Consider the following 57658-nt stretch of genomic DNA (forward strand, 5'->3'; position numbering starts at 1 on the left):
ATACATTTCTTTTATTGTTCTTTTGGGCTGTTGTTTTCATCCCTGTTATGATTTTGCACTCATTCTGAAGTTCACGGTTTTCTTTATCTCACCTTGCTTTTCATAAAGGTCAACAGTAGCCCTTGCTTCTCTCACCGCCATTGTGAGCTTTGTGGAAGAGAGGCGAGATCTCAGGAACAACCTAATCCAGCCAGTCCAGGCGAAAAGAGTTTGGTATTGAAGCAGTAATGAGCCATGGCAGTTACTCAATGGGAGCTCTGTATGAGCAAATGGACAAGAGGAGAGGAGCCATAATAGATTATAATCAGACAGAAACCTGTATTGACAAATCACTGCTGCGCTCTCAGCAGAATGGCCAGGAGAGAACAAATACCTGTTTGCTTTCTGCTCCGCCTGAAGACCTGTCTGCTCTGGTTATACCACCTTCAGCTGTATTGTAGCTGCTTCTTTTAATTCTACAGCTGCAAAAAGCAATCAAAACTGTACTTTGTTCACTTTCTTATCAACAACAAACTGTGTCTGTGTTAGAGTCTGATCAACACAAAAAAGGCACATGGATTTTTGTATTGCTTTTGTTCTGAAGTGTCAATTTCTGTGGCTCTTTTGTTTGAATGCTTTTTAAATGAATGTTAAATGACAGAGGGATATCTTTTACCTTAATGGGGGACTTACTGAGATGATCTTGCCTCAGTTTATTTTCAGAGGTAGTTTCTGTTTTAACCTATGCCGTGCTAATTCCGGCCTGGCCTTTCGTACATGCGAGGCTGTCCTTTAAAGACGGCTTGCTTTTGAAGCCTGCTGGTCGAGCTGTTCAAAGCTGCAGCTGTTTTTGGTGGTGTTTGACAGCTTTAATTGATGTTTATTTTGGCATCGAGTTTCATTCCTTTCATGCAAATGTCCTGCATGCAGCGAAATGGGTCAGGGCAGCACTAGGTGGGCACAGTTTGTGTGTACCAGGATAAGAGCAAAGTCCTTAACGAATTTACATTTTAGATCACAGAATCTCAACAAGCAGAGCCCAACAAAAAGCAGCCACACTAATGCTTAAAATGAAAAATGGCTTCACAAGTCTCTCTTTGATTAGATAATGGATGATGAAAACATTGTGCAGCACATTAATACGCCTCGTGTTACAAAGAAGCCCTTTCTTCGGTTTCCAGAACGAGATTAAGAGACTATAATATTCATTTTTACCGTCATGTTTTGTGAGAGAAAAATACCTATCCCATTAACTTTTCTGTGAAGATGTTTTATGAGGGATTTTTTTTCTCCACGTTTGATAGCTGTGTGAGCTCTTTGGCTGCGTTTTGCTGTGGTGTTGCTGCCAGCCTGCCCACCTGTAGACCTGCCGAGAGTCGGCCGCCTCTGAGACATTCTGGCTCACTGCACACCACCCCCCCCCACCTCAGCCTCCACCCCCCACCCCCATCCCCGCCATGCTTTTCCCTCCACCAGGTCTGACATCACCATGGAGGCACGCAGGGCCTCCTCATCTGCTACCAATTACGGCCTCACAAACTCCTCCGCAGAAAAGACTTCAAACTGTTATGAAACCGAGAGGAACAACCTGAGACCTCGAGAAAACAGTCCGGTGACGTTGCTCGGCAGCGGGCCTGGCGAGGTGGGAATCTGTGTGTGATCCTCTGACGACATTTTGCTTCAAAATAAGGCGTCAGCTGGGTTTAGAGGATATTATCAGAGACAGTATTATGGATGTGGAGATGTAAGATATTCTAACGTACTGTAGCAAGGAAGGACTGGATGTGCAGCAGCGCAAAAAGAAAGAATAGGAATATAACATTGGCTGCCTCTCATTCCCACTAAATTTGTGTGAGAATAAACCGAACAGTCCGACTGACTTGTATTTGAACCTCTTGGTTTTCCTGAGCCAAGTACATAGGAGGCCATAAAATCCAGAGAGGCCAGACGCATTTAAACTGCTCAAATAGCCTTTTCATATTTGTTGCCATTTTTGGTTCGGCATCAACATCTTTTTATCCTCACAGATTTATCCTGAGCCATTTCTCAATTTTTCAATGGCATTTCTGCTTTGATAGATGGAGGGAGATTTGTACTTCATGCTGAGAAAACATGCCTAATCTTGGATTAAGCTGCACTACCATTTTAAGGTCAGAGGTCTACTAGCAGTCATCAAGAATCAAAGTCAGATACAGTAGAGTAGAAACAACACAGATACCATGTTGTTGAGATGTAGCCATATATACACATACTTTTATACTTACTTTTTACTTTTTGTTTGCAAAGTCCTTTTCAAGTTCTTAGTAACAACAAGCTATTTGATTATTTGTGTTGAACTATTACAATTTAAGAACTGTCTGAATGTAAGAATGTAGTAATATGTAAATACATTGCAAGGTAATATTTGCAAGTCACTGCACCGAGAGCTGTCGCTTAACTGCCAAGTTTTAGGGGGTACCATTATTATCATATAATTATTAAACAGCGTTTTAATCAGGATAGATATGTTGTCCATATTCCATTATTACTCAGTCTTCACTCTAAATAGGATATATAATAACAAGCTAACATTAACTTTGTCAATTAGTTCAGTTAGCTAACAGCAACACCTTGAAACTACTACTTCTACTACAGTTCTAATATTAAATGTAAAGGTTCAATGAGTTGGATTTGTTTGTTGAGGTTTGAAAACACAAAATTTGAAGTTGGCCACTCCTCCCGAGCTCAATGCCAGCGTTGCCAACCGTCCCGTGACGTACAGAATCGTCCCATGATTGAAAAGTAAAAGATGAGCTCTGTATTGAAGGGAAGTGCTTTATGTATTTTTTAGAATCAATTAATTTCAAATCTTTGGGAGAGAAATATTACAGGTTGGACTATTAAGAGTGATTTGTATGAAATAGAAGGAAACCCTCCTGATCATCCCTCAGTCTGTCTGTCTGTAAGACGCTTTCAGGTTTATCGTAGCAACCTTTGAGCACTGTTGGTTTGGACAGCCCAAAGAACATTCTTGAAATATAATCAGTTAAACATTATTCCTATCGCTCAAAAATACAAAGCTGATCAATTCAGGTTTGTGTTTTTGTCTAAATACATGTCTGGTAAATGTGGGCATTTTTATGTTTTATTTTTAGATAAGTACTGAATGGGTAATGCAGGTGTAAGACCATTGTTTTGAACAAAATGAGCATTGAATGACTTAAATATTTGTTATAGGTCCACACTAGTCAGAGCCCCTCAGTCTTTGGTACATTTTTGTAAAGGTTGATCCCCGGAAACATCCTGAACAAAGCAAAATGAAAAGAAAAGAGAAAATACAGGAAGAGGGCAGGGTATCTGCACCACCACACACAAAGTAATGATTGTACGTGTTTTCTATGAGGATATACATCGCTTTTTAGGAAAATCCTCCTCATTGTGCCTTTAAATGTAGCGCTGTGTAGCTAAATATAAAGACCTACATTGTAACTAGGCTAAGTTTGAACTAACAAACAGTTGGTGCAACCAGCTACAAAACTGTAGGGAAAATAGTGCATGGTTGATCAAACATCAATGGAAAAATGTATTCATTGTATCAATTGGTTGGAATTTCACTGACATATATTGCTTTATAAAAAATATATATATTCTATTAATTTTTAATAAGTCATGCACAAGATCTCCTTTCCACTCATAGGCAGTCAAACCTGTCGTGAATAACATTGTTGCCTAGCAAACCTACAAATATATTCAAATTTAGCTCAAAATCTTTTTAAAAACGTGTCATTTGGATGATTATCTTCACACAAATAAAGTGCATGTGCACCACTGGCATGTTTCTACCATCCCCACACTCTCTCTCTGTATATAAATCATAATACATTTAGCTATGTGCTAAACACGCTGAAAATGCAAGAGGGACCACCCAAGTATTTCAAATGTGTAAACCACAGCCAATGAAAGTGCGATGCCTCAGCCCTGATAAGAGTCACTGAGGTGTAATATGAGTATGTATCAAGTAGCTGGCACACACAATGTTTTAACAGGTGATTGTGAAGGTCACTGACATTGAGAATCTCACAGCGAGCGACTGTGATGTGATCCACACGCTCTCCAGATGTTTTCCAACATGCAAAGGGAGACAGACCGGACCCTGCTCCCTCCACCAATACGAAACATCTGAAAACTAGAGAGCACTCAAGAGAGCACATTCCTTTGCCAAAGACTCACAATCCTCCAAAATAATTTTAGCAGTACAAATGTTTAATCCACATCAGGATCTGTATGTGCGCCAATCTTTTCTTTTGAAATTCTCTTTTTTCAAACTGTAATCACCTCTTTGAATTCAAACTTAACAGTGTTCCTAAAATGCACTTTCTTAAATCTATAATATAGCTTAGATTTGTTTTGCCAACATTTGTTGTGATTTTCAAGCATAAATGCACATTTGCAGCTCATTCAAATGTGGCAACAGATGCTTTTTGGCCGTACTTGAAGTTGACAACCTTTTGTTGCGTCTAACCCTCTCTGTCCTGACTCTTTTTAAACAGCTGTTGTCACAATGTGTGTTTTTGTTTATTTTGTCTGATGATGTCGTGATTGTAAAATTATGATTTTTATCTTCAGCTGCAGCAGGTTGGTAATGACAAACAGAAATAGAAAAATATGTAAATGTGAATAACAATATGAGGAATTTGGCTGCATTAAAACACTGTATCAGTGTTCACAAAGAGCAGGAGGAACAGAACAGAGGCTAGTGAGGGAGACGGTTCTTTTTGATGTCTATGTGCTAAGACAAAGTCAGTAACAAATTAAAGGCATCATTAAAACATAAGTCAATAATCAATAAATACAGGAGTTCATACACATTTACAAGTGAATTCCATCCTTCTAGAATAGACCCCAGGGAAAGGAGAACAATTAAAAATGGCAGCTTGAAGCCAAACCAAAGAGATGTGTACCTGACAACACCTGAGATGATACCTGACAAGTTTAAAAGTTGTACTTTTCAACAGAGTAGGTAACATTGTTAGAATAAGATGCAAGAGCTGCAACAACAGAAAACAAAACAGCTTTACCCTTTATGCAGACATGAGGGCCCCTCCTTCTCTGCTGCTTGTATTATTTTGCCATGCAACGGAAGCACTTAACACATTTGTTCATTCAAACTTGATTTTGATTTTTAAAAAGTAACAGCCCTCACAGTCATAATCAATCACAGGATGGTTAAAACATTTTTTTAATTCAATGAAATCCTGTTGTTCATGATTAAATAGCAGTTTGCAAGGTTTAAAAGTCACTGGATTCACTTTCTTTCTATTCCACTCCAAATGTTCCTCCTCATAACAGTAGGCACCGAATGGCGCAACCTCCGGCAGGATGACATCACTGGCCTCTATGGACCCTCTACCCCCTCTCCCTCCACCTTAACCCCCTCCCCCTCTTTCAGAGCCAGTCGGTGGACCGCCAGCCATCCATCCGGCCAGCCTTTCTCTCTGGGAACACGACTTCATTACAGAGATGAATTGTCTTATTGTGAAGACCCAACTGCCCCCTCTCACAGGAGAGGGTGGAGCCTCACTGGACATCAGGGCATCCTGCGGCGACCCGGCTTCAGGGGTCAGTTCACCCACTGTTTGAAAAGCATCTCACGTAACGCATCACTGGATGACCGCCCCCTCTTCTCAGCCAAAGGCCCTCTCGCAGCCACACCAAGCAACAATGCACAGAACATCTTTGTATATCTTTTACAATACTTAATGAGTCTACACTTATGGATGTAAAAATGTAAAACATTACTTTTTTTTGCCATAATGAACAGTTTGTTTAGAGAAGTATTTAGAATACCTAATGATTTCTGATGAAAGTAGTTTAGAGTTCTTTGTAACAGGTTTGTTTGGTTGTTTTTCTAGCTATGTACTGTCACCTACTTATGTGCTTGTATAATTCCTAGTCTTTGAATTAGATTTTGAGAATCTACAAGTACTGCCAACTCTCATGATGAAAGGAGTTTTGCGGATGGTCATTTAGTGGCACAGGCAGAATTTTATGTCTTTGATGGTGGTCTATTCTAAGAACAGCTGACCTTGGTCACCATTGTTTAGTAAAGAGGGTAGTTTCTTCGCAAGGCATGTGCACTGTCAGGTCCAGCCAGCTTTTTTAAACCGTGGATGGAAAATCAGTCCTGTTTGCAAAGTAGGCAGTAGACACGCAAACCCTTGGAGGCAGACATCTGTGAACTGAGCTGTGAAGAGTCAGTTTGGTTGGAGAGTGTTTGATCAGCTCCTGGAGGAAGCAGCAGTTTCCTCCTGTGGAGGACACAGTCCATGTATGTTGTTGTAAACAGTATACATGAACAGCCTGAGCACATGCAATGAGAGTGAAACACACGACATAGCTAACACAATCACATAATGATAGTCGTAATACTGCAAAAGTAAAAAAGTTAAAGTGGCTATAAGCTATGTTTTTCATGATTACACAATCAAATGACAATGTGACAGGTGTCGCTTATGAACCTACAGAGAATTATCACCTGAATCTGCTGCTTCACTAAGTTTTACAGAGAGTTATAGTGAGTTTTCTGCTCATCGTTTGGCTGTCCGGCCCACAACTTCATGATTTTGGTTGCACTCATGGCTCAAAATGTGCCATTTTTAGCCTCGGCGGGCAGCTGTTTTCAGCGGAAAATGCTCTAAAGACCCACTAAAGACTATACCTGCTCAGAACCAAACATCAGGCAGCAAAAGTGAATATTCAATTTATATTCATCAGATGGCCAGAAAACCAAATGAATGATAATGTGTAAATACGCAACAGTTTGCTAACAAGTTCGCAAAATTAACTTAAAAGTTGTGTTCGCCACTTGTTTGCCGCTGAACCATAAGTGACCCCGAAAAAAAGACACACCTGCTCTGTTCCAGCCATTGTCTAGCTAGCTTGGTGGGAGTGGCTACAGGTGCAACAAAGCTCTTCTTCCACTTCTCACTGCAGCAGAATTGGAACAGTGATTTTTTAAGTCCAGTGTGAAGCTACAATCAGCAAACCAACACCTTTAGTCTGGTGTACCAACTCTTTGCAAGAAAATTGGACCAATATTAGTGACGCTAACAGTGGGCTCTTGGTATGGCAATGTTGGTCATCACTTTACTCCAGAGTGAAGTATCTATAACAAAATACTTAGTTTGCATTCATGTTCCTCACAGGACGAACTATGATAACTGACTTTTCATAGCATCATTAGGTAAGAAAATAACGTAATATTCCCTCATCATCAGCTGGAGCTTGTAGGCTAGTGCTGATTAGCAAATGTTAGCATGCTAAACTAGGATGTAAACATGGTAAACATTATACCTGGTAAACATCTTTTGTACATCGTAACGCATAAACAATTGAAACAATGAAAGTTTTGAAAAGCTTCGAGATGAAAACTTGAAGTCGGACCACATTCAAGTGCTGAGGCTGGCACCTAGACTAGTTTGCCTTGTGCCAGAAGCTGTGCTATAAAAGGAATCAATATGCTTTATTATTTATTTGTTCATTGTAAGGTACAGTCGTTGAAACGTTTTATAGAGGTAAAAACCAGCCAGTAAAGAATTAGTGTTGCTTTTATTGCTTTTCTTCTGAAATGTCCTCGCTGCTTGCTTGCCAAGCAGCTACAGGCAGAATTCTGTGGGGGTGGCGATGAGCCAACTTAGAAATGTTTTATTGTTGTGGAAAAATTATTTTAAGTGCTTGCTTTACAATGCTGCTTGAGGCATGCCCGTTTCTGCTGACAGCACTCTGTAGCTTTTGTCTGGTTAAATGATATGCTTTACAAGATTTTGTTTTAACTGAACGCATAAAAAGAACAATGTCAAAACAGCATGTTGTGAAATGCTCTTTGGAATAGTTCTGTTCAAAAAGTGCTCCGTATGATGTGTTTTTCTGTTAAGCAAGATCAATGAATGCAGGAGCCTTTAAATGTACTTGATCACCTCTTTGTGGAGAAGTCCTATCCGCAGTGTTAAGTTCATTCATGCAGGAATAACACTGTGACATTTTTACATAAATTGTTGCGACTTTAATTTCTTGTTCCTTCCAGGGCTGAACTTCTTAATTTGTGAAATACATTAATACACAATCTACCTTGACACATTTTAAAGCTGCATGAACCTCCAAGGTATCTTTTTCACACCTATGTTGTTGCGTAAAAATCTTATTTGACAGCTTTAGTAATTATAGAAGCCCCACGGTTTCCTCCATGCAGGTTACACTAATGGTGCTATATTGCTCCTTTGAGAGTAACTGTTTAAAAATATTTCAGCTTTTGTTGTATATAGCCAGCCAGTTTTTCCACCAGTGACAAAGTGTAGATATTGGAAAAAGAATCTATTATAGTCATTCTGCAGTGTTTTAAACTTTTACAAAGATTCAGACTGCATTGACTGTTGCAGTGGAGGACACAGCAACAGGACAGGTGGGACTAACTTTGACCTGCTTTACAGTAAATCTTCAACAGAAATCTGTGACAAGGAAGTTGGATCAAATTGATCTGTTGTGATATTTATTGGCTATATTACATCGGCAGACGTATGTATTTAGATTGTACTGTTTCCCTCCCAAAAAAGAGACATTGTCCTTGTTTTTCTGTGGATCTGTAGGTAAAAGGTCACAGGTTTTACGGACAGGAAGCCTTTCTGCAACAAGAGCCCAGAGGCTCACTGCGCCAAGCCATAGCCGTGTTATTCCGAAACTGGCCTCCTCGCTGTGGAACGTGCTGCTAAATATTTGGGTATTAGGCTGCCATTGTTTTCCTGTGTGGACCTCAGCCTCACGTCTCAAGCAGTATTCCCTGAAGATGATATAACACTCAGTGCAATTTGATCATGGCCTCTGCGATTGAACCCAAGCAGAGAGTGCAATTTCAAAGCCTGCAGAAACTATTCAAAACACCAGGGGCCCGTTAACGGCCCAGGATAATGAATTCCATGGCAGTGTGGGCCTCTATGTGTGGGAGACTCGGAGCTTAGCTAAATAAACCTTGTCTGGCTGAGTGGCCCCACTGGTGCCCGGCCCTGTGGGGACGAGAGCAGCCTGGTCTCTCACAGGTCACTGGACGGTCTCAGTGTTAATGACAGCCTCGTTTACCCTAAACTCACCGTTACGTCCACGAGCAACATCCCACAAGTCACACCTCCACTCTGTCGCAAAGGATAGGCTACTGTTGGCAAGGGCTTTGTTAGTGGCTCAGCTTGAAATGACAAACTGCGTCTGCAGAGGGTTCATGGGAGTTGTGCTGGTTGAAGCTGATAGCAGAGATCACTAGTCTTCCCTGTGGTGGGAGTGACAGGCTCTGATTTTTTTTTCTTCTTCTTCTCTCTTCATTAACTATTCACATTTGCACCTTATGTGCAGATCACCATCGCCACTCCACGTGAGTCAAAGCAGTTCAAAGGCAGCGTTGCTTGGAAGTGTGCGCGCCACCCCCAGGAGTCGCCGGGCCTCGGACACCTGCAGGGTGGTGGGTGCTGAGAGCTTGGGCGTGTTTGGATCAGGGACTGAATTTCCCTCTGAAGATGAGGAAAAGGTTTATGGCACGCTCCCATGAGAGTGTCTCCTGCTCTTTGAAGCTCCTGTCTTGGTGGCTGCTCTTATCTTGGGAAAGGATTATTTTATCTCCTGTTCCTGTCTTTCTCTTCTTCTTCTTCTTCTTCTTCTTCTTCTTCTTCTTCTTCTTCTTCTTCTTCTTCTTCTTCTTCTTCTTCTTCCTCTCTCTCTCTCTCTCTCTCTCTCTCGCTTTCCATCAACTCAGGTTTTGTGCGGATCTCTTAGGAGATCTCCTTGCCCTTGCTCTTTCACTCCACTCTTTTCCAATTCCCCCCTTTCAGAGCACACCCATCCCTCTTTTTAACGCCACCCCCACTCTCCTCTCTCTGCTTCCTCTGCTGCACCCCACTCTCTTTTTTTTCTTTCTTTTCCCCATATCTCCTCTATTCTACCCTTCCAACACATGACAGACTGTGTAATTAATGAGCATCATAAACCTCTCTTTCTATTAGCTACCCATTAGTAAACCTGGCAAGCCTGTCATTTTGGACAAAAACACACAGCTCCTTCATTTGATCCCCACATCAAAGGGGGAACCCCACTGTTTTCGGCTGAATACACTAATTGTGTCCTCGTTCTGGATGGGGCTACACCCCCACCGCTTCAGAAAAGCAGCCAGTGCCGAGTGCAGATAGTAAAGAGAAGTACAGAAGCAGAAAGTATTGATTTAGGCCTAAATTTGGACGTTGGAAAAATTAACAGTCATTCAGCGGCGCGCCTGAAAGTCTGCACTAGTGTGTGTTTATTTGCTGTTCATCACTGGCTCTGTTCAGTTTTACTGTAGACATATTTTGCAAAAAAAGGAAACGTCAGTGGGCTTAAGGCCCTGTTACGAGTGTTTTATATGCCGCTGTTGAGATTAAAAGGAATCTTTAAGTGGGGTTCTCCTATTTTACACTACAAACCAATAACATAAAGTACGGGATCAGCAATCTTATTCGGATAAATATCATCTCGAAGATTTTTTTTTAAACTCTGGTGTTTGCACATATTATAATCTCACTGCCTTCAAATAATTTTGTGCAGTTTATTGATTTTTTTTTTGTGTGCTAATATGACAAAACATCGTCTGTGTGCCGCCACTTCGTTGTGACTGCGCGGACTTATGAAAATTTCTGAATTTATGAAATATTCTGTGCGGCCACTACGCTACAAGTGGTAGCATAGTGATCGACTGCATATGTGTGGAACGCGTCCTCCAATGGGACATTATAATCATAACTACTACACGTCCGTTTGGGAGTATAACTGAGGCGTAACTCTTAACAGCAAATTGAGTTCATGAGTTTTTGTTTGATAATAATGCATAGGATTCATTTTATTGAAACTGCACAATTCTACACATAATAAACCCATAATTTTGAAGAATTTTCATTTTAAATATGTGCATTTTCTTTTGATAACAATTTTCGATGTAAAATTTTTAAACCACGTCTTTTGTGCCAGTCATGTGCGTGCATATTTTTTCTCTTGTATGCACTGCCACATAAAGTGACTACATTAATGGTCTTGTGGCACATCGAATGCTCTCAAAGGAATGAGCTGCTGTCTGTTAGTTAGTTTCTATAAATACATCAAAGGTGTTATTAAGCAGTATGCTGTTGCATCTGCTTTGACGTTGAATTTTACTCCACGTAGCAACTAAGAAATTGTTCAAATAAAGTAGGCGTATTGCTGTAAACGCCTAAAATACAACCAATGTGTCCATGCAGGAATATTGTGAATCCAGGTCATTTCCATTGCTTTCAGTATGCAGAATGGCAAACGCATGCCAGTCTGTCTTTCCCTCCTCGGCTGACACATCACACGCTGGGCCACCACAATGGGCTGAGTCACTAGCGCTGCAGGAATCAACACTGTACTTCAGTCACGATTGTCTTCTGCCCTTTATAACATCTATGCCCTTTTGTTCCTCAAGATAAAGGCAACAGTCACATGTTTGAGCTGTAAGCGCCCGGCAGCTGCTCCTCTCTCCCGCTACATGCTCCACATCCCCCACCTCACCACCAGGCATCGTTCCCTCCGGTGGGCTCTCCAGGCATCAGGCCCCTAACATTGTTACAGGGACATAAACACAGACAAACCATTAGATCCCCCCGAATCTAACCGTCTGAATGCCCCCCATTATGTCGGTTTCCAGGGAGAATGGCGAGTTTTATGGTGGAATGAGCTATAGTTGGCCACCAAGGTAGGAGCTCCCCCAGGTCAATAAATACCTACATCAATCAGGCAGGTGCCTAAAGAATTTGTCTTTTGTTCTATCAAGCTTTTTTTCAACCATAAAAGAACAAACACATCAGAAATCAAGAGGCAGATTTCCATTTGATTTGACAAATGCTTTAATAAGAGCAAAGTATTTACTTCATTTTTTTCCTCTGATTTGATGAGGTGTCAAGCTGAAATAACTGCATCCCGTGATAATGGGGATTGATTGGAGGTTTAGGGGTTCACGTCCGTGAGATGAAGCTCATGCTTTAAACCCCCGCCACCTCCTCTCTCGCAGGCATCAAAGGCGAAGCTTGGAAATAGGGCCCGCAAAGCCATCTCTCCGTTGGCCTCTTCAAAGGACAGGAAGTGTGTCAGAGGGACAGGCCTTCTTTCCCAGCAAATTCAGGCGAGTTGCTATAATAACAAGCTCATCTGTGTGTCTGTGGCAGACTAGTTCAAAGGGGAGCCTGATTCCTCCTGGTGCAACATGTGATGATAAAGGCAGGATGCGGAAACCACTGTTTAGAAGAAATGCAACTGGAGGGCTCCATCAGAGACATGTGTCCAGTGTATAGTCTCGTCCCTAAAGAGGGGAAAATTCCCTGAAAATTGGGGCCTGATTACATTTTTCATCTCGACTTCCCCAAAAATCCTCCCAACTCCGTTATATTTGCATATGTCACCTTTGGCTATCAGCAATTTAACTATGTGCAGACATTTATAGGATTGCTCTGCAGGTAGTTGGTGTATTAAAGTTTATGAAGGCTCCGGCTGTTGCATAGCCTATAGCGTCTGTATGAGGGTAGATAGATAGATAGATTGTTTTCCAACCAAGATGTAGATGTTGGAGGGATATGTATGCAGGCTGGGAAAACCAGGCCCATAAACGAAAATATTAGAGGCCATGCTACCCAACCATGTGCTAGCGATCTCCCAAAATGGTGATATATTTTGCTATTTAAGCAGGTCTTCAACAATTTTGAATGATTGTAATCTGCTGTTTTTAGATATAAGAGGAACAATACACCATGATACAGTGATGATAAGAGAAGGGTTTTGATCTAAAATTAAACATCCAGCAATTGAAAAACATGCCATATTTTTTTTTTTTTGCAACTTGGTTGACAACACAAAAAATAGCTTTTAAGCAATATTAAAAGCCTGCACTAGCTGACGACCCTCAGAAGATCTTTTTGATCAAAACTTGTTGCCAAGTGTATTATTTAAATGTACTTAAGTGCACAGATTTTTGAAGATGCACTGTGATGTCAAACATGAGCATCACTGTTTTTGTTCTTGTTTCTAGTACAACTTTTTCTAATATGCATGCCATGGTTAGTTTTTTTTTTTACTAACCATGGCATGAGTGGTTTCTCTTTGAGGGTTAGTCTCATTCAACAGTCACAGATTGAAGATTGCAAAAAGTGCATGCATAATTCTTATACTTGATTTATGTTTGGGTCGTGCATTGATAACTATCAAACATCGATGTGGTTTGTCTTCAGGATTTCTGAACCTTTAGCTTTCTCACAGTATGATTACTGTTGCATTGAGCCACGAGCAGCATGGCATAACACACAGCACAGTGGCCTCTCTGTCTTTTTATTATATAATTTAAGACTTCAAAGGAATCTTAGCCTATTTTCATCTGCTGCCTCAGACCAATAACACTTTGATTTTTAAACCTTTTGACGCACACTGACCACAGAAGACATTATGATAAGATGTTGTCCCCAGGAAGCCCCTCTGAGAGCATCAGTTCTGGTGCGGTTTAATACTGAAATGCACAACTTTATAGGTCAAGAGAGGATCCAAACAGTCATCTAGTGTGATGCCGGCATGCTCTATTAAGGTTGTTTATTCATTCTAAATTATTGAAGAGACCGTGTAGCTAATACTTTTAGATGTAGGCTAATGTAATCAGTGACAGAATAATCAGTCATGCTTCATTGAGTCAAACGTATTGCATCTTACTAGTAGCCTACGTTTCTGATTTGCTGCCAATTAATATTCTACAAAACTACATGTTGGGATTTGGATTGAGTTGAGGTGGTTGACCAGGATGGAACCGGTGGCTCTGTGAGAATCACTTTCTTTGATTTCTCCAGTGCATTTAACACCATCCAACCAGTGCTACTGAGTGAGAAGCTGCGGGTGGTGGGGGTTAACGCGTCCACCGTCTCCTGGATCACTGACTACCTCACAGGCAGACCACAGTTTGTCCGACTGGGCCATGCGCTGTCTGATACAGTGGTCAGTGATACTGGAGCCCCACAGGGAACTGTTCTGTCTTCCCTCCTGTTCACCTTGTACACCACTGACTTCCAGTACAACTCAGGGTCATGCCATCTGCAGAAGTTCTCTGATGACTCTGTAGTGGTCGGGTGTATAAGGGACGGACGGGAGGAGGAGTACAGGGCAGTAGTGAATGACTTTGTGGAGTGGGCTGGTAGAAATCACCTGCTTCTGAACGTGGCCAAGACCAGAGAGATGGTGGTCGACTTCAGGAGGAAGATGCCGGCTCCACAACCGCTGAGAGTTCTGGGAGAGGTTGTGGACATGGTGGAGGAGTACAAGTTCCTGGGTGTCTCCATCGACAATAAACTGAACTGGAAGACCAACGTAAACGCTGTGTACAAGAAGGGGATGAGTCGACTCTTTTTCTTGAGGAAACTTCGATCCTTCAATGTGTGCAGCAAGATGTTGGAGATGTTCTACCAGTCTGTTGTTGCCAGTGCACTGTACTTCACCATAGTCTGCTGGGGGAGCAGCATTGGAGCCGGAGACACCAACAGACTTAACAAACTGGTTAAGAAGGCCGGCTCCATCATCGGCTGCAAACAAGACTATCTGGAACAGGTGGTGGAGAGGAGGACACTGAAGAAACTATTATCCATATTGGATAACCAGGACCACCCTCTCCACCACCTACTGCAAGGACAGCGGAGCACTTTCTCCAACAGACTGATCCAGCTCCGCTGTCACAAGGACAGGTACAGGAGAACATTCCTGCCCTCTGCTATAACACTCTACAATAAATCACCTTTGGCCAAATCTTCCTTCAGTTGACTATAACACCGCTACACTGCTGTTGCCGCTGTTGGCGATCTTTTGCACTACTGTTTAGTTTAGTTTTCCTACTTTGTTAATTTAATACCATTTAATTTTATTGTATATACTGTGCATTTGTTATTACTTTATTTTCTTTCAATTTAATTGAATAGGTTCTGCACTGTTATTTTATTGTATTGTATATATTGTGCATTTTCCGTACTTAATATTTGTATTTTATTGTGTAACTAAGTTTACTGCTGCTACAAACAAATGTATCCTGGGGATAAATAAAGTATCTATCTATCTATCTATCTATCTATCTATCTATCTATCTATCTATCTATCTATCTATCTAGTCCCAAACCTGCTTGAGTCTTCAGAGCCCTCCAGGAACCCGTAGAGCCCCCAGACCTCAGTTTTGGGAACAATTTATAATGCTGAATGCATTTGCTTGCACTTGCTTGCAGTGTGATTTTTAATCCTGATCTTTCGGCGATTGAAATTAAGGTTTCTGTGCTTTGAAGAGACAGCAAATCGAGCTGCGTCAAGCGAGCCAGAAAAAGGCCACCGGAAATAGTTGCATTCATTTTCAGAATAAAAATATGTAATTAACACGAAGTGGGCAATTTTTTTAAATTGCAGGCGAGAATAGGTAACTTTTTTTTCCTGGTTTTACGTTTTATATGGCTCTTTGAGCTAATAACATAGTTGACAAAATTAATTTGGATTTTGTTTCATTTCAAAATATAGTTGGCCCCATCCGTATTTTCGTTTTGCTAATCATTATTGTGTGAAGCCATGTGTCTCAGCAAGTAAAATGTTTTATTCTGAAAGCGTTGACAGGAAGTCCTATGTTGTCCTGTGTGTCTCTTGTCAGCGCGCGGCGCTCTGGATCAAAGACTCGCTCGGCTCTCCACTCATACGGTCCTGTACTGAGCACAGCGCAGTCTGCCCTCGGTCTCTACGGACGCTCCGCTGTCTGGATATCGTTGCCGGGTTCTTTCTTTTTTTTTTCTTCCTCTGGATTATATTCTTCTGATGGTTTTTCAACTCTAACCCGATGCATAGAAATGGGTAAACTGCACTCGAAACATGGTAAGGTTTTCTTATTCCTGAGAGAAATCACAGCTATATACTTCTTCTTCTGGTGCTGCGAGACTTTCGAGTAACACTATTCATTGTCTTCTGACTTTCTTTCTCTCAAGCCGCTATTTGTAAACCGAGGGAGAGTCCAGAAGGTAAGCGCGCTTATTTTCCTTAAATAAATACATTTACACAAAGTCTCATATTTCGGTCAGTTTGTGAGCAGCAGAAAAAAACATTATTTTCAGAGTCAGCTCTCGGCTCATTAGAGTCCGACTCTTTGAAGATGGACCGCTTATGGAAAACATGAGTGCAGCGCGAGCAATTGTAGTTTGTAGCTGCTAATAGTGCGCTTCTTTGTTTCAGGCGACAGTTTTGTAGTCAACGCCTGTTTGGCGAGAAAGGGCATCGACGACTGGCTCGTGAAGCAGAAATACTATTGCACGAGCTCTCGCCTCGAGCAACAGGACTGTCACCACAAGAATAGCTGCGGTTTGACCACACGGGTGAGTACGAGTCTGTCCACGAGGTTCACGTATTTATAGGGAAGTGAAGCGTAATAGACGCTTGTTCAATTGTATCCTCGCGGTGCTTGTGCGCATTTCACCTAATTAGGAAGAGGGGTTTTGAGGGTTTTTTTTTGTTCTACTGTGCGCTTCAAGGCTTTGCACCTAATAAGTAGTTTTATATGAGGCAGCGTATGTCTGTCCTCTGCCCCTCTAATGCACTCAAAGTCTTGTCAAACTTTCTAAAAGCTTTGTTGGTGGACAAACTTGTAATATTGGTGGCGAGGGTGGATATCTATTCATGTTGGCTGCAAATATTTAGATATTTCATACAGCGAAAAATGTAACATCTGCCAATCTGTGATATACTTTAGGTTTAAAATGTACACATAACTAGAAACACACACGCTCACTGTTAAAGTGAACCACACAACACCTGGTCTTACCTTTTTGTTTTCCTGTTTCCCTGTGACAAAATGAATGTTACCTCTCCTCCGTTCATGTGGGAACACATCTTTGTTCCATCAATGCACTGATCTGAGGTTGTTGCTCTTTTTTTTCTTATGAGGAACAATAGATCAAGCCTGAGTTGAAAGCATTGCAGTGTGACAGTCTGGTGACAAGTGAGGATTGTAAAGGCTGGGGAGAAATGTTGGAGGTCATGCTTGTTTTGTATTTTGGCATTGCCGTAAACACTGTGCTGTTGTTGTCAAGTGGGGAAATCCTTTGGAATTGCTTCAGAGGAGACTTAAGCCTCTTTGGTTAGTGAGACCTTCCTCAAAGGCAGCATGTTTGAGGAATTGGAGCCCATCAAGGAAGAAAAAAAAAAAAGGAAAATCTGTTCCTACAGCCTCGATCCAGACGCTTTGAGCAGAAATGCACCCGTCCATGAAATGCAGCCCAGATCCAGGCACATTTTAACAAATTAGAGCACCTATTGTAGACCTCTGTTGTGATGTTTTTCCTTTTAAAACAGTTGGCAGTTCCTTAAGTTGCTCACCTTTTTAAAATAAACTAGAATCCTACCATCATTAGCATGTAGCTGCTTGTTGAAATAAACACTCATTCCCATTCTCTTTCCCTCTCATTAGTTTTTTAGGACTTTTGCTCACGCTGCATGCAGCAGTTCTTGTGTAAATGTCATGTTATACTTTGCATTTAAAGTGATTATCGTGCAAGCAAGAAAAACACCTCAAAAGAGCCATTGGCATGTGGATTTATTTGCGTATGCATCAAACTTGAGGAAGTTTAAGGCAGCAGAAATATCTACTGACTCCCGCCCCAAAGTCAGGTCCAAAGTCTGCCATTGTTTTGTCCTCTGCAGCAAGGTGTTTTTTGAAGCTTCGCTTTGCCTGAAGAGCAGCCAGGGTGTTGCATGGTGAGTTAGTGATGAGAGAGCGCTAGTGGTCATTTTACTGAATGCCAATTTAATGTGACGTGCAAGTAATTGAGTGTAGTAAATGTGTTGGGAGGGTGGAACTGGCTTTACATGTTGCACCTACATGGTGTCAACGTTGCTAAACCTGACATGTGACATCCCAAAGCTGCAATAAACACCTTCATATAGTAACAGGATCCCCCTCACGTCAGGCTGTTGTCTTTTTGGAGATCTCTCTGAGAAAAACACCTGAAACTGTGTTTATTTTGTAGAGCATGTGAACGCTGTTGCAGCAGAAAAGCCATTTACAGCGTTGCTTATGTGCTGAGTGGAGTTCATACGCTTATGGCAATTTAAGCATTTAAAACCACATTATTACCATGCAATTACCATTCATTATTACCACAAAAACAAACATTCATTATTTTATTTTCTGGAAAGATCCATGTGCTGCATTTCACAACAACAACAACAGTGGTGTGTGTGTGTGTGTGTGTGTGTGTGTGTGTGTGTGTGTGTGTGTGTGTGTGTGTGTGTGTGTGTGTGAAGTTTTGGCCCGGGATGAACAGGAGCCCCGGCTGAAAGGGTTGGATGTTTTGGAAAAAAAATTGTTAGTGGAGCTTAGTTTTTATAAATAATTCAAGTCTGGGTGCCTAATGGCTTTTATAGCTCAGAGGGAGAATGAATAAAAGAAGAAAGGTGTTTCCACCATCAATATGTATTTACTTTTCTCTTTTGTTTTGTGATCATAAAGAGAATCCAAAATATTTAATATCAAGGTCTGAACCAAGTTTAAAAACTCCACCCCAAGGTCTTTATGAATAAGAACAGAAGCTAACCTCTTAGGCGAGAGAATGTGAGTCAACTCTCTTAGCTTTTAAAGTTGCCTACAGTGCACAGAATACCTGGTGAGACCGTTATTTATAGCCCCTGTTCTTTGAGCACCCCTCCCAGCTGAACCAGGGTCCAGGAGAATGTGGGTCGGGTGTCAACAGCAGGAAGTCCACGCTTGGAATTCTTTTGATCTGATCTTTTCCAAACCATATTCCCTGTAGGAACAATGCGGTTTTCATACAAGTCCTGGTTTTGAAGAGCCGCTTCACATTCTCAGTTATTCTTTATTAATGGTTTTTAAATCAAAATAGTGGTCTAAGCATGCGCAGATTGATTGAGACATAAAGATGCGCTTGAGATCTTAATGATATTACCATGCTGACTCTACACCCATTCATGAGTTCTGCAGTCAGATGAAGTTTGTTTAAGCTTGGCAGACAGTGAGTGAGTGAGTGAGTGAGTGAGTGAGTGGTGTGGGCAGGTGTATCTGTGGGTCTCAACACATGAGATCCAGGTCACGGCACACTTTCTCCCCCGTGTACAGCATGGTGTCTACACCTACCTATAAATTTGATATGTTATGGGCACTGATACGGGTCTCACAACTTATGACTTTGAAGTTCAAATTTCCGTTAGTTAGTTTTAAGGTTTTTTTTCTCATGGCATCAGATGAAATAAAAGTCTGTTGTGTTTGTAGCATGTCAAGAGGAACTAAAAAGAAAAAATGTTATTCCACCCAAGGTTCCCCTTTTTCTATTCCAAAATCCCCCTCCCCCTCCTCTGTCCCCTCCTGGTCTCCATCTGTTTCTTGCGTTCACCCTGTGGCCCTGTGTTGATTGTGGCTGATGAAATGAGACTGAATTTGAAGCGGGCCATGCGGGGAAGTGTCAGCGGTGACACTGATGGCTCCTCCTCTGCCGTGAAGCCCCGCCCTCTGTGTCGTAAAAGCCACATCCAATCTCCCACAAGCTGCCGCTCTCACAATTCCCAAGCTCATATGTGTGTTTTTTTTTCTTTAAACTGAGCCTCCACTCAGCTCAAATTGTTGGGAAGCGTAGACTAAAAGCAAAGGTACGTGTGACGGCAGAATGCAACTCAAAAGTGAATCACAGTGAAACTTCTGGCCCCAACCCCCTTGTCTCGCAGTTGGTTGCTAGCCCTTTGATTTTTTTTTTTTAAATAGAAAGGTTTTTTTGGAAGTAGGCCTAAAGCTTTTAACCGCATTCCCTCAGCCTCCAAGTCTGATAAAAGACATGGCAGGGTCTGCGCCCCATTCGTCTTTCGCTTCTGCTGTTATGCTTTTTCTCTCCTTGTCGTCTTCACAAAGCGAGGGCCCTTGTTCTAGAAGCTGAAAGCACCTTTCAAATGCAGACTCCTCTTCCTCTTCCTTGCCTTCTTTCTGTCCTCTCCCTGTGCGTTTTCCTTTCCCACCGGCTGGCCTCTTGTGCTGTGCTGTGTGACGTATGCCCCTCTCCCACCGGGCTCTACCCCCTCTGTGCTCCCAAGGGACCCAGGGCCTGTTGTTGCTCTTTGAAGAGGCTGGGAGAAAAAAGTTTGGAGCCACACTCTTAAAGAGAAGAAAAGCCTCCGCCTATGGAGGAGGAGGAGGGGTAGCACCTGGCCATAGAGGGGCTCTGTGATTGTTTTTGATTTTCCCATGAGAAGATGGCGTGGAGGTCTCGGGCTGACGTCAACGTAGCTTGGGGGACGGGGAGGGTCGAGGACGTGCAGCTGGCTTTAGTGTCACATCCGGCGTCGTGTGTCACCTAGATTACTCAAAGCCGGAGGAGATTCTCCTGTGTGACAAAGCAGAGCGGACAACTCTCCTTTTCTGTGAATGGTGCCTTCCGGAAAGGTTTCCTGTGAAAGAATGACAGTGGTTTAGTCAGGTAAAGCCCTGGTGGCATGTAGACACTTGATTGGGTTTGTCCACTTTGCTCCTTTTTGTGCTAAAGCATCTCCTCTCCATCTCTCCTCTGTATTACACAATGACCATTATACATCACATACCATTTTCTGATTTTATTATGGAATGCTGTTTCAAATGTGTTCAGTTCAGCTCTTTCCAAATTCTTTAACAAGTACGATAAAATGGTAAAAAGGTTGTAATGGCAAAGATCAACGGTTACTTGAAGGTGTCATTGGGAACAAAACCACGTCCCTTGTCATCTTAATGGTATGAATGAAATGACGCTCGTGTATGTGCAAATCTGTTCACGCTTGAGCATGTGAGTGTGCCGTCTGGAGTCAGCTGTCCGGATGCACTCCAGAGATCAAAGGATTCTGGGGGAATGTGCTCTAAATCTCTGAGGATTAGCGGCTGAGATTTTGCTTTGTTTCCCCAAATATATGCTCAGTATACGGAGAGCTGTTGATCAAAGTGTCTCTCACCACCCCTTCACAGATGCATTTAGGCTGGCAGCTTCTATTCCACACTTAAGGATGGCATTCATTTCACAATTCCAAGAAATGGTTATATTTTTAGGATGTTTGGCTATTTAGTTTTCCTGTGCTTTGAGAGTGGACTTGTGTATAGAGTATAGTAGAAGTAGTGTGATACTCTGAGCAGATAATCCAACTGTAAAGCAAGGAATCCCTCTGTCTGTAGGTATGTGTGTGTATTGCTGTGGACCCAGGGATGCGCAGTGTCGACGTTAATGTGATTTGGACACGCAGCGCTTTGATTAAACAGCTTCAGGGCTCTGCAGACGGAGTCAAGCATGTTGTCCACAGTGGGTCTTTTCAGACAGCAGTCAACCTGTGCTGCGGGATGAATGAACACACTAACATCACAACCGAACTCTTCTTCACTTCCCCGGAGTCAACGAGCGATGAACGGTTCTCGTTATCGTTCTCGGAACGATTGTCCTGCTTCGAACGGTCACTGCACTCGTCCATCTGAGTTAATTTAACCGACATCATCATCAGCTTTGCCGTAATGCTTGCATGTCTTCGACCTTTGATGTGTGTGTCTGCCTTCGACATGCTGATGCCTTTTGAAAAGCTACGGGAAAGCGTTCTTGTCCCAAAAAAAAATCTTGAAATATTAAGGTAGAAAGGAGAGCGAGATCGTGGCTAGTTTCATGTGATATGTGTTAGATCAAAGACTTTTACAAGCAGGCACTAACTTTTCATATAATTCCTTCATGTGTGATATTCAGGTGGGTTTGATTATCATCACACGTGTAAAAGTGAAGAATAGGTTTTCATCCGATGTATATGACTTATGTGTGATTTCTGCCATATTCCCAAACCAAAATATCTGTTATATTATGCCATTTTTACTATATCAAACTTAACCAAAGAGGACGTCTTTCATTGCACTGAAACTAGGCATTGTTAAAAGTACAATATATGAAACATGCCCTTATGCATGGGTAACAATTTCTCTTAATACACAGCCATCACTAGGGATGGGTATCGTTAGGATTTTATCGAAACCAGTATTCTTATCGATTGTGCTTATTGGTTCGGTTTCCTATCAATACTCTTATCGGATATTTTGGATTATATTGTGAGAAAAAAAAGACTTTTTTAAAAAAAGAATTTAAAAAAGTATTGACATTGCTTTATTGTTCTTGTATGCAAACAAATAGTCTTTCTTGAGCAGCAATACAAGAAGTTACAACATCTTTAAAAGACTTTCACAGCTAAACAGTTAGCTAAGTGATTAGCTCTCATTTGTTAATCTATTCTTATTAGCAAACTCAGCCCCCCCGAGACAGACAAAGGTTTGTGACGCTGCTATTTTCCATGGAGATCTCACTCCAGAACCTCTAAAGTACCTCAGAACCTTTAACTCCGGACCTCATCCATACTCCAGGTTTTTAATCATTTGAAACCAATTACCACTTAGAACCGAGTTTCGGTGGGGCATCCCTAGTCATCACAGAGCAAAAACAAAACCCATTTCACTGTACGCATTTTGACTTGTAGCAGAGGTGTATCTTATAACCTGGACCTAACTCAACTAAAATGTTGAGGAGTGAGAGGAACAGAAATCAGTTGTCATAGTTGATTGAGTAATTGTTTTTCACATGGGATGACTTATGTACGATTCAATCAGTCTGCACTTAATGCACACAGACATCGTTTCTTGAGTGTTTCTGCACCATCCTCCAAAATACTTCTGATTGTGAGACTAGTCCGTTATAGGTTTGGGATTGACGGGGCTGTGTGAGACTGGGAGGAACTCTCGGTGACTGGGGCTCCTGTGGTGGCGCTGAGCTCCTCTGCCCATTTTAATCACCCACTTAAAAGGATCCGCTGAAGTGGGTGTTTAAGTGTTTAAACCCCCCGAATAATTCTCTCTTGTTTGTTTATCAGGTTCCCCTGTGGGTTGCGCTCTGGCCCATGCAGTAAGTGCTGAATAATTTGACTGAGCACTCAAAGTGGCTCTCAAATAGGACGTGATCAACATCTGCATAAAACTGCTATCGAGCTCTCATGAGGGTGTGCGCACGCACTCGTGTGCCATGAAGCGCACAGGCACATTACCCATTTGTTTACCCTAATATGTGAATACATTTATCACCGCTAACAGACGTACAGCCCCAGCGTGATTCCCTTCCACTTGTTTTTCTTACCAAACTGGTCGTATAGGGAACCACCAGCGACGGACTACACAGCTCCCATGAGCCCCGCTGCTGCGTTCGTCCTCCTTGTGTTTGAGCGCCGCGGGGGCCAGGGCTCTAAGGCCACCTGAGGTAGAGCGAGTGGAGGAAGTGTATTTAGGTAAACAGAGTTGGGAGAGCATTGTGCCTCCCGCAGATAGAGGTTCCAGGGCACTTCAGCTCTTCCTGTGGCGCCAGGTCTGGAGGAGGTCTGGATTGTCTGTTAAGGGGATGTTTTTGGTGGAAGGGAAAGCTAAACAGAGGAGCGGTCCTGCTGAAAGGAAAGCTGTCCTCCCCTGGTGTGTTTACGCTCCACAGGTGCCACAACCTAAAGAGGACCTCCAACTGTAGACTCTCAATGAAGCAGGCCAACCCTATGCTCCCCCAAGGACCATTTGCCCTGTCCGTCAAACCCACCGCCCCCCCCCCACCCAGTTTTATGCTCAAGTTTGAAAAAACAACATCCATGGACAAAGGATTTGTAAGTCTCTTTGGCAGTGATGCCCGGTTGCGAGATCATTTCTTGGGGGCGCCAGATGGTTGTGGAGAAAAGAACAAAATGGCATATTAAAAATGAAATAACATTTTTTTTAGACTGGGGAAGGGTTTTTACATTACATTGCCTGTATCAGTGATTTTACGCTTCAGAATAGATTTTATTGAGTGTGTTTGGGAAAGTCCTTTCTGACGGGGGATTTCCGGCCGGTCAGTGGGAGAGAAAGAGTCACAGAACGCATCAAAAATCCTCAGTACCTGGAGCACATTGGACAACCAGGGGCTAGCTGTTGAACTAAACCAAACTCGTAACAAACAAAGCATTATTTATTTATCAGAGCATTCACAATAACCGCTGAAAATGCCAACACCTACCTGGTTATTCTGGGGGGGGGACCACTGCTTAGGCTTGTATTTAAAGCGTTCCTGTGTTTTACAATAAACAAATCCATCTCCACTATAGTCTTGTACTTTATGGATATTATTTTCATTAGTCATAAATGGTGTTCCATATCAGCGCTGCTATCAGTATGCAGATAGTATGATTATTTAACTTATATTCAAGACACAATGCAGCTGTGAAACCAATAGTATTAGTCATTAATATTGTTTTCTGGTTTGTGTGTAGTTTTTTACGTTTCTTTAATTTGTGTATGAGCACCTTTGTAGAAGAATTTAGTCGCCGTGTGCAAGTGAGTAACTTACTCTGCTTCAAATTCATTATGGTGAGCAGCGACACAAGCCACTAATTCCAGTCAGCTATGAATAGAAACCGTCCCCTTGGCACCGGCGCACTTGTATATAGTAGTTGAAGTGTCTATTTCTGCTGCGATGTTTACTTGCAAAGTTGAAACACACTGTGTAATTACAGAGATTTTGGGTAACTACAGTTAAAAGGTCAGATGTGAGGGCTGTTTAGAGGTAGTGGCTTGTGGCTGCCAGGATGTCGGCTCCAAACATGGTGTGCGTGTGTGTGTGTATATACGTGTGTGTGTGTGTGTGTGTGTGTGTGTGTGTGTGTGTGTGTGTGAGTATGGATATGCGTGTGCATATAGGCAGAGAGGAGGAACAGCCTCCTTGGTGTTGAGGTCAGTTTCATCTGGTCAACATGCACACGTCAGAGGTTTTCATAACCACCACCTAACACAAGGAGCTCCGCTGTTGATTGCAATGACAAGGTTTAGTAACCGGCTTTGAATGGAATAAAATGGGCCGGTTGTTATTGATGTCAGAGGAATTGTAAAGCTTTTATGACGTCTCCAGTTTGTTACTCCTTCAGCGTGTCTAGTGGCTAGATCACATACAGACTGAGGAATTGCAAATCACAATTCAACCCTGACAACTTACATAACCGGTTCAGTAGATCAGACAGTAATATGAATATAAACATTAGTGCATTTCAGTTTGTAATCTAACATGTCCTGTCTGGATCGGGATGAAAACTACATTAAAGAGAAGACTTTAAATCTAAACTTGGAAGTTTTCTATATAAAAAAAAAGAAAAGTCTCCAACTCTAAGGTAACTTATAAACGAGCACATTTTTTATAGGTAATGTAATATTTTGAATTTGAAAAACACAATTGAATGTTGTAGAGAACATGAAAGATCTCAGCATGAAAATATCCCCCATTTTATTATTTTCTTGTAGCTTCTCATACGACAAGTCCCAGAGGTGTTTCTTCTCATTTGGCTGCGGTTAAAGATTTAAGTGCCTGTCACTGTCTTGCTGCCCTCGAGGTAGACTTCCTGGCTAAAGCCTTGTTCCTCCCACACTTTGCAGCACTCGAGACTGGCGTCTGAAGCCACCCAGACGACTGAAGCGCTGTCTCTCCTCCAAGAGAGCTTTGACTAATTACTGAGACCCTAGACACAGTGCAGCACGCTCGCTGTTTAACACAACATGCGTGGAAGCAGGCATGTTGCCAACTATAGTCTAAAGTGTATAAACCAACCTATTTGGGGGGCGACTAGCTCACTAGGCTAAGAGGGTTGTCCGGAGGGTCGGCAGTTCGATCCTTGGCTGGGACGTTAGCTGAGTCGAAGTGTCCTTGAGCAAGACACTGTCCCCCTAGCTGCTCCCCGGGCGCCTGTCATGGGCAGCCCACTGCTCCCTGGTACAGGGATGGGTCAAATGCAGAGAAGAATTTCCCCCTCAACGGGATAAATAAAATAAATAAATAATAAATAAATATTTTGCAGTAATGATTGACACACACATACACACACACACACACACACACACACACACACACACCGTAAGCTCATGCCACCTCGGCAGGATGGCTCTGTCCTTTTTGCTCATGAAGTTAAAGGTTCCTCTATGAAGGGTGAGATATCCTACTGCTGTACTAACCGCACATGATTTTGGAGGTGAGGTGTGTCATTTTGCATGTGACTCCCCCTCTTTCTCTTTCTCTGCTGTCTTTTTTTTTCTCATTCTTTGGACCTGAGTGTCACTCTGAATTCAGAGGGCCATAATGTTGTGATTTGTTACTCTTGGCAGGCGGAGACCATCTGTAAATCAAGGCCAAGCGACAGGCTGTCTCCATTCCCTTCCAAACCATAGCTTCCTCTTGGGAATGCAAGGTCCCAACGTGGAGTTCATTGGCTGGAGGAGAATGTGTTTTAAGGATTCACCTCTAGCTCAGATTCCCTGTTAACTCTCAGACTCCCGAGGAAACTTGAGGATAAAAACAGAGGCAGTCGTGTCGGCTCACATGTTACCGTAATTCCTACATGGGACTGTTTTTTAGCTACAGGGCTATTGCTAACTGCTGGCAATCATTTTGTGCATCACAGGTAGTGTTGTCCTTTTTCAATTTCCACAAACAAACTTAAAAGAAAGCAAGAGAATATTTGTGAGTGAGGCCCGATGTTTTTCTTTTAGAAAATGAAAGCACAGGTGTCTCTTAAATTGCTGGAGGGTTGATCGTACAGTTCACACTCTTGATCTTGACACCTTGTATCCTCTCCCTCTGCTCCTCTCTGAGATAAAACAGTGCGATACATGTTAATTGCTGTGGTTACATATTTTGCAAAAGCTAATAAAGGCTGTTACCTTGAGTTACAGGTAGGGTTTAGTGCCCGAGGGGCTGGCTGAGTTGTAAAAGCTTATCTTTGCAGGTGTAAAAGTTTTGTAAATGGGTCATTAAAGTGTTGGCCAACTTCACACATAAAACACAAAAAGGGAGAGGGGGAGGGAGATTACTTCAGATCAGCATGTTTCTGAAGCGAAGAGATGAAGGCTGTAAATCTTTGCTAATATTCCACTGAGCCTTTTAGGAGGCAGCCTTTGATGTGGGTGAGGTAATGTGACCAGCAGTGTTTGCAATGTTAATCTGACGTGGGGAGATGGCTGGTGGCTGTTCGCTATGGCCCGACAAAAGAAAGGCATCAAAAATAAAAAAATTAGATAGCAAACACATCGTGCACACACATCCACACGAATGTACACACACACACACACACACACACACACACACACACACACACACACACATGCATGCATGCTCACATCCTTGCAACCTCTTATCCCGCAATGTCAGAGAGTTCATTTGAGCTGACGTTCGGTATAATTTGACTTAATATATATAGCACACAAAGAATAAGTGTACTGAACCACACCTCCTCTGCATGCAGAGCCTTTTCATCAATGTGGTGTTAGTGTGTGTGGAGAATCTGTGCATGACCTGTATGGTGAACTACAGTTAACACGGTAAGCCCTCTGGCATGTACTGTCTGCTCAAACCCCTCCGGTCTTGGTGTTGCTGACCGTGCACACTTTAATCATAGAGCGGCTTCCTCTCTCGACCTGCCTGGTGATGGATTCTAACTCAGCGGCTGTAATTTCCTTCCCGGGGTGCAGAGAAGAGGGTGTGCCGTGACCAAGGGGTGTCTGGAGAGAAGGTGTCTGTCTTTGATGTTCCCTCTGAGACGTCAAATTACACGTTAGTCCTCCTCAGTCGGCAAAGTTGAAGGACTTACTTGTCCATTTATTTAACCGGTTTGTTGTCTACTCAACTCAAGTATTGCTCTTTCTACAGAGTTGGGGAGAAGTCAAGGCAAACAAAGTGGCTGAGTCTCAGAGGAGAACGCTTTAGTGTCCATTTTGAGGGTTTTAACCACTTAATGATGTTTTGTTTTTTTGTTTTTTTTGCATAGTGAACTAATGCTGCTCAGCTCAGCTCAACATTTGTTCTGAAAAATAAAACATGTGCCCGAAATATACTGTATGGCGCTCCAGACTAAACGCATCCACCAGATAGCTTATGTTTTGTTAATGTTGCATGTGAAGGGCTCAACATCAAACAATTTGCAGTCTGTGACCTCTGGAAAGGCATTGAGTTTCTTATCAAAGCCATAATTTGCATCATAAAACACAGCAGATATGACTTCCTCTTGGCACCGCCGCATGGTTTTTTGTGAAGCTCTGGCATTTCAGAAGACCCAAGTGTCGGCTCTACCGGAGCAAATTCACAAACACTACCTCAATGTATCATGTGATGATGAGCCTGATAGTCTTCAGTGTAAAAAACGGATTCATCGTGTTTGGCTACAGAGAAATGCGGAGAGATTAATTTGCCGTGGCTCTCAGTCTGTAGGTGTTGTATGAAAATTGGCCTCGTCTCCCCTCCCTCCATAAATGGGACCGTCTCGCGTTCAGCTTTGCTATGCTATATGATTATCTGAGATCTTTATTTCATGTGTGAAAACTGATCCCCTTTGAAGCCTCACTCAGAGGCAGAGCAGCGCTTCACTACCTCACATCAACACTCTCTATCTTGGCTCCATCTCAGGGCGTTGTGTTTTACTGCTACGTGGGGCTTTGAAAGAGGCTGTTTAATGCCGCGAGAAGGTGAGGAGCACTCCAGCGTGAAGAACTGCAAAAAAACCTGGACCCAGGTTTAAACTGTTGCTGATGACCGGTTGTTCGTTTTAGGTTTTTTCCCTCCCCTCCTGCAGCACCCCCACACATTGCAGGATAGGCACTGCTCCAGATTCCAAGAGTTGTGCTCGGTCCTTTGAAACGGCCTCCGGTGTATCTCAGTTTACTCTTTGGGTTGGTGGAGAGGGATGGGTATTTCCTCTCCTGAGGTCCTCTGCGGGTAACCCTACACCTATAAGCTAATTTGCAGCTCTAAAAACGAATACAAGCTTCTTTTTTTTGCTTGTTGATGTTTTACTTCTCGGTTTTCAACATCGGGGCTGTATCCGCACTAGGGATTTTGGAAAAGTCCCATGCTATACAGCTGTTTTCTGCATTAGTAATTCATGAACTTCAGCTAATGGCTGTTATCCAGCTTAGACGGAATCCGTTGAAATCATTTGGTTTGCCAAGTGCACCAAAGTACAAAGACATGATGACAAGTTAAGTGTATCTTAACATGCCTGGTACAAGGACAGTCCCTTTGTATTTAGTGATGCTACCCAACCCGTAATCTACTTTCTCTATCAAGCTGTAGCTGTGACAAATATGGCACGAGTGGGAATAATCATGCTTTCTGTAGTGCTCTGTTTCACACTCTCCAGTGTTGGATGGCTTTTATGTGAATGTCAGCGACCTCAGCGGTTTGAAAGGCCCAGGGGGAAGCAGACACGAAGCACATATTCCCACATCCACCCTCGTCTCCGTCACTTTGCCTGTCTAGCCCACTTTGCTAAATGGCCTTTTCATGCGTGCGTTTCTTCCCCGCTTCATGTCGGCACCGCTGCTCCAAACGGTGCAGTCCTGAAGGTGTCTTCTTGCGATGCGTTGGGCACAGAGCAGGAGGCACCGAGGCACAGTTCTAATGAGATTTTTCCCGGGTTTTGATGGGGTGCCAGTAGCGCTGCCATTGCTCTAGAGGCCTGCCTCCACTGAGCCCTGGCGCGCGATCAGGGGGAGCTGTCATTGGCCGCATAAATTGTCAGCCTGTGTGGTGGGTCGCGGAGGCAGACAGCGTAGAGACCGAGAGGCCTTGTGGGACTTTCCCACAATCACATACAAGTACATATTACTTGCACTTAAATGTACACTTTTGCTTTCAAACACGCACTCATAGCAGGGGAAAAAATTGGCCCTGTGCGTCCATGTCTGCAGTGCCAGAGTAAAGATGACGCTAAACTCACCAAGTGTGTTTTGTGCCAGCATTCGCTCGCTGTCATTTTCACTTTCTCTCTCGCTCTCTCATCACCATACACACTATGTTTAAGAAAATGTAGTGATTCAAACTGCTGACGACATGGAGCTTTTTAAGTCTGTTAGGTTAGCTAACAGCATTAACAGCTTTGTGGCATGTAAATAATGTGGACATAAAGTCAAGGCTTCTTCTTTTACATCCACACTGCATGTTAGTGAGTGACTATACATATGTGTTACCGGGATAGCATTTATTTTAGTCACTGTATCATTTCATGCCCACTCGTCAAATCTTTGGGCTGCATATATTACATTAATAACATCAAGTTAAACCATAAGGAAAAGGTGTTTGTTTCTGAAAGCTATTTTAATCACATTGCCCATTCATCTAAGTTTAACGGCTATGTTGTTTTAATGTTGAGGTAAATACTTAAATCTAAAGCTTTTTGAAAGTTTGAAAATTATAGATGAAAATGTTTCGGAGTAAAGCAGTCCAAGTGCTGCCTCTTGCATTACTCTTATTTACCTGGGTGCACTACAATGGAGTTTAACTGAACTATTATTGATTATGAATTTTCTATAGTTGGCAATAATCAATCAAAGGCCTGGAGCATTCCTCGCTATAATGTTTTAGAGCTGACATTTTCATTAATAAGGAAAACATGCGGCGGGGAGAAGGTTGGTCGCCGTTCTTAAAATTACAGCTTGTTAAAGTGTTTGTTCAGTAAATAATATTATTCTTATATATGCTAATCTGTCTTTGGTATGTCCAAATTCATTTTCATGAAGTGGGCGTTGATCAGGTTTGCCAAATAGTTCCAATGGCCAAACCAAACAGACCTTCAGGTCGGCGAGTAATGCAGACGGCGTGCTGTAATGGGGCAGGCACACTGTTTTCTGTGTTACAGTAATAAATCACTTTATGTGGAGGCGCTTGAATGAGTTTAAAAACACACAGGGGCTGCACAATACCTTGTCCTAAAAGCCGTGAAGAAGCTCTGAAGGACCTGGCTGCTGATAAAAGCAGAATGCTTTATCACAGTGTTCTCCACACAACATTTAACACCATGTCTGGAAAATTGTTTTAGCTGCTCCCAGGTGCAGTAGAAAGATGCTTGTTTGGGCCCTGAAGCCAGCGCTGAAACAGTTTGGACCTCAAGCTACAGAGACAAGCAGCTACACATGTGCAAAACTCTGCAACGGGCAAAACCAGCAGCACATTTCAGTCAAATAGTGTTAATTGTATAGCACCAATTTTGAAGGTTACCATCTCATCAAGTCATTGTTTAAGCCGTGGTTGAGCCACCCGGGGTGGGAGGGAGGGAGGGAGGGGGGAGGGGGGAGGGGTGGGGCTTCTCCTTTGGCCTGAGATGCTCTCCCACAGTGACCTCTGACCCTTGGATTAGCAAGGGTCTCAAGAGAAACCCATCAATGACTCGTCGCTGCACCAAAAGAGATTGATGGCTCATTTTGTGGTTACTGTATTGTTATCAACGGTCATTCGCACGTTCATACCATGGGTGCTAGAATTTGATGAGACCCGGTTTTCAGATGCACTGAGTGTTTGCAGATGTTGCATCAGTGGAGCCTCGTCTTTCACTCATTAGTGGAGGAATCACTTTGGAGGGGGATGACCAGCATTGGGGTTTTAGCCAAATCTACTTTGAGCTCTTTCATTTCAAATCAGACTGAAGGAAGTGAGTTCAAGCTTTTATCCTCTTTGGCTTAACAAGCTGGACTGACTTACTATCTTGTCCAACACCAGCTTTTACATGCAGTTATTATACTGTTATTACTACACTGCTACTTCTGTTGCTTCTTCTTCAGTGTATACCTCTGTCCTTTTAAAAAGGATGTTCAGTCTTTTGATGTTTAATATTGTCTTCCAATTTGCTTTTTATGCAGCCTTCTGAAGAACATTTTACAATATTTGATGCTTTTTCAAAACAAGATGCTTTTTTTACATTTGTCACCGTGTAGAAAAAGCCCAGTTGGTTTTGGAAAAACATTCTTTCTAACAGGCTTTTGTATATTTTGGCGGAGTCTGTGGGACAAAAGAGATGAAGCAACAGAACACTTAAAAGGAGATTGCATGGTCATTTACTAAATCAAAAAGGTGGAGTGAAGATGTAGCTGAAGAGAAGGGCAGAGGCGTCTTAGTAATATGACCAGGAGTCCCGTCAATCCTTCCTAAGTGGGAGTGACAGAACTGTAAAGTGTGCCATTCAAGTTACTGCTGGGGTTAAGAAGATTAACCCCTATACCTACAAGATCTCTTTCTTTTAGTTCTAAATAGTGTGGTCAGAAATGTTACTTCTGCCATTCAATCTTCCTTTTCTGGAGCAGGGCAGAGAAATGTGCCTCATTGTTCGTGTGACTAATTGGCTGGTGGGAACGCAGGAAACTCAGAAGCAAACACTCCTTATTTTTAGAACTCCTACATGTTTTGTTTTTTTGTTTTTTTGGCACCGGACAATCATATCAATCACTGCCAAAGCCGGAATCTAAAGGGCTAAGCTCAAAAGTGGTAGTGTCATCGGGTCAGTCGCTCTGGAAGTGCTCTTTAGAGGCTGTATCGCAACAGATCGTGAGGATGAGCACGTCCGATCGACCACCGCCACGGCCATTATCTGGGGAAATGGATGCAGTTCAGAGTTTTACCACCATAGAAATATAGTCGTTATACCTGACATAATAATAACTGTAAGGTTTCTTAATCAGGCTGCGAGGAGAACTGTCAAAAATAATGATCGACATATCACAGTGCGAAGAAAAATAATGTAAGGAATGATTAGAAACATAGGCTATTGTTTTTTGTCTGTGTCCTCATGGATCTATACTTTCATGAGAGGAGGAAGTGTGTGTGTGTGTGTGTGTGTGTGTGTGTGTGTGTGTGTGTGTGTTAAGTAAAAAAAGGATGGCATATTTTTCTTTTTTACACTGACCAGAGCAAATCCCAGCGTAACCCTAGCACGCACTAATAATACGACTCCCATCCATCACCCAAGACAACAACCAATTAGCACATTCCTCTTCCCCCTTTTTCTCATGTTCCTGGTTAACCCCTCAATAATTTTGGATCATTCATCAAAAAGCAGAAACAAAAAGTCAAGACGCTGTATGTGTGTGTGTGTGTGTGTGTGTGTGTGTGTGTGTGTGTGTGTGTGTGTGTGTGTGTGTGTGTGTGTGGGCGGGCAGTTGAAGGAATGTTGATGGTGGAGGGATTTCATTTTTCTGTGAGGCTACGTGGAAACAGAGGCCAGTGTTGATGTCACCGCAGTCTGATGGCCCATTCAGATCGTCATACCCATGTCTGTGATCTGTCTGGATGGGTCAACACGCTGCAACCAACCCTGCTTCATGTCCATCCTCCTGATGGAGAGGACGAGTGTGTGTATGGACAGGACAACTAATTTAGACTTACAGAAACTTTTGCCTAGTAATTATGTGATGTCATTCTGAATAATTCTAAGGTTTAGCAGTAAAATATGTCTTAACTGTGCTGCAGACTGGAGTCTCTGCTGACGGTCACAACCCATGATTAACCTGTGACAGCTGTCTCATGTCAATGGGTCCAATGCAGGTTGAATTGTTCTTGAGCACACTTCAGTACACATCACTCAACTCTCTAACAACTGAACTGAGACTTGGTAGCAGACACTAACACATACACCAGTACACAGCAGTGTATTTTACTGTGTAATTAAATTCAACAATATCAAACTTCTACAGTAAATCCTAAGAAAAATAATATTGTTTCAAACTTATTTTTCTATAATTATTCGGCTACACAGTTTACATTAAAAGGAAAGCCAAGCGTCTGATTAGATCTTTTTTTTAATCACTACAAAGAGGGATGAAACCCTACAAATGGAAGAGTTGTAGAAGTTATCATCTTTAATTTATGTCATGGATGAATTGCCTGTTGAAAATGATACATTAAGATTGACTGGGTTAAACTAATGTTTGGTCGTTTAGTGGTCCAAAGCATGAATTGAATTGAATTTAGCAGGCAAAGTGTTTCTCCCTGAGAGTTAATGTGATCACAATACCTAGTCAAAAACACATTGTGCTATTGGGCTTTTGCTTCCACCGTTTGTCAGTTAAAGCAAAGTTTATAGTCTCATTTGCCTGCGTTCTACAGCAACCCTAATGTAATCCTGCAATCACCATATAAGCTACTGATTTCCCCTTCATCATACCAAAGCTGAGCGGGCCACATTAAAACCAGCTCAGGACCCGGGTCGTGAAGCCGGATCGGAACGTGTGTTGACCAATTAATTCATACCAACAACAGACGCAGGTTTATCCCGGGTCCCTGCTTTGGGGCATCAGTCTGACAGTCAGTCAGTCCTGTGGTTCGCTGTATTCTCTTCCTGAGGCCACCCACAGCGCTGCAGCCCAACCGGCACTAGTCTGAGGAGGGTAGGATCACACCATCTGACCTTCTACCTCTCTGGATTACACAGAAATCCCCTCTCACGCTGACACAGCCTCGCCTCTGACACACATACACACACACACACACACACACACACACACACGCACACACTGCAGCAGCGTGTGCACAATAAACACACATGCTCTTACTCTCATATCCAAGGATTGTATGAAGTTAATTATTTATTATTAAGGTTAATCATCTCCTTTGATACGAATCTCCCAGCAGAGTCTTTTAGCAATTTATCTAGATTGATAGACTGACAAATGTTTTTTTGTTGAAAATCATTGAAATTTACACCATTTACGGTTGAACGTGTGTGTGTGTGTGTGTGTGTGTGTGTGTGTGTGTGTGTGTGTGTGTGTGTGTGAATGCATTGGACTTTGTGCGAACGGATGTGTGCATGTCAAGGCCTTTCTCAACCCCCGAGTAATGGTTTTTGGGCCAGATGACTGCAATGCCACATGGATACCTGAGCCGGACTTTTCCATAGTGAAGCCCGGGGATCACATGTCCCTCCAGCCTCTGTGGTATGCACTAACAGACAGAGCTGCCAGCAGAGGGGGCGCGGGTGAAAACAGTCCTGGATGTTGCAATGATAGCCCGCCACCGAAATAGCCCCACTACCAGCCCTCGTTCTCAGAATCCTGCCGGGCGACTCAGACACTCCTCTCGTAGTCTCGTTTCTGACTGCCAGTCTCATGCTCAGTTTGCTTCAGTCCTGCAATTACCTTCCCTCTTAAACTTTCTGCTGCTGTTTAAGCTCAGAGCACAGTTGTCAAAGTTTGTTCGCATATAGATATACAAACGCTGTAATTTTGATCCGGGCATGTTCACTGTGCGTTGGAAAGCCGTGCTGTGGATTTGCATCGTTAAAGATGTTTGTTTATACGTGACAAAAATATGATGCTTCTCCGTTATATGACTTGAAACAGTGATTTATGTGTCTTGTTCTGTCTATTTCTCTTTTCCAGGGAGCCATCGATGAAGCATGTGCAGAGAGGATTGGCGATGAACACTATCGGTTAGAAGGTAGGCCCATCACCAAAGGCTACACCTGTTCATTCCACTGATTTTCGTCCCCTTTATTTTGATTTTAATGAAAACCTGCAAAAAAAAAAAGCCCCTTCAGGTACTTGTGTGGTTCCTTTTTTGCCGCCGTTCTCCTCTGCTCCACACCCATTCGTTAAGCCCCAACAATGTGCTGATGAGGTCCTCTTTACTTTCCCTCCCGCCTCTCCACCTCCTCCATCTTTCATCCGCCCCTCCCCCAGCGGTGCTCTGCAAAGTGCCTCAATTCCTTCATGTTTTTCCCCGATGTGATGTGATCCCAGATTAAGAGCTCGGGGAGTAGAAAGTCTCTCCCTCCCATTTAAAGACAGGATCGGACGTGAGGCGGAGGCAGAAACGGAGCGTTGAACGAGGATTTGGAAGGGTGGCAAAAAATTCACTTATATTTCAGCTCTGCTTCACTGGATAATAGACCTAAATAGAGAGACAAGAGATAACGCGACTGATGAATGGAGTACGAAATGAGTTGCCGTCATTGGGCTGAGGTTGTCCTCCCTTCAAGACAGATGTTGCTAATTAGAACACACTGCTCTGTTCATTCTCAGTGATTCACAAGACGAAGGCCCAAATCATTTGCTTCAATAAAAACATTCCGGAGATTACGGGTGGATGTTTCCATAACAGACATGTAAAGAATTCAACACATCATGTTTAATTTACAAACTCATTCAGTGTCAGCTAGCGAGGAGAGGCAACTGTCATGTTTGTGGGTGGAGAAATGTCACAATACCATAACTTTGAAGTGGGCTAAAACGAGGTCTCAGTCAGGGAGACACAGTTTTCAGTGTAGATGAAGTTCAGTGGAGTTGCGTTTATTCACACCAGCAGGCTGTTTTTCAGCTTTACATTAAGGAAAATGGTGACAGAGTTTGGATGTTTACTAAATGAGAATTTAGTCTCCCAGAAAAAATTATGACATTTACAGCTACTCAGCTAATGTCCTCTAGTGAAAACAATTTGTTAAATAAACGCTTCTTCGGTTTAGTTTGGAATAATGGGACGCCATTTTGTACCTCAGGCCCACTTGTAAAGACACAAACTGCGTGAAGTGATCTGATCTATTGTCAATACATGTAACAAGGACAAGTTAGGTAAAAATGAGAGAGAGAGTACGGTGAGAGCAGAGATGATAAGACAACCAACACACATAAAAGCCTTCTTTCCTCTGGCTTTAAGGAAGCACTTGGTATTGAAAAAAGAACGTGCCTGCAAAAATTACAAAGGAGGGAAGAAGGGCTCAATGATGAAAGTGTCTTTAGGTTACTTTACATCGTTACTGCCAGCATGCAAGAAGAATATCCTACATGGGATTTTTATTAAGTTCTTTTAACCTTTTGTTAACAAGGGGGAAAGTTTGCTGAAGAAACTCTCCATCAGCACCTTGTTTCAGATTAGATTCACACGCGGGCTACCCAGCACAGTCTAGTGGCTTAACAAGAATGCTGGATGATTCAGTGCCTCGCTAATGAGTACTTCAGTTGGTGGCCTCTGAAGGAAGAGACAATGTCACGATCACCTCGAAGGCCATCCCAGAATCCCTTTAGTGCCCGGCGCTGAGCTGTCCCAGTGTATGAGGAGGGGGACAGGCCCAGCTCTGTGTAATACAGTAGCCTAGCTAAGCTGGGAGTGATTGCTCACAGTGTGTGCGGCAGAGCTCCCGACCTGCCTCCGTTTCCGTGTACGAGTGTATGCATGCATGTGTGTGTTGCATGGCTGCTGGAAAACAGGCTTGGCTTGGAGGTTGCCTGCCTCGGCTGCCCTCGTCTTGCCCCTCAGATCTGATGTGCAGCCAATCCCCTGGCTCAGCTCCTCTCATAAAGAGTCGGCTTATGTCTGTGGTGGTGGTGGTGGGGGGGGGGTTGTGGGGTGATAGCAGATTACTGTTACTCCTCCCGGCATTTCATTAGCTCCCGAGATAAGCATCTCACCGCCATATTGAGCCTGCTACGGAACAGATTTGCCCTCGCACACAATGTTCCCTTTGAGCACCTCAGATGATCAAACAGCGGGACCCCAAATGCTGCTCCTCTCCAAAAAGTTGGTAAAAGCTCCCTGGGACGATGCCTTTCATTTCTGGCATTTTCCCCTACCCAGGGATGAGACAGGTCCGCTTTGATCTGCTTTGGATCAGGAGGAAAGAAATTGGGCTGTTGTGTCTGCTCCGTTGGCGAGCAAACAAACAGTGTTTCAGATTTGACTTGGCTTAATTAATTAGTGATTCTGTTTTACAGCCGGTCTGATCTTCTTCCAAAAGGTTTGAGAACAGAACTTCAAAGTGTGGCAGAGGAGAGAGAGGAGCAGGGGAGGGTGGAGAGAGAGAGCGAGAGAGAGGGGTGTGGTCTGTGCGGGTTTATGGGTGTGTGTGTGTGCGTGCGCGCTCCGCAGGACTGTGATTGGCTGAGCGGGAGCGGAGCTGATGCTCATGCAAAGCTAAATGACGAGAGGTAGAACATACAGGCTGGCTGGGACAAACTTCTGCAAAAATAAACATATATGAGGATGAAGCAACTCATAGAGGCTCACGAAGGAGCTGCCGCGTACGCCTTCCAAAATCTCAGTTACATGTCGTGTGTTTGTGCGGGCTCGTGTGTCAAACAAATGCTGGATTTCAAAGCAGAGGAAGGATATCTGGTGGCATCAGGTCTGGGCCAGCATCCAACACTGAAACTCAAATATCGAACCAGACAGGGACAGTTGTGTTATATTTGTCCACCAGGGCGGACTACCTTACAATATAGTTCAAATCCAAAAATACACCACCATTAACTGTGGCCACAGACATTCACGTTATGTTGAATTAACCCCCCGTGTGACTTAGTTTTAATGATTGTCTAACTGTAGAGAGGAACTTGTTCTCACTGATTTCACAACAGAACAGGGATGTTGATGCATTCACATCAGTGGCAAACCTTTGACTCGTTGACTTGGAGTTAAAAAGAGTGTTAAATTTGTCAACCTTACATACATGTTACCTTCTCCGTTTGAATCCTGTCTGGAAAATCTGTGTTGTAACAGTACAGTAGAAACAATCATTGACTCGTATGGCATAGTCAATGCTGTCAGACTCTACACAGGTGGATCTGGCCATCAGTTTAAGTGCATATGACAGATAGGTTCTCCCGCTGGACTTTCTGCCTTTACTGTATGTCTGGATGGTAATTTACGGTGAATGTCATTCCGTAAAGTGATGAGCTCCCATGGGTCTCCCATAGGCCTATTCATGTTCACATGCTGTTTCCAATCCACCGTTTATATCCGAATATTCTATCATGTTTAAGACACGTTATGTCATTCAGTTTCATGTTTGACACCCCCGCTCAGTGTGAACCTCTTGGGTTAAATATATAACGTAGCTAAGAGCTTAAAAACTGTTTCTGCATGTGTGGTTGATGGAAGAGCTTTTTGCCATTTGAGAATTCATTCTGTCACAATTTCAAAAATGTTTCTGTTTCTGTTGGATTGACATCTTGGATTTCAGTTCCAGTCTTGATATCAGTGTTTTTTGCTTCAGCAGCACTTTGGCTCTCTGGAATGATGCAATAATGATCTTAGTACCTGACACGAAACCGTGCAAAAACTCAATTACAGTACCGTTCTCCAAAGCTGTACCACACATGTGTTTTCAGTACTGGTAGAGGCAACTTGAAGATACATTTAGGTCAATTAGCTCAGAAGAGCACATTTTGTTTGTGAGTGCCAAACTGTGCTGAGTGTTGAGTATTATCAGAAATACCATAAATACACCCTACTAGCTCACTGCATTTGCGCGGCCAAACTAAATTTAACATTAAATATATGTGATACTCTGTATGCATTACTTATGCTAAGCACAACAGAGCCTGTGCTGCCTTTAGAAAATACTTTGTAGTGTACTTAACCGGCATACAGAATATTTTTTTTATAAATATTAAAATTTCAGAATACAAGCAGTGAGACAAAAAACGGAGGAGTTTGGCTGTGTAGGTTTATTTCCAACCAGGAGCACTTGAATATGCGACACATCTTAATTGCGGCTGCCAAACTCGGAAGTAGGAGCTTACAAGGAACACTTGAAGGCGACGACATATCCTCAGGTTATGACTGCACCCGACGTTTCCATCCTCAGGCTCTCTCTTTTATCTTTGCGTGTGTGTGTGTGTGTGTGTCTCTCTCTCTGTGTGTGTGTGTGTGTGCGTGTGTGTGTGTGTGTGTGTCTGCAGTGGCTTTACCCCCAGAGAAGACAGACAGCTGCTGTGTGGAGGAGAAGATGCAGGAGAGGGACAGCCAATCTCCCGCAGGGCCACAGAAACAGCTCCAGTTTGAAGTGAGTGTCAACACCGAACGGGACGTTTATTACCTCCCCCTCTGGATGAAACTAGGGCAAAGGCAGCACACACTAATACACACGCATGAACACGCCGGATGATGCTGAGAGTTCGGTGCTGCTCTGTTTCCAGGAGTTGGAGTGTGCCGTCTCCGTGGAGGAGGATAACCGACAGGAGTGGACCTTCACCCTCTATGATTTTGACAACAATGGCAAAGTCACCAGAGAGGTAATCATCTTCATTTACCTGGAAGAAACAAAAGCTTTTATGAATGAATGAAGATTAAAAACACCACGCAGCAGTAGCTGTAGTAAGAATTCCTTTAACAATTATTGAACTGTTGTGTTAATCACATAAAATGAGGCTTTTAAGACATTACATTTTGTAAATTATATGCCATTAACAAAAATGAAACAATATGAAAGAAACTTGTCTGAATAGGCAGATTTTAATTGTTGCAAAATGCTTCTGGTCAGCAGCTTACAGCTACAAAACGACCCCCTTTTGGGTATAAGACTGAATAAATTACTTCCCTGTAAATCTTACATTTTTGCTCTATTCTGGTATCGCCACACCCCAAAAAGAAAAGGAAGATATAAGTCACAAGCCTCAAACCCAATCTCACTGCTGAGAACCAAATCCAGCGACATGTGCGTGTTTCCGCTCCTGCGAGGTACCTTGTGGCTTGCGTCTGCCTGGTGCAGATCTGAGAGAACATCCAGAAAGGCCCGTGTTTTTTGAGAACGACTTGAAACGGCGCAAAGAGACTTGAGCTGTCCTCAGTGCGGTTGGCTGTGCAGTTTTTTTGGCATTGCCTGTGGCTCCATGGCTCATGAGACGGCAGACGGCGGTTGGAAGGGGGGAAAGAAAACCCTTTCTTCTGCAACTTTTTTTTTTTTTATTCCTTCACACAAATAAAAAAGAGAAGGAAACCAAAAATGACACAGGAAGCTTTTATTTTATTTCATTTAACTTTTTTCTTACAGTGCGTCTATGTCTGAAACCAGTATGTGGAACCGGTCCCTGAAGAATTCTTAGTAGTCCTTTTTCTTATGATTCAAAGAGCTATAGTGAGTGAAAATGATGCTGTTTGAGTCTTTGTGTGGCGTCGGCTTAATTCTCAGCAGTTCTGTCAAAGGTGCTCTTATAGTGGAACTGTGTTACCATCTAAAGTAAAACACTAATGAGATTTGAGATACTGTGTGAGTCCCTTCATTTCACATCACTGCCATGTGGCATTTTTAAAGGACAATTAAGATTGTGGTTTGCTATGAAAAGATCCAGCGCACTTGCTAGCACCCAAAAGGGAGTCATTATCTCAGTATGGTGCACAAAAACACTCATCAGTGCAAACATGTAGCTTCTAAACAGCCACAAGAGACTGCATCACTTTATGTGCAAATGAAGCTGTCCAAATATGGCCGGTTACGTCTTTCTGAAATCAGCGTGGCATCACTTTTTAAATGCGAATGTGCGCTTACGTGGGGTTGAGTTTATGTATGCATGCTTTTGTGCATTCATTTTGGAAAGTGTAAACAGGAGTTGCTCGCTATGCAAATGTAATTTCAGTCATTTAAGAGACACTGAGGAATTAAATAGAGAAAGTGTAGCGCTCACACAGTCGGAACACGCCTCACATCAGGCCTGACATCTCAGTCAGCCTCTTCTGGTACCGCCAAGACATTTCTTTTCATGAATTTATAACTTGTCTTTACACCGTGTCTGATGGCTTCAACTTGGAAAGCTGAGTGAGCTCCTCTGTTCTCTGTTCACAGAGACACTTCTTTAAATTCCTAGCTAGCATGACACTTATGATACAGAGTTTTAATGCACAAAGCTGCAGAATATTGAATTCAAACAGTATAGTGATACAAATAGTCTCCTGTGTGCCCTATTTTCTTGGTTTTCTTCTAAAATATCCACCTACGTCAGATTAATACTTGATTAAATGATTGTCATCTCTCTTAAATGGATGCCGTGTATCAAAAAAACAAACATTTTAAAGTCTCCTCCACCTCTTCTGCCCTGCAGGACATCACCAGCCTGCTCCACACCATCTATGAGGTCGTGGACGCCTCCGTCAACCATTCTCCCAGCAGCAGCAAGACGTTGCGGGTCAAGCTGTCGGTGGCTCCCGACTCCAGCCAGCGATGGAGGAGCTGTACGCAGGGCGCGGCAGGTAAAGCTCGCATTAACACAGTGGGCGGGGGAGGGGGGGGGAGAAGAGAGGGCGTTTCGGGGTCCCCCTTGTGTTGCCTGCTGTCAGCTCACCCAGAGACGTGTTTGTTGTCATGCAGAAAGGCGGCTGCTTCAGGCCTGTCAGAGCTTTGTTCCTCGCAGTCTCTGCGTCGCTCCATCTCTCCCACTCAATGGGGTTCATTTTTAATGATGGGGGGGAGTGACAGAGCTAAGAGAGGGCCCCCTCCCTCAGCGCCTTCAAATACTCTGAAAGAAACCTTAAGAGATGTGCCGAGTCCTTTTGATAACCGCAGCCATTTTACTTTTCTCCAAAGTTCCCTCTTTTCCTCTCTTCTCCCCTCTCTTCTTCCCCCCCTTCTCAGAGCTTCCGGGAAAATATAGCTACGTTAAACTTAACTTTTCTCACTGACGACTTGGTAAACAAGTAGTCAGGGAAAAATATCTCAAAAAGTATATATTCCTGTGTGTTTGCGTCCTATTGTTTCGGCTATAAATATCCGTCAAGAGATTCAAACAGAGCAAGCTTTGAAAATATCGTCGGTTTCCTTCATGCTAATTTGAAACCGCATCAGATCTCGAGTCCTTAATAAACAATTTCTGAAGTCTGCGTGTTTTTTTTTTCTTTTTCATTCCATTCCTTATAAGAGGCTGGGAGTTGAAAATAGAATAAATGAAGCATTGTTGTTTTCCTTTTCTATAGATCTTCAAAGTAAAACCCCAAAACAAAGGTTGCTTTCTTCTGAGGCTGGTGTGACTGTTGTCATGTGTGTGTGTGTGTGTGTGTGTGTGTGTGTGTGTGTGTGTGTGTGTGTGTGTGGCAGCTTTGTGTAGCTCTCTTTGATAATAGCCTTGTGTCTTTCATACACAGACATGTCCCACCCCAGGGAGAAAAACGACAAGTGCATAGAAGACCCCAAGAGTGCAGACAAGAAGACTCGAGCACTCCTAAGGTAAAACCCACCTCCCCCGGAACAAGTCAGTCTCAGTTGAAGCTTGTGGAGTCTACAAGAAGAAGAAGAAGAATATGAAAGATATTATTTATATATATATTTTTCATTCTATCACTGATTATAACATTTACTTTTTAACATAAAAAACTTTCTCCAGGGGCAGTGGTTGTCTGAGGAAGGATTCACACTTGGGAGCTGCAATAGTTTCCTACTCTTTAATTAGTTTTGCCCAAATGTACCTCCACTGTTAGCCTCTCCTCAGTACAGCGGGGGAGAGTCTGCCCTCTCGCTGCACTTTTCAAATCCTCCCAGTTGAGGTTTAAACCTGTGATTTTCCAGTCACAATCTCACTTCTCTAACAATTACTGTGCCCCTGCCTGATCATAAGGAACACTCGTTTTACTTTCTCCAAACACTACCATACTGAACCTCTCTGTCCCAAACTGCTACCTAATGAGAGGTGCCGCTTGTGTCCACAGGCGCCACCACAGTGACCACCACACCCAGCCTGGCTGCCAGCGCCACTGCGTGGATGAGAACCTGGAACGCAGGAACCACTACTTGGACCTGGCAGGCATCGAAAACTACACATCCCGCTTCGGAGCCGGTGAGTGGACCGGGGCCAGGGCTTTAGAGGGGGAGAGGGGAGGGAGAAACACAGACCTTGGTCCTTTGAAGCTGCATCCAGGGGCCCTCATTACTGCGGCACCTGCTCGGAGCCATTAGGTGGAACTACCGGCCAGTACAAACATCTGGGCTCAGGCAAGCACAATACATCAAGTGTTCAAGGCTAAAGCCCATCAACATAAAGGGCTGTTATGAAGGGAAATATTAGGTCTAATAAGCAGCAGCCTTGATCTGACGGTCAGTGATGACAAGTGATTATTTTAATGTTGGTCCTGTTAGAAAAGTGCTAACAGAGATCTGCTCTCTGTCACTTTGAGTCAGGGTTACCCGCGGGAAGAAAGAACCTGAAGTAAAGCTGCCAGAATCTTATTGTGGAGCTTTTTTTTTTTTCATTAGATCTTCATTAGTGGACTGTTGGCTCGATCATTTGCACATAGTGGGTTATTTTCCTTCCTTTTTATCCAAGAGTATTGAGTGCATTTTGACAAGTCCTGTGACAGAATTGCTTTTGTTTCTCATTTATTCTGCTTTCTCAGTTAAAATAAATACCTTTGTCGGTCTCCCTCACAGCGCCCACCCCAGAGCCGACGAAAGCAGAGCCTCAGACCCGCTCATCCAACCAGACTCGTTCTCGCTCCCACGAACCGGAAAACGGCCACTCCCATTCCCACCACCGCCGCTTACAGACTGTTGTGGACACCGTTGCTCCCGTCAGCCTCCACCCGGCCCGCACGCGAGGCCAAGACTCAGGGAAACACGCCCTCCGTTCTCCGAAGACCCACAGCCGCACACCTCCTGCGCAGATCGGTGGCAGGGTGATGCGAAGCCGAGGTGTCCCTCCTCCCACGGCGCTACTCAGCCAGACCCCGCCTCACCAGTCCACAGCCCCCTACCGCAAGCACAAGCAGCGGTCCAAGGAAAGCCAGGGCTACAGGGCCTTAGGCTCTCTGGCTCCGGGACCCGTGGTGGAGAAGGAGCAGGTGAGGGACCTGCCCAGTGTGCTGCTGTACAAGGAGGGGCTGGCACAAATGGTGCAGCGGCATGAGCATCACCACCACCATGAACACCATCACCACTACCACCATTTTTACCAGTCCTGAATTTCCGCCCTGCGTGGGACAGCTCGGCTCTTCTAACGTCCCACAAAACCCAACCAGGCAGGCAGACACCGATTGCAGTGAGCTTTGTTCGTCAGCCGCCAGGCCACTCTACATTGTGCAGTACTGCAGTGCCTTTGTAGTTGACACGGGACGTGGGCAGGAGAGGAGGATCATGGGAGGGGTGTCCCAGTGCTGAGAGGTTATTAATCAGTGTTATAAAGAGGTTGGTCGTACATACAAAAGCTCGGGTATGCAGCAGGACAGTGATTTAGGGCCACAGCAGGACTGAGGATCACGGCTGGGGCCAGAGAGGAGGCACAGAGGGACAATTTGATGAACAACCCTGAAGATGTAATCCTCTACCTGGCTCTAAACCAGCACCATAACCCTTTCAGACCCAACAGGTTTTTAAGGAAAAAGGAAGGAAGAGAGGAAGAAAGACTGTGATGTAAAGATGATATATGAAAGAATACAGGTGATAGGAGAGCCGGGCATAGTGTGTATATGTGTGCGTGTGTGTGTGTGTGTGTGTGTGTGTGTGTGTGTGTGTGTGTGTGTGTGTGTGTGTGTGTGTGTGTGTGTGTAAAACAGTGCGTGAACGTGTGGCCGTAGCGTGTGTGTGTGTGTGTGTGTGTGTGTGTTTGTGTGTGTGTGTGTATGTGTGAGTGTCACGACACTGGTGTCTGTTGAAAACCACTTGAAGTGCGCTCATGGGTGCGTGAGTATTTAAAGCAGGCTGTCAGGCAGGTTTTTTGAAGATGAAAATGAAGATTCTGATTCAAGCACGCAATGCCACGTAAGCAAAAATGGGAAGGAAAAATGTTGAAATGTTATAAAGGAAAAAAGAACAGAGATCCCAAATCCGCTGCTACCTCTAATTTTATCCTAATTGTTAATGATGATGATGATGTTAATAGTGACTAAGCATTCAGAGGTTATTTTCAAATTACTTTTTTGAAAGAAATGGTGTCATAATCTGCAGTAAGTGTCAAAAAGCTCCTTACTTTTATTGACTAACATTGACTGTACATAAGGTATATATTGTTATCAATTTTATAAGCTTTATTGATAATGTGATATCTTTGTATTCACTATCCGAAGCTTTTGTGTTCGTTTTCCTTTACAACTGCTTTTTATAAGACCACTCGGAGCCCCATGTTGACTAGAAAATGTACAACAGTCTCACTCTCTCTGCTTCAACCGCCTCACCGTGTGATTTGATACGTAAGTGTGATCCGGTGCTTATGTCTGAATGACTAAAATCCCAACTCTCAGCAGTGCTGTTCAGGCGCTAGACCTCACAGAACGCATGCTAGACTGTCCTTCATGCCGATCTCATTGAAACATATACAAACATCATGCTGTCCATGTCGTGCATTAAGTGCTTGTGTGTGGGTTCTGCATAAAGGGGATTTAGAAACTGAAAAAACTGGAAAAATTACAGAACATTTCTCAGAAGTGGCAGAGTAGTTTTCCTGAAACAGCATCTGCCCTTTAACGCCAGTCAGACAAAAGCTCTCTGTTTTATTTGAATGTCCAGAATCATGTGACCTCAGTCCCCTGATACTCTAGACATAAGATGGTGTGATCATGACATCAGTGCAATAGTCAGTTCTGGTTCAGGCCTTATTATTATTTTAATGCAAGCCAGTTAGAGGTTGGTGTATTCATTCATCAGTATGAAGTTTGGCCTTTACGGTATTTCTTTTGTTTGTTATTTATGCAGGAAATATATTTTGCTGAGCATGCATGTGAGTTTTCAACCCCTGCCTTGCTTCAGATCCGAGCAGTTACACGTATTCACACCTTGGAGTTGCCCAGCACAACGTTGTTTCTGTTTCCTGACTTTCAGGGTAACACTCTCCCTAACTCTGGGTTGCCCAGCCCTCGGGCCTGGCCCCAGGGGGGGTCACACGGCTGCTCCCTCTGTTTCCATGGCATCTTCCTGTCCCCCAGCTGTCAGCAGGTCTTTCACCGTACCGCCATGTGGCCTCAGCGCTCAGCCAACAAGGCTCTGTTTGTGGCGCGGCCGGGGCGAGGGCTCTCTCAGCTGTCTCATTCCTCTGGTGCTGGATAACACTGAGCCCGGCCACCAGTCTCCACTAGACCCATAACTCACCGCTGTTGCTTTCCAGCCAGCACCGGGGACCGTCTCTTCTATCCCATGATGCTCTTCGGGCTGCCATGAAACAAGTAAATGCAGATGTTTCTGCCAGCAACACGCGAGGCAGTGAGCTGAGAGCTGCGAATGTCAGGGTGTCGATCACCTCGTTGGTTCTCCAGGATAGCAGTGAACTGTTTTCTCCCCCTTGTTCTTCATGAGCACACGCGTTCTTTTTAGCACATCCCAGCATCACATTTAGACACAACCTGCCCTCATGCCTCTGTAGTCTTTTAGTAGGGCTTAAATGCTGTGCTCAAGGGCAACCTCATCCATACAGAGAAAATGAGATAATGATGGATTATGCTAACCTCACCCCAAGGCTCACTAGCCTTCAAACTATATCCACCATGTTTGATTGTGCATGTGTTTGCGATGAGCAAGAATGCAGTGAATGCCAGTCTTGCCCTCAGCCCTGCGGTGTCCTGTCACAGCTGCAGGCCGTCCTTAAACGGAGGCACCAGTCCGTCGGGTTCTCCCATGGGACCCGGCGGTGGTAATCACAGCTGTGCTCCATACCTCGGCTTCCTCACCTCACGCTGCTGTTGCTGGACAACATACAACTGTAACTCCTTTGTCAGTGGTTCCCCCCCCCTCAGCCTGAAACAGTGTTGATAGCAGCGTGACTCTCCAAATGTAGGTAGTGTGGAAACGGTCGTCTGACTGCGTGAACGGAGGCAACCGTTCCTCCTGCAGGGTGGTCCGATTCGACACGATGAGCGAGGGCTTCTGAAGGAATTTGGGTGAAAGGCTCGGTCAGACCCTCAGCCAGGTTGCAATTTCTAAACTTCTTTCACACCGAGAGAGTTTTACTGAACAGGTGGAACTCCTTTCTTTAATGCCTCGCTTCACATTCGTACAATTACATGAGCTCACATCAGAAAGCTGGCCACTACAAACACACTTCCACACCGCAGTCTTCAAAGCAGCATTGCTGGAGCAACCGGGGGTGATATGCCTTGCTCAAGAGCACCTCTAAAGTATTTGGTGAGAGTTGGGAAAGCAGGGTTTTTTTTCTCGGTTTTGTCACACAGACTTCCTTTTGAAACCTTTTTAATCTTCAGGCAACCTCTGTCAAAACCCCTCTTCTGACTTTTTACATAACAATATGTCTATATTTGGAATCCGAATAATGATATTAATGTTTTCAGTCATCAGCTATCTAAATCTACCTGAATGTTTTTTTGTTCTTTAATTATAGTTTGTTTGTTTTTTAATTGTCAGTGCCACTTTTCAGAACAAATGTTTCAAACCATGTCACTCAAACTTCCACATCCACCATCCTCTGTCCTGTTGTATAAAACCGTCAGTATTCAGAGCCACCCCTCCATATTACTAGAATATGTGTTGCACCACTAATTTGCTTTTTAACATCCATGTATCAACTTTTTTTTTTTTTTTTAAACTCAGATGTATATAGCGGACTGCAGAAATGATAAACCAGCATCATGTAGAAAGAAAATAAGGCTTATTTATAATTAAAAAACGATTTCACTCGCCTACTGTCAGCTAGTACTCCAATACCCAGCAGCCCTAGCAGGGAGGAGTAGTTCTCTGTCTCTCTCTCTCTCTCTCTCTCTCTCTCTCCACACGCAGACACACTTCACTTGGTGTTTGTTGTAAAAGAAAGTTGTTTAGCACTAGCTGTTTCCCTCCTTCCTAATGTTTTTCCATGACTTTGTTTAGTTCATATAGATTGTATTTGATTAAATGCTTTATTTATTTGATAGCAGATCTGTGCCAAGGGGAAAAAAAAACTTTTATTAAAGTATCAACCTGTTCCTTATAAACTGGCTGACTTGTGGGGTCACTTTATTTTATTTTTGTTGTCAGTGTCGGTTTTATTGTGCAAATCTGCACAGTACATGTGTATTTACAATGACTTATATGCATTCAAAATATACCAGTTAAACATATTAGCATGTCATCTACTGTATTTGTGCTAAAACACAACATTTGCATTGTTTTATAAAAAACAAATCTACTACCAAGTGGATCTTTCATTTTTGGAAATAAACATATTTGCTTTCCCGCTGAGAGTTAAATGAAAAGATCGATCAGCCTTCATAAGGTCATTTATTTGTCTTCATCCAGAGCGGAAACGGCTTGTTGCGATGTTGGGGGTTTGTCTCAGCCTTTTCAGGTCAGATGTCAGTAGAGGACCACACACTGTACTCGAAACTAGTGAGAACCTTTTTTTATAGACATTCTCGTGATCTTTGCTTCATCAGTTTAGTCGACGCATTCATCAGATATCGTCTATTTGTAATTTGTCACAAAAGATAAACCATATGGGGCCATATCTATATTATCCTGTGCAGGATCCACAAAGCACCTTTCACAAACTATATTCACACGCTAACCCACAGACACACACCACACGGAGAGACCCCAACGTGTTACTGTGAGGAGCTGAGGGCCACTCCTGGGGCCTTTAGGATCAAAACAAGATGACACCGGGTACGTTTGGATGAGAGAATGACTACGATATTTGGGACAACATGTCTGCTGTACTTGTCAAAAACCAGAACATTCTGATTTCATTTGTCAAAATAATTTATCTCCAATGCATTTCCATTTTTTGGGGTGTATCTTTTCCTATTATCTACGTTTATATTCTTCATTTTTTAAGAAGTCAGCTGGATTGATGTGAAGGATAACAGGAAACGGCCGTGTGTGTGTGTGTGTGTGTGTGTGTGTGTGTGTGTGTGTGTATAGTAAAGTAAAGCTCCTCTCCACTGTATCTTAACTGTGGTGTCACAGAGGGCTCCCAAATCTGGCTGACCACAGCTGCTCACCACGCCACGCTCTCTACATGCACACACACTTTCATCTGCAGCTTAGCAGCTTATCTCTGGTCGGGGCGACCGCAGAGAGGCTGCCTCTTGGCAATGTGATACGCCTTTCCTCTCACGAACGCGGCTATTTGTGTAAGCAATGCAGTGTGACCCGCAGAACTTGTATCATCATTACAAATGGTTTCTATCCTAACAGAGCTTACGAGGTTATTATTACAGCTGCGTTACACATTTCAGCTATCAAAAGCATCCATATCAGAGGTGTAAAGTAACCCGTTACAATTATGATAGCAAATTTACACACATTTAACTTCTGTGAAAATGTATTTAAATATATGGTAAGTATGTAATGTATGGTAAAAAAAAAAAAAAAAAAAATCCCTCCCTTTGGAACACAAGGTTTAGAAAAATAATTGGAGGTATTAAAGTCAAATTATAATTTTTTGCCAAAAAACTTTTTAATCATTTGACCATATTACACGTTTTCTGCTGGGGTTTCAATTAACCTATATCTGCATTTAAAAAGAAAATCAGAACTTCAGCACCCATTAAAAGTATGATTTGTGGCCGGGCCTTCTATAGGCGTTGATAGATGCACTTTTAAAGTCCCTCCTTATGATGAGACGAGCTTACTTGTACTTATCCCAGAGATTTTTCTTTTTCAAAGACATAAGAGCAAGTATAGACTTGGCTTGAGTTGTGCCATTGCATACAAATTAGGAACAATAAAGAAATGTCTCTAAAGCATTAAGTCTATTAAACAGCAGGAAGTCCTGCAAAATCATGCTACCCATTAGTAAAAATCAGCCCAGTCACCACAGCTTGCTGCTTCAGGATTGACTGTTTCTTTAAGAAGACATATCTTTGCATAGCTAGCATCTTACAGCGTAAATAGTTGGATATTCCCGAATCATTAAAGTTGTTAGTAGAATGTCCTGGATGATTTCTTAATTTATTTCTGAATAAAATGATCTTTATCCTGGTGAATAATATTTGCACATTTGCAGCAACATAGAGGGAATATGACACACAATCTGCACATTACCACAGCAGGGAATTAGGTGTTGCTGCAGTTAGAGATATAAATAATCAGTGTGACCGCATCATACACTGGTGTTCAGCTTCATTGCTTGTTCAGCAACAGTTTATTGTTAGCATTGTTGAAAGTAGACCGATACAGAAATAAACATTCAAAGTGATTTAAGGACTGCATAAGTGAGCATTACTCAAAAAGAAATAGTACTGTTTCATAAGCACTTGGCAAAACTAGTAAATTCCATGCTTGCTCTGCATGAAACTGCTTTGTTATATTTGCCATAACTAATGAAAGCCATGACAGCTGAGTTTCACATTCTGCAGGGAAAGAAAACACAAGTTGGAGCAATAGTTCTAACCTGATCTTTTATGGTGAAGAACCTTCATGAGAGAAAGTTCTCCAACCACAAGCGAAACAATCAACGCAAAACCATGTCCAAGTTAGGACTGTGTTTTCAAATGCATATTGTAGTTATAAATCAGGGCTCTTTGTCCTCGTTAGTGATCTTTAAAAAAAAAAAAAAACATGCTCCAAAACTTTTTGCCTTGCATCTTCATTGCAAGTTTCACATGCTGTATAGCCAAAGGGGACATTGCCGTATTCTCCTGCATCCTCTCTTCTCTGTAGCCTGGCATGAGACTTTTTTTTTTTTTTTTTTTTTTACAGTTTCTTCTTCGTCTCTTTTTTTTTTTTTACTTTCACTTTGATCTGCACTCCTTTCAACTCTTCACATATGTTGGTAATAGCCTTGGTGTTCATGGAGATTTTCTTCTGCGGTGCAGAGTAACGGTTGGATAATGCATTCACGCCTTTTGAAATGACAGCACTGTCTCTGTTGTTCGGTCTCTTTGGTTCGCGACTCTTCATAAGTGTTTCAGGTAAAAGAGTAAGTTGAAGCTTAAGTTTGACTTGGAATTTTGGAGAAAGATGATCTACACTTGCTTGCTACATTATAATACATTTATTGCAAAAGTTGTACAGTGGAAGGTTAACTCGCTCTGTCTGTTATCGTCTGTATATTTATCTATAAAGCTGAAATGTAGGAGTTCAATGCCAAAAGTATGTCAATATAAAAGAGGTCAAAGGATCTATAGGGGTTGATGGATTCCTTAATTCTCAGCAAAGGGAACAAAGGTCAGCGTCTTACAACTCGGGAAAACACTATCTGAGCAAAGGGTACATGATCATTTATAGATGAGTGCTACCCACAGCAATTACAGTAAGCCATTACTGTGAGAATCATCCTCCAGAGGGCTGTACACAATACACTGAAGAAAATAAAGAGCAGCAGTGAGGGGAGCAATGCTCTCCCAGAGACAGCACAGAGGTATTTAAGACTACAATCTGCACATTTTCATTTACTTACTTTAATAACTCCACCCGCTCCTAAGAGGATATATAATTTATATTATGGTACCAACAGTGTAGTTTAATTAGACGTAACAAGTTAATCAAGGTATGAGAAGATCAAGTAGCATTCTGCTGAACACACGGCTTCCTTTTTGTAAATTAAAAGACTGCGGCCTTGTTCAGAATAACAGCCCAGTCAGATTTGTGGCATATCCATTGTGATTTGTACAGATGTGACTGCTCAAATCGGATGACTTTGGCTTCTCTGGCAAGACGACACAAGAACGGCGTCAAATCTAGAGTGTTGAGTAGAATCCATGCTGCTCAAGCCCATGGATGTATAAAGGGAACTGGATACAGCGCTGCAGGCGGGGACTCGTTCATTCCCATGAAAGTTGCTTAGTGGCACATGAAGCCAAAAAAGTTCAACTTCCTGGGTGTAAAATTACTTGAATCTTCTGCATCCACGGGTCCAAAAGGAAGCATTTCCTTTAACCCCGCCTCCCAAGTGCTCGGCCTTGGGCTAAAATATCTGGATTCTCCTAGTCTAAAGTAAAGTCTAAAGTAAAGGTAAAGTCTATTTACTGTAAGTGTCCATAATGGGAAGTTGATTTACCTCACAAAAAACATCCCCTGATTTACAGACGCTGTTTTTGGGGGCTAGGATCAGCAGCGGGCTATGAAGCCAATTTTCATAGTGGCCAAACCGTTGAATTTTAACTTCTTGGTCCATTACGTGATGCCAATGGGCCCAAAAATACTTTTCCCATAGACTTAAATTAGGAAAAGATATGTCTGACATGAAATTTGACTTGTTGGTATTGTTGCTTGTAGCGTTATTGGGGGACGTGCCCTCATTGTATGGTTTGTGTGGTCCCTGGAAGTGCTGCTTGCATCGCTCGCTGACACCAGGGAAGTGAACAAGAGTTCGGTGGTTACGTTAGAATATCCAGCATCCAGCAGCAAAAGTGAACTGCAGTCAGTCATGTAATATGTAATTAGATGTAATTTCATTCAGAGAATAAAAGCCACATCTCTGGCTTTTCCATATTTAGAGCTAACAGCTTGGTGACTGTCACAGAAAAATTCAACATTAGTAGGGACTATATTTTAGAATAAACCTTTGCATGTGCACCATGTTGTATTTGTGTTGTTGGGAGACACGGGTTACAGGGAATGGTCTTGCTGCGTAGAAATAAACCCTATCCCTGTGTTGCCACTGGCAAAAAAAAGCAATGATATTGACTTAAATATAGGGAAATGAGAGGCTGCCATAATATGTTCTGTGGGCTTTGTTTCCAGCAGATAGGCATGGAGCTTTGAAGTGTGGATTGGCACAGCAGGGTGCAAGCTTCTGTAAAGGCAAGATGCTAAACACTAAGGATGAGAAGGACATGAGGTAGTCTATTACCAATACAGGAGCAAAGAGAAAAAAAAAGGCAAATCCAATGATAATGTACATCTGTTCCAGTGAATTTATGAGCTTTGAACATTTTTTTCATGTGGGATAAGTGGATCCTTTTTCTTACAGATTCTCACAACTTCAAAGTAGATTCGCTTTGGATAATGCAAATGACTGGAATATGCAGGTTGCTGCCTACTCAAGTGCATGAAAAGAAAGAGGGAGAAAGGGAGAATTAACGCTAATTGGCATGGAAGTCTTTTATGTGTGGAAAGAAGGGCAAAAATAAAACACTTCAATTATTGTCAAGTTCATTCAATTAGGAAACGAGCTGACAGAGTTCAGTGTGCCGGACCCTCTAGCCGACTGCATCAAATGTCACTTTTAATTGTGAACAGCTCCTTTGTTATATCAGATGAAATTATAATTAGCAGGATTAAATCCACCCTATAATCACCAAGCTGGCACTGGAGTAAGAGGCTCTTTTGTTCCGCTCTGATGCAGAGGTGGCCGGGGCTTAGAGGGGTAGAAGTTGGTCCTTAATTTTGCTGTTCATGAACAGTGCTTACACTATTAATCCCATGCCCTCCATATAGGTGTTACACATTAGAAAAGATATCTCTCAAAACATAAACAAAGCAAAGGAATGGAACAATAGCAAGTGACCACCTCCATGGCTGAGAGCTGAAGTCAATGTGAAAAGTGACTCAAAATGCAATGCAAGTAACAAACACCAAATTGAGTTTTTGTCTATTTCTTTTTAATGCTGCCTTAGATTAATGACAGGCTTTTGGCTACTGAACCACAAAGGGGCCATTTGTGTTCCGGAGAGATTTTTCATCTTGCTGTGTCATCAAACGACTGGGAAAAGCAAAGCAAAAACACATTTGTTATTTGCAGAAAGGACAGGTTTTTTTAGGATAAAAGCAAAAATACTGGGAATAAAAAGACAACGGTTTTAACTACTTTTAGATATATTTAAGACAGAAGTTCTCTGTGTTTGTATGTGTGTGCACACAGCAGGGTCAGTGTGGTCTATATCCTGAAACCAAAAGAAGACGTGACTTCTTCCTCATAGATTATTTCTTCAAAACTTGTTTTAACTTCCTCCTTTTCAAAAAGAAAAGGATATATCTGGTTATATTAAATATTATGGTCAAACAATTCCCATGAAAATCAACCATAAATTGATCCCTCTAACAAGTCTGTCTCCAAAGCCCACTGTAGCTTATTCCTCTCTAACATAGAGCTCTATTGTTGTCCAGAAACTATTGAAACACATAAATGAGCCACGTACATGCACTGGGTGACATGTTCCCTCATAATGACGAACACAGCAACTTTTATCTTGAGTCAATCCCACATACACAATCCTTCTGCTGTGTGAGCATCAAATGTGTCCTAATCAGATGCTAAAATTAGTCCCTAACAAGTGCACTGTACTCATGTTCAAGTTAATTACTACTGTTGTTGTTGTTTTTTTTTTAAAGCAAACATTTTACTGCCATAAACCACTGTTTAATAATAGGAAAATAGGAGTATTAGGAGACGGTTTGGCCTTTTAAGAGATTTGCTCACTATTAGAAAAATAAAGAATAACACCAGAGTGAGTGAGAAGATGCCATTTGCACCATTTACATGTATACTATTTTCAAAGCTAAAGCCAAGCACTCTCATTGTCAAGGATGTTGTGTTACCATGCACTGGATGCTAAAGTATAAACCCAAACCCTGGGATAGTTGTATTTTAGTTTTTAAACTTACACACTGAGGATGTTGCTAGTTATGTTTTTTTGTCTATGTGATATACAGCAAGAAATAGAAAGACGTAAATATCCATTGATTCATGGCATGACTCCTGCGACATCGTAAATTGCAGATTGACCCATCGTCTCACAAAAAGTTAAAGTCGACAGTGATGGATGTTTGCTGTTGTCTGGCCATTTAACATTCACTTTAAACCTGACACTTTATGACAGCCCCCTTCAACTTTATAACATGTGGCACGCACCATAGGGAGGGTAATGCTGAAAATGTAAAAGGTATTGGACTCTCTTTTTTCCCAGTTGTTCTTTCACATTTTGCAAAGAGCACAGTTCAACTTTTCCAGGTTCCAAATCCGCTCTCTGGACTTCTAGAGCCTGACTCCAGACTTCTAGAGATAGCAAAATAATAAAACAAGGCTCCAGAAAGTTGCATTGGTTTTTAGCAGATCATTGGAGCTCTTTCTTTTTGCAACATCAAAGGAAGCCGCAGCTCTTTGATGTGGCAGCATGCTGTTTAAGGTACAGAGTGAATGGAGAGATGTCAAGCTGCAAGGTGCCTCTGTAGTTTACGTTGAGTGCTGCAGAGAGCTGCAGATGAAAGGAGCAAACAGAGTTTGATAATGAATGTCCAACAAGTAGGACCCATCTCAGACAGCGCACGCTCAGCGGGGTGCCTGCGCTAACCTTGAGCGCAGCACCCCAAACCTCGGGCAGACGCTGGAGACCAGACTCCTTCAACTTGGCCGCCCTTGAAAAAACGGGAGCTCTCAGATGTGAGCTTTAATCTTCCCGTCAATTAAATCTTGATTGACACACCCACACCCACACCCACATGTTCATGCACATGTGCGTTATGCCATCCACTTCCTCTGCTGAATTTCTCTCTTTCTGGCTTTAAGAAGCCTTTTCTAATGATACACTAATCCTTCCAATGTGTGAGTCAATATGGGGCTTGAATGTCGGCAGTTTTTGTAGTAAAATAGTGATCCTTGAAAAGCGGTGATCCACCTTTATTTGTCACTCCTGTCTCAGAGGAATGGGCGATTACAGGTATATAACTCAGCTTTTTTACTTGACACCATTGGTAAAGTGGTTGATAAAGTCCATAGTCATTGTTCTGTGTAAAAACATATTACAAAATATATCTGAAGTTAATATTAGGCTTCAGCAGTCAAATGAATGGGTATCTTCCAAACTTAGTCTTTTTTGTACAAAATTCCCTCTTTTTTAACAACACCTCTACTGGAAAAAATGGGAACCTATCCTTTAATTAAGATCATTATTCAGTTCAGGCTGTGCAGGATGGGACAAACAAAACCGATCTTTCTCCCAGGACTGCTGTTCATGTAGCGAGAAGACATTGATGTATTTGTCGCGTAACTTCCGTAGTTATTTTAACAAACAATGATCTTTTACTAAATCTAGCCAAGTAGTTTTGTGACCTAAACTTACTAAGTTGTTTCCTGTGAAGATGGAAGTTTATTTTGAAAAGACTGTATGCATGAAACCAGCAGAAATTGACACAGGTTGCTGGCTTTTGTAGGAAAACATGCGCTTCATAAGATATCATACAAACTGTTGATATAATCACAAATAGACTGGTTTGTTTTCATGGCTATTGAGATGTATTTTACTGTGTGCTGTTGTTGTTTGCAATTTTGCTTACATGGATGAAATTACGTTTTTGTTTTGGGTTGACTTGATTGATTACATCTTTGATGGTGTTATTCTGTTAACATATACATTTTTATTATGGTTGTGCATTCTTTATTTCCCCAAATTTGCATTATCAAAAAATAAATCAGTATTTCTGAGCATGAGGATAATTGGTTACAACAACTTGCCTGGAGATTTACTGTAGAATTCATAGAGGATGCGATGTGCTGAGTTGCTTCTGGGAGTTCTTTGTCCCTGGCAGACGAATCGATGCACATACTGTACATCAGTGCACCTGGCCTAACACTGAGCTCACCACATGTGCTTTGGATATCTGCACAGAAAGAATGCACGGCAATGAAATGACTGGAGCCAAAGTATTCCATCTCTGCTATGAGAGATGGTTGGATAATTCTTTAGCTTAGATGTTGAAATCTGTTTCAAGCATAAACCAAAAACAACCTTAAACAGCAGAGGTTTGATGCCTAGGCTGAGCACATATTGATCAGGAACTACAGCCTCTGACCCTTGACCCTTTGCCGTTACAATGCAAAAACATTGTTTTGCTGCCAAATCAATAGTACCAGGATATATGACATATAGTCTGACCCCGGCTCAACCCATCTTATTCAAACTCACTTCCTCATTCCTTTTTTATCATTATTTCCTAGATGTATACTGTATTTCTCGGTGTCTTCATTATTAATGCAGGAGGTTATATAGTCCAAATGACTGAAGTTGGAGCCACATAACATATTTCGCTTGCACAAGGTGATGTATGTTGCAACTGAGGATAGAAATACTCAGAGATGTCTTTGGGGACTATGTCTCTATTCTCTTTATTGACAATTTCTTACCTTCCTTCTTATCCAGCCAAACTCGTCTGGACCCCCTACTGTGATTTGGATGGCAAAACTCCACGTTAGAGCTTCTCATAGGATACCTGACAGAGAGCACTCTGT

General features: G+C 42.7%; 1 protein-coding gene across 1 annotated transcript; it reads left to right on the forward strand.

Annotated features, from left to right (window-relative positions):
• Positions 1 to 15740: 15740 nt before the first annotated feature.
• nkd1 (NKD inhibitor of WNT signaling pathway 1) lies at positions 15741 to 48479 on the forward strand. Its single transcript, XM_068731036.1, has 10 exons — positions 15741 to 15903; positions 16014 to 16046; positions 16258 to 16397; positions 35252 to 35309; positions 39548 to 39651; positions 39785 to 39880; positions 41684 to 41831; positions 42720 to 42801; positions 43281 to 43408; positions 43999 to 48479. Exons 1-10 carry the CDS (start codon positions 15879 to 15881, stop codon positions 44526 to 44528), a joined length of 1344 nt encoding a protein of 447 aa, XP_068587137.1. The 5' UTR covers positions 15741 to 15878; the 3' UTR covers positions 44529 to 48479.
• The last annotated feature ends 9179 nt before the right edge of the window (positions 48480 to 57658 follow it).

Source organism: Cebidichthys violaceus, unplaced genomic scaffold (genome assembly GCF_023349555.1).
Source record: "Cebidichthys violaceus isolate CVI_PGR_0920_01 unplaced genomic scaffold, fCebVio1.0.p SCAF_5, whole genome shotgun sequence".
NCBI lineage: Eukaryota > Metazoa > Chordata > Actinopteri > Perciformes > Stichaeidae > Cebidichthys > Cebidichthys violaceus.

Excerpts from the sequence above, each read along its gene's own strand:
- nkd1 (XM_068731036.1), top strand. The coding sequence starts at position 15,879 with ATGGGTAAACTGCACTCGAAACATG. Across the intron at positions 16,047-16,257 it reads ACCGAGGGAGAGTCCAGAAG|GCGACAGTTTTGTAGTCAAC; the intron begins GTAAGCGCGCTT and ends TCTTTGTTTCAG. Across the intron at positions 35,310-39,547 it reads TGAACACTATCGGTTAGAAG|TGGCTTTACCCCCAGAGAAG; the intron begins GTAGGCCCATCA and ends GTGTGTCTGCAG.